Raw genomic sequence first — 72,089 nt, 5'->3', positions numbered from 1 at the left:
AAGCAACTGAATAAAGCTACCTTGAGGATGCGCCCTGAGATGTCCTGTGACAGAAATGATTGATCCTCATCAACCACAAATATCTTCCCTTGCAGTCAGGGAGACCAGAGGATTTTGTGGGCATTCGCTGGGTGAGGTATAGCGGCTGTATTTAAAGTGAATCTGGATCGGCAACATGACCAACAAATGAAGACAGTTCTGTGAAGACAGAGGAGTAAGATGTTTCACACCGTCACCTACCCTTTCTTTTCCCAAGAATATTTTTCAACGCCTTGTCAAAATGTGTGTGACGGTCTTCATCCGCTGAATGGTTTCCGCTGTTTCTGTGCACCCGGTTATTTGGTAAATGGCCTCCGACTGTTCGTGCCCAGCAGGTTTGAGAGGTTCAATGGAACATAGGAACATGGGACTGAGGAGATGGGTTAGTCATTAAACACTTTGAGCCTTCTCCACCATGCACTAAGATTGTGGCTGATCAGGTTGTGGCTTCAGCCTCACTTGCCTGTCTGTAGTTCATTGTCCTTTACCATCCAATATCGTAGTAGCATGGCTTTGAATAAATGCAAACACGCAGGCACCACAAACCTCTGGGGAAGACCATTGTGAATTTCTCCTCATCCCTGTTCAGACTGGGGCTGGACAGGTATCTGTTTCATTTTCTAGTCCCTCTCCTACATTGGTCATGACACATTTGAAATGTAACTAGGTTGGTGATATGACCAATGATATAGTTCTCACACGAGGTTAGGTGCTTTGTAAGGGAAAGTCAGGCAGATAGCTTAAAATTGGAAAAGTAATTTACCAAAGTAAACTTACTTAACCTATGATGGAAAGATACATGACAGGTAGTGTGGACAAATATGTACATCACTATTTATCTTTCAATGACGCAGGTTGTGTACACAGAAACATACACATACACAGACACACTTACAGTGTCACACACACAGGTGCACATAGACACACATACATGCACGAAGACAAATAGAAAGAAACTCTGCAGAATATCAGCTTGAAAGAGCTTTTTGTACCAAAAGTTAAATTCAAAACAAAAGGAAATATTAATTTGTATTCTGCCTCTGAGATCATTCTGTTCACACAAGCTGCTGGCAATCGGATTCGTTCCTGGAACATTTGGATTTGGCTGAATTCCCTTTTGTTCAGGCAGTGTGGAGATTCCAATTAATCATGAACAGGAATCCTTCACGAGTGCTTAGGATGCCTGATGAGTTCTCAACTCTTATACGTTTGGTGAGAAGGAACAAGGACACAGAGGAAGCAATAATCTGTGACTTCTCGAGCATGTGGCATCTTCCCCAATTTTTAAATGAATCATACAACAATGTTGTCTGGCCACCTAATTGGACCAAGTGAAGCCTCCTTGAACATGCTCGGGATTGTATGACTCCGTCCCTGTTCTTGGATCCATGTCGGAGCAATTTATAAGCTATAATTTCAAGATGCCTTTGTATGTGTCCTCATAATTTTGTCAAATATATTCATGTCTGTGTACTACCTGTGTTAAAATGAATACATTGTTATTTTAACTTAGAATCCTTAGTTTAGTTTCCCACATCAGAGCAAATATCCATCAGCCAAGCACCTGTTACGCTCTCCTCAAGATCTTATATAGTTCAGTATGAAAATCTCTCATTCTCAAACCTGAAGTGCGCTGGCCTTGCAGAGGTTTATAAAATCATGAAGGGCATGGGAATGGTGAATAACCAAGGACATTTTCTGAGGTTGAGGGAGTCCAAAACTAGAGCACACAGTTTGAAGGTGAGGGGGAAAGATTTAAAAGAGATAAAAGTGGTAACCTTTTCTCAGAGCGTATGGAATGAACTGCCAAAGGAAGTGTTGGAGGCTGGGAAAGTTACAGCACTTAAAAGCCATTTAGATGGGTACTTGAATGGGAAGGGTTATGGGCCAAGTGCTGGCAAATGGGACGAGATTAATTGAGGACATCAGGTCGTCATGGACAAGGTGAACCGAAAGGTGTGTTTCTGTGCTGTATGACTGAACAAGGCCTTCTTTCGAGGACCAAATACATTGAAACATCTTTACAAAGCTTCAGAATCAATTGAGTATATTTATTTTTCAGTTTAGGGAATCATCACTACATGCAATACATCAGATGTGGCCTCAGAAAGCCCCTGTACAGATGCAGTAAAATATTCTGATAGCCTTTGCATGGAGTAGAACCATTCCATATACTGTTCTAACCACTTACTACATCTGCATAATTACTTTGGGTGATGCATGTACCAGGATGCACAAATCCTTTGTACTACTGAGTTTCGTGATCTCTCTCCTTTTAAGTCGTTTACTGTTGTTTTACCCTTTTGTCACAGCATAATTTTCATTCCCACAGGTTATACTTTTTCTGCTGAAGGTTTACACACTAACCTCCCCTGTCTCTACCCCTTTACAGACTCGCTACTTCCTCTTGACATCTTATTGAATGAACATCTTGGTGTCTGCGCTAGAGCTCCAATCCAATAGGTCCCCACATACAAATCATTGACAGGTTCGAAATCGTTGTTGATCTTGCGCTGATCTCGAAGGCACTCCACCACGTTAAAGTTTTCCAAACTGAAAACCAACATCAATCCCTACTGTCTATTTCCTGATAGTTACCCAGAGTTCCCTGTTCCTGTGTAGTAGCCTAGAAAGGTTGGATGGCTTCCTCATGTGCTATGTAATGTACTCAAATGTCTGAATGACTTCATCATCTTCCTTTGTAAATCCTTAGAGGGCTAAAATATCTCCTCGTGACTCATTGCTGACGGGCTGAATTGGATCTTCCTGTCCTTCTGAAACAGAATCGAGGGTTTGAGTGAGAGAACAAGACATGGATTAGGAGCAGCAGGTGGCCATTTAGCCTTTCGCGCCTGCTTCTCCATTCAGAATGTGCATTATTGATGTGATTGTAACTAAACATCCCTTTCCTGTCTGTTCCCAATAAACATGGATTCTTTTGTTCATCAACGATCGATGGAAACCAAGTTTGAATGTTTCCAGTGACTCAGTCTTCACTGCTGCTTGGGAATGGGAACACTACAGATCACACAGCCCTAAAGAGAAAGGAACATCCCTGTCTCAGTCAGAAATGGGAATGCCCTTTTTCTTAAAATGTGCCCCTCTCAAGCCAATCACCATTCCTTTGACACAGGGACACAACAATTAGAAACAGATATAGGCCATTCAACACTTCAAACCTGTCCACATTTCCTTTAACAATCGACAATCAAATACTAACCAAATTTAGCCTCAACTGAGGTTTGATGACTTCCAGATACCATAAGCTCACAAGAGTGTAGGAAATTGGAACATAGTATAGTGCAGCACAGCACAGTCCTGCAGCCTTCGATGTTGTGCCAACCTTTAACATAGTCTAAGACTAAACTGAACTTCATATCCTTCATTTTATTATCATCCATGTGCCTATCCAAGAGTTGCTTGAATGTCCCTAATGTATCTGATTCTACTACCACCACTGGCAGTGCATTCCACGCACCTACCACTATTTGTAGAAAAAACACCTGCCTCTTACGTCTCCCTCAGCCTTCTTCCAATCACTTTAAAATTATGCTCCCTGCGTGATAGCCATTTCCACCCTGGTAAAAAGTCTCCAATTGTCCACTCTGTCTATGCCTCATCATCTTGCACACCTATATTATGTTAGCTCTCATCCTTCTACATTCCAATGAGAAAAGTCTCGCTCCCTTAAAAATTCTTCATATGACATGCCCTCCAGCACAGGCAATATCTTTCCGTAATGGGGCGACCAGAACTCAACACAATACTTAATGTGTGGTCGAACCAGGGCTTTATAGTGCTGCAGCATAATTTCGCGGCTCTTAAACTCAATCTCCCTGTTAACGAAAACCAACTCACCATACTCATCTTAACACCCCTATCAACTTGAGTGGCAACTTGGAGGTACCTACGGACGTGGACCTTAAGATCCGTCTGTTCCTCCACACGGCCATGAATGCGTCTTTTCACCCTGTAATCTGCATTTGAATTCGATCTTCCAAAATGAATCACTTCAGAAAATAGGAAATTTGAGCAGAACTAAGCCATTCAGCGAATCGGATCTGCTGTGCCATTTGATCACGGGTGAAATGTTTCTCAGCCGCATTATTTTGCCTTCGCCAACTGATCAAATGATTCCCTTATTAATGACAAACGTATTTATCTCTATCCTGAATCACCTACATTTTCTGTGTGCAGGAGTGTGCATGTGTTAGTGTGTAAGTGCTCATATCTGTATCTATATGTGTTGTGTGTTTAATGTGTCTATGTATGTTTGTTTGTACCTCTGTCTACATCTCTGTTAAACGTGGTCTTTGTAGTTTTTGGGGTAAATCCACTGACCTTGACATCAATATCCTCCCCCTTCCTCCATCTCTATTGTCTGTCAATGTTAATTGTAGAACCATACAATGCCACCTTCTGCTGGCCTCCCCTGCACAAATGTCAGATTTTTGTCTCTCTCAGAGGACATCAAGTTCTGTGAATCTCTCAGATTGCATGGCTGCTTGGGTTTTCAAATAACGCCTTTTTAAGCACAGAGCAGTTTCGTCTGATACCGAGTGATATTGTTCCTGAGATATTACCAACATCACTGGGTCACTTTCAGGACTATTCAATCCTTTCTCACTTATAATTTGTAAGAGTGCCCTACAAAAGATTTCAAGTTAACGAACGTGCAATAAATGTATTGCATCACTTTACAAATGTATCAGTCGACCTCCATTGGATGCAGTTGCAGTCGAAATACTCTTTATTGCGCACACTCCGTGTCACGAATAAACTTCAGAGACAATTCACTTCCACGTTGTAGAAGGAGCGCAGACATTACTCGACATGAGCATTCTCCACTCTTCGGGTCCTCAGTACAATTACGATACTCCCTTTACCTACCTATATGTGTATGTGTGCGCGTGTGCGTGTGTGTGTGTGGTGATGGTGCTGTCAGTTGGATGGTGCTGTGAGCTGGCTTCTCTTCCAGATTGAAACTCTGATGTGCGAAAGTAAGGTCTGCAGATGCTGGAGATCAGAGTGCTGGAAAAGCACAGCAGGTCACGCGGCTTCCAAGGAGCAGGATAATTAACATTTTGGGCCAGAGCACTTCACCAGGAATGCCGTCGACATCGTAGAGTGTGAAGGCCAACCGAGGGGGCATTGCTTCACTTTAAATACCACAGAGGCTGACATATCCGCTATGCAGATGGATGCACACAGAGACACGCAGGTACACACAGAGACGAATACAGATACGCAAAGACACACATTATTGATTATAGATACACACACAGAATCTGATGCAGTAACACAGATACTAATACAGACATACAGAGACACATACCAATAACTGATGCACATGCGCACACAGATACACAGTCATCAATACAGGCATACTATACACACACTGACACACTGATGTTTATACAGACATGGAGAATCTGCCAGTATTTACTTTTTCGCGTGGTGACATTCTCAATATTTCACTTGCTGTGTGGTATGTGTCAATATTTCCGTTGCCCTGCAGGAAATCCTCTGCATCATCTCTGTGGCTTCCACATTTTTCTATGACAAGGCGACCAGATCTGAACACAATGTTCCATGATGAACCCTTCCGCTAATGAAACCAAACAGCCAGAAAAGCTCAACTCGCCACGTAAGCTGTTAAAGTACGTGTGCCAAATCTCAAAATTCACTCTTTAAGAATAAATAATATCAATTTATTCCTGAACTCTAAAAGTGAACATTGAACAACAACTATTCACAACTCTAAGCCCATCTTTCTCTGAACTGATTGGTATTTGTCTTCAACTTTATAAGAACATAATGTTCCAATCCGAGAAGTCCATATTAAAATTGCATCAAAACCACATAGCATTTGTCATCTCCAGTGTCCTCCTTCCTTAAGCTGAAGATATTGCTGGGTTGTCTTCTGAATTTTAGTTCAAGGATATTTCATTCAAACACGGTATCTTTGTCAGAGAGAGTTTTGCATGGCAGTCTCTCTGTAGATGGCAGTTACTCTCAGCCTAACTCGCGAACAGCCTGCCTCTTTTATGCCACTCAATATCTGATCCTCTCGTTGGTTGGATGCTGGCAAAACAATAAATTCAAACTCGATTGACTTTTGTATCCTGGGGCATAATTTAAAATGAATCGTTAAATTCGAATTGTTGTCAACCTGCAACCAAAACTCAAGGTATCTGTTTCACATTCAAGCGTTGCATGCTTTATATTTTCCAGCATACTCTGGGATCTGCTACCAAGACATACGACAGGTGCTTGCAAGCTCTCAGTGCGGAACAACATTCACTCTCTCTTAAAAGTTACTATACACAGCTTCAACTTCATAACAGTGGTTTAATCCGGGATTTATAGAGCTGTAGCATAATCTCACAACTCTGAAACTCAGTTCCCTAGCTTGTGAAAGCCAACATTATATATTTTCTTAACAATCACATCAACCTGGGTCAAGATAAGGGTGGTGTTGGAAAAGCACAGCAGGTCAGGCAGAATCCGAGGAGCGGGAAAACTGATATTTCGTCAGGAGCCCTACATCAGATGATGAAGAGCTCCTGCTTGAAACGTAGAATTTCCAGCACCACTTTAATCTTATCTCTGATCTCCAGCATCTGCAGTCCTCCCTTTTGCCGATTTGCCATGAACCTGGGTGGCAACTGTGAGGGATCTCTGTACATGTGCCCCAAGATCCCTCTGTTCCTCCACACTGCCAAAAATACTGCCTTTAACCCAATATTCTACATTCAAATTCGACCTTCCAAAGTGAATGATTTCACACTTTTCCAGGTTTAACTTGATCTGCTTCTCATCAGCTCAGTTCTGAATCCTGTCGATGCTCCATTGTAACCTGCAACATACCTCAACATTATCCAGAACTCCACCAACCTTTGTGTGTTCGGCAAACGTACTTCCATTTCCTCATCCACGCCATTAACAAGATTCGCAAAGTGCAGAGGTCCTCAAGCTGATCCTGCGGTAAACCATTGATCACAGAGCTCCAGACTGAATGTTTTCCATCTATTAGCACCCTCTGTCTTCTTTGGGCCATGAATTGTGTATCCAGACAACCAGATTTCCCTGCATCCCATGCCTCCTTACTTACTGAATGAGCCTACTGTGGGTAACTTTATCAAACGTATTGCTAAATTCCATATACACCACATCCATTGATCTACCTTCATAAATGTGCATTATCACATCCTCAATGATTCAAAAGGATTCGTGAGGCATGACCTGCCACTCACAAAGGCATACTGACTACCTCTATCAAACGATAGTTTTTCCACGCAATCATAAATCATGTCTCTCAGAATCCTTTCCAATACTTTACCAGTTCGTAAGACTGACTGGTCCATAATTCCCAAGATTATCCCTATCCCTTTGCTTGAACAAGGAAATCACTTTTGCCAACCTCTTTTCATCTGGCCTGACTGCAATGGACAGCGAGGATGCAAAGATCATTGCCAAATGCGCAGGAATCTCTTCTGCTGTTTACTGTAGCACACTTGCTTATATTCTGTTTGGCCAAGGAGAATTATCTATCCTTGTGCTTCTCAAGTTTTCGTCACGCTTTCCTGTTCTAGCCTGTTTCATGCTCTCCCCATAAACTTCAATGCCCCTCTCAGTAGTGAATACTGAAGCAAAGCAATCATTAAGGACCTCTTCTACTTCTTCCAACTCATGACGCAAATTCCCTCCAAAATCTGTGATGAGCCCTACCTTCACTCTGGCCGTTCTCTTGTTCCTGACATACGTGTAGAACGTCTTCGCTTTTACCTTCATCCTACCCATCAAGACTTTTTCATGCCTTTTTCTTGCTCTCCTGAGTTAATTCTTCAGTTCCTTCCTGGCTAACTTGTAACCCTCTAGAGGCCTGTCTGATCCTTGCCTCCTCAACCTTCAGTAAACTTCCTCCTTCCTTTTGACTAGATGTTTTACATCCCTTGGCACAATGGAGATATGAAGCTGTAAATGGAGGGGAGCTGCATATTCAACCACTTCCATCATGGGCTGCAAGTTTCCCCACACTGGGCAGTGATCTAACACAATGTTACTGAACAATGTACTAGGGTGATGGACACAGCTCTGCATGTTGGGAGGGTAACTGCTCCTGGTTTACAGATCAATGCACTGGGGTGATGTACACAGTCCTACATGCTGGGAGGTTAACTGGTCCTAGTTTACAGATCAATGCCCGAGGGTGGTGTACACAGTCCTACATGCTGGGAAAGTAACTGCTCCTGGTTTACAGTTCAATGCATTGGGATGGTGTACAGAGCTCTACATGCGGGGAGGGTAACTGCTCCTGGTTTACAGATCAATGCATATGGATGGTGTACAGAGCTCTACATGCCTGGAGGGTAACTGCTCCTGGTTTACAGATCAATACACTGTGATGGTGTGCACAGTCCTACATGCTTGTAGGGGAACTGCTCCAGGTTCACAGATCAATGTACTGGGTTGGTGTACACAGCTCTACCTGCTGGGAGGGTAACTGCTTCAGCTTTACAGAGCAATTCACTGTTATACACTGCACAGCTCCCCACGGACTGGTATGGTCCACACCGTCTGTACAGAGTACTGGGTTGTATTGAACAGTACACTAGCCTGGTCGGCACTGTGCTCCATGCTAAGCACATATCTCATCTGGATTATGGTGCCTGATTCTGTGTGACGGTTTGAGCATCTGATATAACTGACCATTTGAGCTTATCTCTCAGCATATTTATTTTATGTTGTTATTCTTGTTATTGGACGCTGCCTCCAGCACCTGATATCTCCACCTTGTCCTATTTTTCTGAGAAGAGCCACGTTTATTCAATTTGTCAGTCAAGTAATCATCCAATTATGACATGAATGTCCGTCCTTCTGTACCATAACCTAGCAGTTGGTGCTCATATCCCTGGATTCCCAGGGGCATCATTGTCAAGCTCAGAAACAATTTGCTAAATGTATGGCTTGAACTCTCCTGTATGTTCCAGCTGTGGGTCCCAATTGGCTCCTTAGTTTATCGAGACCTGGCATCGTGAAGCCGTGTTTGTTCAGACGTCTTCCTCCCATGGGGCATCTGGGACACCAGACACAATACTTATGGTTACACAAAGGCCCTGACCAAAATAGCCAATAAGTCCGCACCGACATGGTTCAAAAAGGGCCGCCACGTCCTATCAAAAAGTTCAATTTTCTGGTGCATGTTAATTGTAAAGAGGTCCAGGGGGATGTTCTCCATAACTAACCTACACCACCCCGAGACTCCTGGGGCATATTCCGACACCCACCTCATCAGAATGTTCTTTCTCGCACAAAATGAAAGAATACTAAACAATCTCTTCCCAAAGATAGGTGATTTGGCAAACCCAAGAGGCGGGACATCAGATCTGCCTTGACCTCGGTTCCCAAGACACCTTCCAAGACATTCGCTATAGGGCCCCAATACCTACGAAGTTTGTGGCATGACCATAAGCAATGAGTAAGCGTACCAACATCTGTTTTACATTTGGGCACATTGAGACCGCTCCTTTCTTAAATTTGGAAAGCCAGTCCGATGCCAAATAAACCCCATAGAGTACCTTCAGTTGCACAGCTTGCGTCCTATTGCAAATCGAAATCTTCCAGACATTCTTCCAAATACCTGCCCACTCCTCTGGTGAAGATATCCACTCCCAATTGCTGAACCAAACTTCCACACAGCTGTTCGATGTCCTTTGAGACAATACCTCCTATTAAATGCTAGAGAGTACTGACCAAGATAATGTACGTGGACTGAAGCACTCTCACCTCCATAGTCAACTTATGGGGACTAACCATTAATGTGGTCTTTTTCTATATAAAATCCCTACTCTCCTAGATAGCTCATATTTCTGGCTCAGCTGCACGAAATACATCATGACCTCCCCGTCAAATAAGTCTCACAAACAGGAAACTCCTCTGGACTCACAGAGCCAAAAGCCAGAATCCATCAATCCTACAATGGGAGTAAAAGGGGAAGTTTTTTTTTGTACATTGCCCTCACTTTGTTGCATCATTCTCCGTAATATGATTGTGTTAAGGACAAGTGGATTTCTGCAATGGTCCATAACAGTCCTCATCTTGTCCATGAATTCAGATTAATGAGGGGACATTTTGCCTGGGAGGCATAGATGTCCAACCACATTGACCGCAGGTCTTGGCAAATCAAATCAGCCAAATAGGCTAGGAGGGAACTCAATTGGTATTTCTTAAAGTGTGTAAAATCCAAATCCCTCAGCCCACGCGGAAGCTGCAATTGGGTGAGCTCCATAAGAGGCCGCCCGTGATGCTAAATGAAAGATCCAAGCCAACTGTAAAGCTCCTTAGAGGCTGCCTGGGCAGCATCAAAAGGTGCATTTGCATGGGATATAATGAACGAGGAAGTACCTTCATTTTGACCGGAGCAATGGTATCGGAAGATCCTGCCAATGCTGAAGGTCCTGCCTAAGTTCTTGAGCAACTGCAGGAAGTTAGCTTTATCTAATCGATTGAAGGTCGGAGCGATGAAAATGCCTAAATACAGGAAATCTCCTTCTGACCATCTGAAAGGAATCGGATTCCATCTCCAATATCGAGTACTCTAAAAAGACCTGAGACAGTATGGCCTCTGATTTCATAAAATTGATTTTATACCCCGAGAAAGATCCAAATAAATTAATCACTTGTATTAAATGCGGCATAGATATCATTGAGCTAGTTCGAAAGAGAAGAACGTCATCTGTGTAAAGGGTGATCTTATGCCATTCTGATTCTGCCTCCAGGGCAGTTATATTGTGGTCCCTCCGGATAGCCTCGGCCAACGGCACAATCACCCATGTAAATAGTAATGGTGAAAGGGGACACACTTGTCGGCTGCCTCAGCCATTGCTAAAATTGTCAGACCTTATACCATGAGTGAGATCCGCTGCTTTAGGGTCACTAAATAACACTGTCACCCACCTGACAAAGGCCACTCCAAGGCCAAATCATTCCACGACATAAAATAGGTATGGCCATTCCACCAAGACAAATGCTTTCTCTGCATCCACGACCAAGCCTGGAATCGACCCTTGCTTGCACACCTGAACCATATTAGCACTCTCCTAATATTATTAGACGACCTGTGACCCTTAATGAAACCTGTCTGATCCTATTTCACAATGAAGGGCAAGACCTTCTCCAGCTTCAACGCCAGCATTTTCACCAAAATATTAAAGTCCACATTTAATAGAGATATAGGCCTACATGAAGTAGCAGTCCTCTGGAGAATAAGATAAATATTTCTTTCTCTCAGCGAGAATGGGCGTCAGTCTTGGCTGTACGAACAATTGTACATATCCAACATTGGCCAAGCTAGCATGTCAATGAACTCCTTTTAAATCTAACTCTAAATTCCATCTGGGCTCGGTGCTTTACCACTCTGTAGCTGCCTCACCGCCTTCTCTTTCTCTTGGATTGTCAGACGGGCATTCAAAAGAGATGCCTGCTCTGAAATAACACCTGGTAGGTCCAGGATTCAAACAAAAGGTACCATCGTTGGCAATCTGTCCTCACAGCCCTCTGACTGGAACAAACCTGAAAAGAACTTCCTGAATGCTGCCTTAATCTTTCTGGGTTCGCAGATGATAGTGACAGCACACTTGCTAATGCATGTGATAGACTGGGGGCACTCTTCTTTCTGGCCAAGTATGCCAGATGTCGACCCGTATTATCACCATAATCAAATAACCTCTGTTTCGCAAATGAAATCGCCCTCTTTGCTGTCTGGGTAAAGGCAGCGTTCAGAGCAGCCCGGAGCATTGTAATCTGCAGCAACTTAGTTACAGATGGTCTGTCAAAATACGCTCTTTCAGCTGATGCGCTCCCTTCTACCGCTTCTCAGTCGCCGAGTAAGAAATAATCAAACCCCTTGCATCGGCCTTGAGAGTCTCCCAGAGCACCGTCGGATTTCTCGCAGTCCAAATTATTTTTTTTTTAAATTCCATGAAAAATATTAATAAACTAGCTGTCCTTCAGGAGGAAAGTATCTATGCACCAGGGCTGCGAACCTATCCCATCGCCAACATCCTTAACCTTAATTTACACTGCCACATGATCAGAAATGGCTATGTTCCCAATTCTACAAAACAGCACTGAATTCAAAAGGGCCAATGGGGCAAAAACATGTCAATCCTAATTTGGCAGTTGTGTGGGTTAGGAAAAAAGGTGAAGTACCTACCCTTATGGTGAACCATCTCCAAACATCCACCAAGCCCAGCTCCCTGTTTAGATCCACCAGCTGCCTGGATTGCAGGGAAATATCTGCAAGAACCCGAAACATGCTATCCACCTTGGAATCTATATGTCTGTTAAAGTTTCCCCCTATAATTATATGACGCGCCCCAAGGGACATCAACCTGGAGAACGCATCCGTAAAAAAAAATTAAGGGGTGTACCAGGGGCAAGATGGAGGACGGGAAAAAAAATTCTGGTTGTAAGACCGCTCCTTTTTTTGAGATATTTTAGGTACTGGAGGTGATTTACTCGAATTCCAGGAGCAACAATTACTGTTTATATGCTGTTGCATTGTTTTGGAACTTTAGGAAAATAAAGTCAAAGCAACAGTAGTTTTAAAAGGGAGAATGGCAGACAAAGGACGCACATTGTGAGGACAGCGCAGGAGAGAGAGAGAGAGAGAGAGAGAGAGAGAGAGAGAGAGAGAGAGAGAGAGAGAGAGAGAGAGAGAGAGAGAGAGAGAGAGAGAGAGAGAGAGAGAGAGAGAGAGAGAGAGAGAGAGAACCTGCACAGTTACTGCCTTTTTTATTTTTCAATTCATGTATCGCTGGACATCGGAGTGCGTCGGGGAAAATTAACACAGTGAATTTCATGACTAATCTTGGAGAAGCCTGTTTGGGCAGAGTTCACAAAACAGAATCAGATAAGTTAGTTGTTGTTTTAAGTTTGTCCAGTAGAAAACCTGCAGTACTGAGTAGTGGGATCTTTCTTTATTATATGTTTTTGGAGATAAGTCTCTTGATTAACCTTAAAATATAAGCCATAACTATTAATTTAACCTGGTGCAGTGTTTTGTAGAGGAATAAGACAGCATTATTTTCTAGGTCGGCAGATTGTGAAGGAACAAAAATGGCCTTTGCAATGATATGTACTTCTTGTCAGATGTGAGAGTTTAAAGAGAGTTGAAGGGTGAATAACGATTATATCTGCCATAAATGCTGTTGGATGCGAATCTTATCAGATCGAGTGGATCGGTTGGAGAGACCGATAGAAGAGATGAGGAATTTGCAACAACAACAAATTGATGAATGGCAGTTATAGGAAGGGGGAAAGTCTCAGATACAGTCACATGGACGGGTTAACTCCAGAAAGTGTAAGAGAGGTAGGCAACTGGGGCAGAAATCTTTTGTGGATGTAGCCATTTCAAAAAGGTATGCTGTTTTGGAAAATGTAGGAGGTGATGGATTCTCAGGGGAACGTAGCACGAACAGGCAAGTTTCTGGTATTGAGACTGGCTCTAATGCAACGAGGGGTACGTCGGCTTCCAAGAGATCAATTATGTTACAGAATTCTGTAGTTAGAGGTACAGTCAGACATTTCTGTGGCCAACAGAGAAAAAGCAGAATGGAGTGTTGTTTCCCTGGTGCCAGAATCAAGGATGTCTCAGAGATGGTGCAGAATGTTCTCACGGGGGAGAGAAGCCAGCAAGATGTCATTGTCCACATTGGAACCAACGATATAGGAAGGGAAAATGTTGAGAGTCTGAAGGGAGATTACAGAGAGTTAGACATAAATTTAAAAAGGAGTTCCTCAAGGGAAGTACTATCGGGATTACTCTCAGTGCCACGAACGACTGAGGGTAGGAATAGGAGGATAGAGCAGATGAATGCGTGGCTGAGGAGCTGGTGTATGGGAGAAAGATTCACATTTTTGGATAATTGGAATCTCTTTTGGGATAGAATTGACCAGTACAAGAAGGACGGATTGCATATAAATTGGAAGGGGACTAAGATACTGGCAGGGAAATTTGCTGGAACTGCTCGAGAGGATTTAAACTAGCAAGTGGGTGTGGAGGACCCAGTGAGATAGTGAGGAAAGGGATCAATCTGAGACGGGTACAGCTGAGAACAGAATTGAGTCAAACAGTCAGGACAGGCAGGGACAATGTAGGACTAATAAATTAAACTGCATTTATTCAATGCAAGGTGCCTAACGGAAAGCAGATGAACTCAGGGCATGTTTAGGAACATTGGACTGGGATGACATGGCAATTACAGAAACATGGCTCAGTGATAGGCAGGACTGGCAGCTTAATGTTCCAGGATGCAAATGCTACAGAAAGGATAGAAATGGAGGCCAAGAGAGGAGGGGGGGGGGTAGTATTTTTGATAAGGGATAGCAGTACAGCTGTGCTGAGGGAGGATATTCCTGGAAAAAATTACAGGGAAGTTATTTGGGTGGAACTGAGAAATAAGAAACAGATGATCACCTTATTGGGATTGTATAATAGACCCCCGAATAGTCAGAGGGAAATTGAGAAACAAACTTCCAAGGAGATCTCTGCTATCTCTAAGAATAGTAGGGTCGTTATGATTGGGGATTTTTAAGTTTTCGAACATTGACTGGTACTGCCATAGTGTTAAAGATTTTGATGGAGAGAAATTTCCTAAGTGCGTACAAGATAATGTTGAGATTCAATATGTGGATGTACCTACTAGAGAGGGTGCAAAACCTGACCTACTCTTTGGAAATAAGGCAGGGCAGGTGACTGAGGAATCAGTGGGGGAGCACTTTGGGGCCAGCGATTATAATTATATTCGTTTTAAAGTAGGGAATTAAAAAGATCGACCAGATCTAAAAATTGAAGTTCTAAATTGGAGAAAGGCCAATTTTGAAGGTATTCGGCAAGAACTTTCGAAAGCTGAGAGGGCAGATGTTCGCAGGAAAAGGGATGGCTGAAAGATGAGTAGCCTTCAGAAATGAGATAACAAGAATCCAAATAAAGTACATTCCTGTCAGGGTGTAAGGAAATGCTAGGAGGTTGAGGGAATGCTTTATGACTAAAGAAATTGAGGGTTTGGTTAAGAGAAAGAAGGAAGCGTATGTCAGGTATAGACAGGATAGATCGAGTGAATCCTTAGAAGAGTATAAAGGAAAAAGGAGTATAATAAAGAGGGAAATCAGGAGGCCAAAAGATTTCTTGAGATAGCTTTGGCAAATAGAATTAAGGAGAGTGCAAAGGGCTTTACAAATATGTCAAGGACAAAAGAGTAACTAGGGAGAGAATAGGGCCCCTCAAAGATCAGCAAGGCGGCCTTTGTGTGGAGCTGCAGAAAATGGGGGAGATACTAAATGAATATTTTGCATCAGTATTTACTAAGGAAAAGAATATGGAAGATATGGGCGGCATGGTTGCATAGTGCTTAGTATTGCTGCCGCACAGCTCCAGGATCCCAGGTTCGGTTCCAGCCTCGGGAAACTGTCTGTATGGAATTTGCACATTCTCCCCGTGTCTTTGTGGGTTTCCTCCGCGTACTCCGGTTTCCTCCCACAGTCCAAAGTTGTGCGGGTCAGGTGAATTGGCCATTCTAAATTTCCCATAGTGTTACGTGCATTAGTCAGAGGGAAATGGGTCTGGGTGGGTCACTATTCGGTTGATTGGCGTGGACTGGTTGGGCCGAATGGCCTGTTTCCACACTAGGGAATCTAAACTAATCATATCGACTGGAGGGAAATAGATGATGACATCTTGCAAAATGTCCAGATTACAGAGGAGGAAGTGCTGGATGTCTTGAAACGGGTAAAGGGAGATAGATTCCCAGGACCTGATCAGGTGTGCCCCAGATCTCTGTGGGAAGCGAGAGAAGTGATGACTGGGCCTCTTGCTGAGATATTCGTATCATCGATAGTCACAACTGAGGTGCCAGAAGACTGGAGGTTGGCAAACGTTGTGCCACCGTTTAAGAAGTTCGTTAAAGTCAAACCAGGGAACTATAGACCGGTGAGCCTGACCTCGGTGGTGGGCAAGTTTTTGGAGGGATCCTGAAGGACAGAACGTACATGTATTTGGAAAGAAGAAGGGCTCATGCCCGAAAGGTCGATTCTCCTGCTCCTTGGATGCTGCCTGACCTGCGGCGCCTTTCCAGCAACACATTTTCAGCTCTGATCTCCAGCATCTGCAGTCCTCACTTTCTCCTATGCATTTGGAAAGGCAAGGACTGATTAGGGATAGTCAGCATGGCTTCGTGCATGGGAAAGTATGTCTCACAAATTTGATAGAGGTTTTTGAAGAAGTAACAAAAAGGATTGATGAAGGGAGAGCAGTTGATGTGATCTATTTGGACTTCAGTAAGGCGTTCGACAAAGTTCCCCATGACAGACTGATTAGCAAAATTAGATCTCATAGAATACAGGGGGAACTAGACATTTCGATACAGAACTGGCTCAAAGGTGGTGGAGGGTTATCTTTCAGACTGGAGGCCTGTGACCAGTGGAGTGTCACAAGGATGGTGCTGTTTCCCCTACTGTTTGTCATTTACATAAATGATTTGGATGCGAGCATAAGAAGTACAGTTAGCAAGTTTGCAGATGACACCAAAATTGGAGGTGTAGTGGACAGCGAAGAGGGTTACTTCAGATTACAACAGGATCTTGACCAGAAGGGCCAATGGGCTGAGAAGTGGCAGATGGAGTTTAATTCAGATAAATGCGAAGAGCTGCATTTTGGGAAAGAAAATCTTAGCTGGACTTATACACTTAATGACAATGTCCTCTGGAGTGTTGCTGAACAAAGAGATCTTGGAGTGCAGGTTCATAGCTCCTTGAAAGTGTAGTCGCAGGTACACAGGATAGTGAAGAAGGCTTTTGGCATGCTTTCCTTTATTGGTCAGAGTATTGAGTACAGAAGTAGGGAGGTCATGTTGCAGCTGTACAGGACATTGGTTAGGCCACTGTTGGAATATTTCGTGCAATTCTGGTCACCTTCCTATCGGAAAGATGTTGTGAAACTTGAAAGGGTTCACAAAGTGCCAGGGTTAGAGGATTTGAGCTATAACGAGAGGCTGAACAGGCTGGGGCTGTTTCCCTGGAGTGTTGGAGGCTGAGGGAAGACCTTATAGATGTTTACAAAATTATGAGGGGCATGGAAAAGGTAAATGGGCAAAGTCTTTTTCATGGGGTCGGGGAGTCCAGAACTGGAGGGCATAGTTTTAGGGTGAGAGTGGAAAGATATAAAAGAGACCTGTGGGGCAACTTTTTCACGCAGAGGGTGGTACGTGTATGGAATGAGCTGCTCGAGGAAGCGGTGGACGCTGGTACAATTGCAACATTTAAGAGGCATTTGGATGGGGATATGAATAGGAAGGTTTTGGAGGGATATGAACCGGCTGCTGGCAGGTGGGATATCGGGTCGGCATAGACGGGTTAGACTGAAGGGTCTGTTTCCATGTTGTACATCTCTGTGACACTTTGACTCTCTCCCATGTTCCTCTCTATGTATTAAAGCTTTAAGGATCAGAAACAGCTGATATTCGTCCTGAATTTGTTCAAACCACTGATATAGAAGGTTCTTCTGAATGAGAAAAGCTACTCCTCTCCATCTTGAATTAAAGAATGAAAATAACACCCAGACAAACACTCTCTTCTGTAACTTTAAAGGTTCCTTATCCATTAGATGTTTTTTTCTGGCACCAAGGTTACATCGACACTTTCCTTTCTAAGGCCTGAAAGCATAAATGGGTGAATGACTCCCCTTAACATTCCAGGTGCACCATTTAAACGACTGGTTAGCCATCGCCATTTGAAACAGTCCGTGGCCCCCTGTAAGGAAGGACCCCTTTTATTGCACACCGAGCAAAAGTGGTAAACAGTTCATATAAACTTGAAAATACAACTGCAAAAACTACCAACTCAAAACTCCAAACAACTCCTTGTACAATGAACCAACATATAACACAAATAAGAGGAGATTTTCCCCCCTTCCCTATAGGGAGCGCTCATACTACCCACTAATCCCCCTTGGTTCCAATTAAGCTGAAGCTGCTCCCCAAACCCAGACAAAACAAACTTTAAAAAGTTACATGTGACCTACAACAAGAAAAATAAAAGTGGGCACTCAACCCGTCCAATCCGTATCCAAGGCAGTCCTGGTGAAAACAAATGCAACCACCACCAACCCGCCCCACCCCCCCCCCACCCCAACGAACACTGCTCCAATTCCGTACTAAGAGAGTGAAACGAAAAGGAAATGATAAATAAAAAAAACAAAGGATAATGGGAGGGGAGGAACAAAGGAGAAAAGAGAGAAAGAGAAATGAATGGGACCCCCACATATTATTAAAAAAAAACAAAACCAGGTAAACGAGGCAAACCACAGATGAATCAAAGAGAACATGATTGTCCACATTATTTGATCCAGCGAATCTATCTTAAGGTGTCCATGAAGTCGTTTGCATTTTCTAGTTAGTCAAAATTAAACACGGACTCTCCGTGGTTGAAACGTAATATTGTCGGTTGACTTACAGTATACTGAATATTCAATCCCTTCAGCCTCCTTTTTACCCTATCAAAAGCCTGCCTCTTGTGGAACATGGCCATATAAAGGTCCTGGAAAAACATAATTCGTTATCCTTTGGATATCAGAGCCAGTGCTGGAGTTGTACAAGGACTGGGCGGGGGTGCTGGTCTGACCCGGGCTTGCGCAGTGCGACCTGGTGGGCCTGCTCGACCTGCACCCAGCCCGCCTCGAATTCCAGCTTCAAAAACTACCGAATCCGTTGCTCCAAATACTGTCGGGCTGGCGGAACGGAAAGAAGAAGGCAGATATTCTTAAGATGGCCTCGATTTTCGAAGTCGACCAGCTCCTCCACGCCCGGTAGCCGCTATCCCAAGGCCTGGACGCGACCTGCTGAGGATTCCACTGCAGTTTCAGAGGACACAGACCGCTGCTCCACCTCCATGACATGTGCCTGAGACGCTGCATCTCCTACTCATGCTTCTGATCATGTCCGAGATCGGTTCCAGCCTGGTATGGGTCTTCTCCATCTCTGAATCAACCTTCTCTCGGAGTTTTACATACTCCATGACCAAGCTCTGCTCTCATGTTCAGTCCCCAGGCGGGTTCGCAGAGGTCGACGCCACGGCCGCGGGGGTATCCGTTGCTGCAGGCCAGTGCCTGCTAGTTGCGATCCATGTGGTCCTTTCCCTTAGTAATTTTCCTTACTCACTTCAACTGATATACAGCAATACATGGGATCAGTAGTTTTTACCACAACGGGTAAGAAAGAGAAGGTGAATGCACCACTCTGTCTGATTTCTGGTGTAGAGCTGAGCAGGGCAAACCTACTGGTTCGCCAATATCTTGGATCTCCCTCAAAAAGAAATCACCTTTAATGACTTTTTAAAAAAAATGGTTTGAAGCTGTTTCATGTAGACAGAGGCAATGGAAAACCAGAAGATGTGATATAGTTAGATATTCAGGTTTAAGAGCTCAGACAGTGAGTAGTAAATAATATTAAACAAAAGCGGTTTAGGAGGGACATTTGGAAATGGAAAGGTGAAATTGAAGTTGGCCTTAATTTAAAGGGAATGGAAACATAGAAGTACAGATGTTCTGCACAGGATGCATGGAGTGCGGATGAGATTATACCCATGTTCTGTGCTGTTTCAAAGAATGAGAGGTGATCTCAGGGAAACTTAGAAAATTCACATACAGGAGACTTACGAATACAGGTCCTTGAAGAAGTGCAGAAGGCAAAGTTAGGGAGAATCCCAAGGTTCTCTACAGAAAACATCAAGTAGAACAGAATAACCAGGGAACATGTTGAGCCAATTAGAAACCAAGGGGGCAATCAGTATTTGAAGCTGTAGAACAGTGATGGATTATTACATGAGTGCTTCGTATCTGTTATACCTGGGAGACGGAGGATCTAGGTACAGAATTCGATAAGATGCATTGTGAGCTCTCAACTAAGATGCAAGTTGGAATGATGTAAAGTCTACATGAGTTGTAACACAGGATAATGTTTCAGACAAGAGAGAAAATGATCTGACCAAATGTTTAAGTCAAATCTGACCACAAGGGAGGTTCCACATTACAGAAAATATGGTGGAGATAGGCCAGTGTCTTTTGGTTTATCACAGGAAGCAGTGCAGTGTATTTTATTATTTGTGTTATTCATAAATGATGTAGATGTGAATGTGGAGGGTTCGTGTGAGGGGAGATTTGGGGCATGTGGTAGGTAAGTTTGTGTTTGACACAAAGATTAGTCAGGTGGTGTTCAGTTAGGAGGGAGGCCTTATTCAACAGGAAGATACAGATGGAATGGTCAGATGGGCAGATCAATGGCAGATGGAATGTAACCCTGATAAATATGAAGTGATGCACTTTGGAAGAAGGAGCCAGATAGGGGAATACTCAATGAATGGCAGCACACTAGGAAGCTCAGAGGGTACTTCTCCACACATTTCTGAATGTGATTGGAGCGGGTAATAAGCTAGTAAAGAAAGTACATGGGACTGTAGGCATTTTGTTTATTCATCGAGGCGTACATAATTTGATCTAAACACGCCATACGTTAGGCCATAGATAGAATGCTGTGTGCAGTTCTGGCAGCTACATTACAGTAGGAACGTGATTGCACTGGAGGGGGTACAGTGGAGATTCACCAGGACGTTCCCTGGGATGGAGCTTATCAGGGATGAAGAGAAATTGGATAAGCTCGGGTTGTTTATTTTGGAGCAGATAGGGCTGAAGGGGACGTGATTCAGAAGGATAATATTCCAAGGGACATGGATAAGGTGATCAGACAGTAGCTGTTCCTTTTATTCAAAAGGCCGAGAACAAGGGATAAGACATTTAATGAGTAGGCTTTGAAGTTTAGAGAGAATTTGACAATTGTTTTTCACCCAGAGAGTGTTGTGGTCTGGAATGCCCTCCCTGAGGGGGGTGTTGTCGTGGGTCACCTCACAACAGTTAAGAAATACATGGACCAGCATCAGACTCTCATAACATTCCCGGCTACAGGCTGCATGTAGGAATGTGGGAATAATATATATCGTGCTGTACTTCTGATGTGCAGAATATCTCCTTCTCTGATTGGATGATTGTGGAAGGGTAGTCATTGAGCAGCGCATGGCAGAAATTGCTGGGTTCTGAAAACACGTATTAATAAAGGTTATACAACTCAACTACAATAGCTTCTAAAAGTATATTATTGTGAAAGTAAACGAAAAATAGCAGCTTATTACAATCTGAAACCAGAGAATGGAGAATGGAAATCAGGGAAATGGCAGAACTGTGAAGCAAGTACTTCAATTCTGCCTTCACAGATAAAAATATCAACAAAACAAAAAAAAACCTTCCCAGCTCGACTAGGAAACCCAAGTCAGGTGAAAAAAAAGAATGAAATTACTCAATACATGGTTTTGTAGGAAATATTGGGACTGAAAGTAATGAACAGAGACAACGTCTGCATAAATTTATGAAATGGGAATCATATTTGAGATACTGGCTGGTAAGTTAATTATGGTGAAGCAATGGACGTAATGAATTTGAATTTTTGGAAAGTTTTTCGGTAAAGTCTCAAAACTAGTGTGCAGCATCACATCTGATCGAACTAGGGCTAACATATAGACATGGCATAGCTGGCAGGAAACAATGAGTGGAATATTTTGATATCGATTTTGAGTTTAATCTCAGGTGTATTTTACAGGGTAAATGCAAGGCATTTCTGCATCAAACTGGCATCGTTTGAAATAATTTGAATACTGAATATTGAAAAGAAAGGTATAGCTGGAAGAAAGTCCATGGGTCCTGAGTCAGCTCCTCACTATCGGTGACGCCTGCACCCACCATCACTGGACACCAGCTTCATCACCATCTGCACCAGAGTCCACCAACATCGAAATTGTTGATCCTCAGGTGCCATCTTTGCCGCTGGGTCAATACTCTTCCATCACTGCCTCGTCGCCCCCAGTGCTAGACGCTCCAATGTCAGAGACATGTCTCTTACTGTTGTGCCCACTTCATCGAGTTGCCGTGATGTCCTTCCAACGTCTACTTCATCAGCACCAACGCACCGACCAACCAACAACGAAGTTCCCGATCCTCTGGCATCACCTATTGCTACTGGGCCTACATCACACACGTTGCCACTGCTGATATAGCAGTCGCCAATTCCAGGTTCTGTGCTTGTTCCGGAAAAGTAAGCAGGGACACACTCTCCTCTGCACGGGGCCCAGCTCAAGGTCCATGTACTGTGCTCCACTTGAGACCTCTCGACTGCCATGCCCTGAGTCCATTCAAAGTTTGCATGTTTGGGATCTCGTTGCTGCTGATGCTGTCCAAGCTACAAGGTCAGTAATTTACAGAGAGAAAAGAGAGTGGGAGAAAATAAGGGAAAAAAAGCAAGTCAGAGAGTACAAGCTCCAGCAAAGGAGACCTTGAACCAGACACACCGGAATAAAAGGACCCTTTTCTTGGAGATGAAGCCTCATGGTGTATCACAGGTATAGGGGATTGGGTCCCAGCTATTCCTTGAGGAGAAAATGAGGTCTGCAGATGCTGGAGATCAGAGCTGGAAATGTGTTGCTGGAAAAGCGCAGCAGGTCAGGCAGCATCCAGGGAACAGGAGAATCGACGTTTCGGGCATAAGCCCTTCTTCAGGAATGGGGAAAGTTTGTTCAGCAGGCTAAGATAAAAGGTAGGGAGGAGGGACTAGGGGGAGGGGCGTCGGAAATGTGATAGGTGGAAAGAGGTCAAGGTGAGGGTGATAGGTCAGACTGGGGTGGGGGCGGAGAGGTCGGGAAGAAGATTGCAGGTTAGGAAGGCGGTGCTGAATTCGAAGGATTTGACTGAGACAGGGTGGGGGGAGGGGAAATGAGGAAACTGGTGAAATCCGAGTTCATCCCTTGTGGTTGGAGGGTTCCTAGGCGCAAGATGAGGCGTTCTTCCTCCAACCGTCGTTTTGTTGTGGTCTGACGATGGAGGAGTCCAAAGACCTGCATATCCTTGGTGGAGTGGGAGGGGGAATTGAAATGTTGAGCTACAGGGTGGTTGGGTTGGTTGGTCCGAGTGTCCCAGAGGTATTCTCTGAAGCGCTCCGCAAGTAGCCGGCCTGTCTCCCCAATATAGAGGAGGCCACATCGGGTGCAGAGGATGCAATAGATGATGTGTGTGGAGGTGCAGGTGAATCTGTGGCGGATATGGAAGTTTCCTTTGGGGCTTTGGAGGGAGGTGACGGGGGAGGTGTGGGCGCAATTCTTGCACCTCCTGCGGTTGCAGGGGAAGGTGCCGGGAGTGGAGGTTGGGTTGGTGGGGGGTGTGGATCAGACGAGGGAGTCACGGAGGGAGTGGTCTTTACGGAATGCTGATAGGGGAGGGGAGGGAAATATATCCTTGGTGGTGGGGCCCGTTTGGAGTTAGCGGAAATGACGGCGGATGATGCGCTGTACGTGGAGATTGGTCGGTTGGTAGGTGAGGACCAGTGGGGTTCTGTCCTGGTGGCAGTTGGAGGGGCGGGGCTCAAGGGGGAGGAGCGGGAAGTCGAAGAGATGCGGTGGAGGGCATCGTCGACCACTTCGGGGGGGAAATTGCGGTCCTTGAAGAAGGAGGCCATCTGGGTTGCGCGTTTTTGGAACTGGTCCTCCTGGGAGCATATGCGGCGGAGTCGAAGGAATTGGGAGAATGGGATGGCGTTTTTACAGGGGGCAGGATGGGAGGAGGTGTAGTTCAGGTAGCTGTGGGAGTCGGTCGGTTTGTAGTAGATGTCCGTGTTGATTCGGTATCCTGAGATAGAAATAGAAAGGTCGAGGAAGGGGAGGGAGGAATCTGAGACTGTCCAGGTGATTTGAGGTCGGGGTGGAAGGTGTTGGTGAAGTGGATGAACTGTTCAACCTCCTCGTGGGAGCACGAGGCGGCGCCGATACAGTCATCTATGTGGCAGAGGAAAAGGTGGGGGGTGGAGCCAGTGTAGTTGCGGAAGATGGATTTTTCCACATATCCTACAAAGAGGCAGGCATAGCTGGGGCACATGCGGGTGCCCATGGCTACTCCTTTCGTTTGGAGGAAGTGGGAGGATTGGAAGGATTCTCTTTACCACCCGACCAATCTCCACGTACAGCGCATCATCCGCCGTCATTTCCGTTACCTCCAAACGGGCCCCACCACCAAGGATATATTTCCCTCCCCTCCCCTATCAGCATTCCGTAAAGACCACTCCCTCCGTGACTCCCTCGTCAGATCCACACCCCCCACCAACCCAACCTCCACTCCCGGCACCTTCCCCTGCAACCGCAGGAGGTGCAAGAATTGCGCCCACACCTCCCCCGTCACCTCCCTCCAAAGCCCCAAAGGAAACTTCCATATCCGCCACAGATTCACCTGCACCTCCACACACATCATCTATTGCATCCTCTGCACCCGATGTGGCCTCCTCTATATTGGGGAGACAGGCCGGCTACTTGCGGAGCGCTTCAGAGAACACCTCTGGGACACTCGGACCAACCAACCCAACCACCCTGTAGCTCAACATTTCAATCCCCCCTCCCACTCCACCAAGGATATGCAGGTCTTTGGACTCCTCCATCGTCAGACCACACCAAAACGACGGTTGGAGGAAGAACGCCTCATCTTGCGCCTCGGAACCCTCCAACCACAAGGGATGAATTCGGATTTCACCAGTTTCCTCATTTCCCCTCCCCCCACCCTGTCTCAGTCAAATCCATCGAATTCAGCACTGCCTTCCTAACCTGCAATCTTCTTCCCGACCTCTCCTCCCCCACCTCAGTCTGACCTATCACCCTCACCTTGACCTCTTTCCACCTATCACATTTCCGACGCCCCTCCCCCTAGTCCCTCCTCCCTACCTTTTATCTTAGCCTGCTGGACAAACTTTCCCCATTCCTGAAGAAGGGCTTATGCCCGAAACGTCGATTCTCCTGTTCCCTGGATGCTGCCTGACCTGCTGCGCTTTTCCAGCAACACATTTTCAGCTCCCAGCTATTCTTAACACACATGCAATATTTTATGAGGGAAACAAATGCAATATTTCCTAGCCTACTGACAGCACTAAACCATGTTGGATTGTCAGTGGGTGAGGAGGATGTCGAAAAGCACTAAATTGATTGAGCTTAGTGGAGTGAATGCTTGGCAGATGCAGATCAGTATGGATAGATGTGACGTTGTGCACTTCGTTGGATAAATAGAACAGCAGCCGACCATTTGAAAAGGGATTGGTTCAAAAATTTTGATCTATAAAGGGACTTATGCTCCTTTATTTCTTTCCCTCTGCGCAGCCCTCTGAGGTCCATGCAGGGCAGTGAGTTCTGAATTCAGAAGTCAATACTGGGAATGGCATTGGCACGCTGACCAGTGTATATAGACCCAGCAAGTCGGGAGCTGTAACATTGAAAATGATCTGGATCTCCCTGTCCACCAGTCACTGAAAGCAATACTGCAGGGACAGTAAGCAGTAAGATAAATAATGTGTTGACCTTCGTTTCAGGGGGATTTGAGTCCAGGAGTAAGGTTGTCTTACTGCAGCTGCACAGGGCCTTGGTGAGACCCCATCTCGAACATTGTTTCGTATTGTGTGCAGTTTTGGTTTCCTTCTCTAATAAAGGACAAAGCTGATATTGAGGGAGAGCATTGAAGGATGACCAGACTGATCTCTGGGATGACAGGCTTGTTATGGGAGCAGAGCTTGACGCGACCGGGCCTGTATTCCTTGGTGTTTCGGAAAGTGCGCGGAGATCTCAGTGAAATATATAAGTCTCTGACAGGGTGAGACAGATTGGAAGCACGGATGATAATTCCCCTGGCTGAGATGTATAAAACCACAGGCCACAGTATCAGGTGCAGACTGGCCACACTGCATTGAGGTGAGAATAAAAGTCTCCACTCAGAGACTGGTGAACCTAGGGAATTCACTCCCAGATCAGGCTGTGGAAACCAAGCCACTGATTATACACAATGATTTATAGACAGTAAAAGAGTGGCGATAACAGGCGTATGGTGTGCAGATAAAGGATCAGCTGTTATTGTATTGAATGGGGTAGAAGACTGTACTACTGTCGTTCCTATTTTATATTTTTCCGATGTTTAATCACGTTGCGGGATGTGAATATTGTTTGGGAAAACTGCATTGAGGAGTTTTCCTCCATGAGCTGGAATGGGGGAAGGCTCAGTGTGTTGATTAACCTACTCATTTTCTGATGTTTCTGTGCAGTCTGTGGAAAAGCTCTGTCAATGTTGTCAGAAGCTTTCAAATGTTCAGAAGGAGGTCTCTGCAGGGACAAGAGGGCAAGAGAATGTTTCCCATTCCCTTTTCTGATACTAATGCTGATGCCGATTGTTCTGTCCAGGTTTATCCTTTAAGACCTCAGTGCAGTTTGATGCTATTGAGTGTCTTCAATTTAGAGACCATTGAAGAGCGTATCACATGTCTGTTTGTTCGGAGTCAGTTTTAGACCAGACCAGGAAAGCACGCGAGATTCTCTTCCTCAAAGTACATTGGGAAGGAAATTGGTGTTTACAAATTGGCTTCAAGGTCACTACCACTGACCAGAATTTACAACTCGATTTGTTATTAATTGTTTTTAACTTCCACCAGATGCCAGAGCGTTGGCCTCGTCTGGATTAGTAATCAAGTGACATTTCCACAACTCCATCATCTTCACATGGGGACCTATCAGAAACCACACTGAGCAGGTCATTTCTGTGCTGCTTGACAGATGTGTCGGAAATGACTCCCTTTGATTTGAATATCGTGATGGGACAGAAGGGGTAGTAATTAGACAGATTGTAATTATTCCCCACTAAGGGGACTGGACATAGCTGACTGATTTTCCACATTGCCAGGGAGATGACAGAGTTGGATCTGGAATGAAACAGCTTCCCCAGGGACACGGCTTGTTGTGCAGCACAAGTCTCAGTCCTATTGCAGGAATGGTGTCAGGGCCCATTGCCTTTGTTTTATCTGTTGTCTTCAGCAGTTTCTTCATGTCACGTTTCGCGAATCGAATCGGTTAAAGACAGGCATCTGTGATTCTGCGGGTATCATAGTGAGGATGAGGTGGATTATCAACACCACGCTTCTGGCGGCTGAGGATGGTGTAGATACTACATCCTTGTCTTTTGCACAGATGTACACGGCTGTTCCGTTATTTTGCATGGGGATATTCAGGATTCCTCTCCGCCAGTAAGTTGTTTAATGTTCCATTGACATTTATCCCTGGATATGGCAGTACTGCAGAGGTTAGATCTGATCTGATTGAATTGAGATCAATTTTCCCTCTCGAACAGATGTTAGTTCCGCTGTTTGGAATGTAACCAATCCAGTGCGATAGCTTTAAAGAGTTATCATCAAGTTTAGGTACACATGGCTCTGACTCTGGCATGTTCACGCACACTCGTCAATTAACTATGGATTGGCTTGATGGTAATACTAGACTGAGGGATTGTCCTGGGGAAAATGTTACAGACTATGATTGGAAAAAATTCTGCTTCTGCTGCTGCTGTGGTTTTTCAGCATCACATGTTAGCCCAGTTTTATCTGTAATATCTGCGATTCAATTCTTCCAGTGACCCTTCTACAAAGCTCCCTGTCTGTTTAGAAATGTTTGCATTTTCATGTCTAGTATCCATAATTATTTGCTGAGTTGAACATTTGTGCTGTTCCTATTCATTTCTGGAGAAATTCCGCAGGTCTGGCAGCATCTGCAGAGACAGAGAAAAAGAGTTAGCGTTTCACGTCCAGTGTGGTGCTTCTTCAGAAATGAAAATGATTGGAAAATGAGCTTTTGATTCCTTGCCAGAGGTGCGGGATGCATGCCAGGGAAAAGAGGGTGTGGCAACAGATAAACTGACCTTTAGCAGTGGTGAACGAGAAGGTGATGAAAAACGGGTGTAAATTAAGATATGAATGGGGAAAGAGGTTCCTTCTCTTGAGTGCAAGATAAAGAAGACATAACCATTCAAGGTCAGAGGGATGCCAAGAGGGTGACTGTTAACTATGTGGTATTATGTACATCTGGCCAGAAGTAAGTTTTCACTGTAGAGATCATCACCCTCTTTCGAAAAAGGAATTCAGGTGTGTGACTGCTGATTGGCACTAGTAAACGTTTCATGCTGCCTTAGCATTGTAACATGGAGAAAAGCAAATCACAGTATGAAATTTGGACTGTGTGTTGTTTACCAGTCACTTTTAGTATTGTTTCAAATTTGCGATGTCTATTTTTAAATACTTAATCTTGAAGTTAGTATCAGATGGAGTGTAGGAGATTGATGTATGACATTACGGAAATTAGAAAATCATGGGAGGCATGGATAGGGTGAATAGCCAAAGTCTTTTCCACAGGATGGGGGAGTTCAAACATAGAAGGCATAGCGTTAAGGTGAAACGGGTACTATTTAAAAGGGACGAAGGAGCAATGTTTTTGCACAAAGGGTGGTGAGGGCATGGAATGAGCTGCCAGAGGAAGAGTGGCAGCTGCATGTACAGCCGTAACATTGAAAAGACATTTGGACAAACATATGAATGGGAAACATTTAGAGGCATGTGGGCCAAATGCAAGAAGATGCGATTAATTTAGTTTGAAAACTTGACCAGCATGGACATTTAGAAAAGCTTCACGCAGAGTTAGTGTGGTTCAGTGAACGGGAAATTATATTTTGCCCTTTAAGTTTCTCGAGATCTCTGAGAACCTAACAAACGGAATTGATAAAGGGGATCTGGTAGACACGATTCTTTCCAGAGATTTTCCGCAAGGTATCACAAAATAAAGCTTGTTACACAATACAGAAGCTCATAGTCTAACGGATAATGTATTAGCATGGGATGACGATTGGTTAACACATAGAAATCGGAGAGTCAAGATCAATGGATCATTATGACAAAAGTGTATCTCCTGGAGTACCACAGATATGAGTCGATGGCATCAGTTATTTACAATCTATACTGATAGCCTGAAGGAGGAAATCACAGAGAGCACAATACTATTTCATTGCGGGACGCGTTATTTTGAACTTTGTTAAGATTAGATTAGATTAGATTAGATTACAGTGTAGAAACAGGCCCTTCGGCCCAACAAGTCCACACCGACCCGCCGAAGCGAAATCCACCCATACCCCTACATTTACCCCTTACCTAACACTACGGGCAATTTAGTGTGGCCAATTCACCTGACCCTGCACATCTTTGTGATGTGGGAGGAAACCGGAGCACCCGGAGGAAACCCACGCAGACAGGGGGAGAACGTGCAAACTCCACACAGTCCGTCGCCTGAGGCGGGAATTGAACCCGGGTCTCTGGCGCTGTGAGGCAGCAGTGCTAACCACTGTGCCATCGTGCCGCCCACTGCCACCGTGCCGCCCACATCAACATCAAATCACCACCTCTTTTCAGATTAAAAAAAAGATACAGTAATTAGGAATAGACAGACGTCAATCCGCACTCCAAACCTGTCCCACATTCCCAATGTCTCTTTCCGATTAAGTACTTATCAAACACAGCCTCTGCTGCTGTCTCAGGAAGAGAATGCCTGAATGTGTAACACCACACTAGAATTAGAAAAGGAGCTGAATTAGGCCATTCGACCCATTGAGTCTGATATGCCGTACAATAATTTTTTCTATGTTCCTCAACCTCATTCTTCTGCCTTTTGCCTAGAATCTTTGACCCCCTTATGAATCAAAAACATATCTATTTGTGTCTTAATGAGACGAGTGTCTGTATGCGTGTGTGTGCCCATCTGCTTGTTAAATGAGTATTTGTTTGCCTACGTCTGTCTGTGTATCAGCCTGCATATTTCTACCTGTGTTTGTTTCTATTGAGTGTGACTGCATATGTCTTTGTGTGCTTCTATGTGTGTGTATGCTTGTCTCCTTGTACATATTGTACATGTTAGTATATTGGGGTATTTACCAATATCTCTATGTAATTCTACGCGTGCATTTCTGTGCAGTGAGTTATCTTTGTTTTTGAGAGTGAGAGAGCTGACGCTGGAACTGCTAGCGGGTTTAAAGTGGGAATTGCCCTTCACGGATCATTGTTCCTTACTTGGTTGATGGGACGTGGATGTTTCAGAATCTCCACACAAGTCGTCCCACCAATGTCCTCCCCACACGGCGTAGGGAGGGGGGAAGGGAACAGATATCAGGCACCCCATCACCTGGGTTGGCCTTTTTCTGTCTTATTCCAGGCTGTTTCTCCTGTAATGTGAGAGAGGGAGGGTGTGAGCGTGGGAGTGGGTGGCTCTGCTGTCAGTGCTGGTCCAGGTGGAGTGACATGGTGAAGTCTCCTGAGTGAGTCAGTGCACAGTGATGTATTCATTCGTGTTATTAGTGCGGAGGCTACTGCATAAGTGACAGAGAAAGTGAGGGAAGGAAGTTGCTGAATTCAATAGTGAGAGTGTTAATGCCTGAGCCTTATTTGGAGACAGAGCTTGAGCCTTGTTCGGGAGTAAGTGCTATAATTGGTATAGAGTGAGTGTGAGGAAGCCGACAAAATACAGTGACACTTATCCTGGCAGAGCGGGGAAGATTGTTAATGCTTGTCCTGTATTGTTGGACATTTATTCATATCATCCCAGCGTCGAGGTGAGCCTCCCCGAATGTCTTATCCATGTCTATCAATAGTCATGACACAGACCATGTCCCTCAGCTTTCACAGAATCTGTTTAAATAGAGATTATAAATAGCAAGGAGAAGATAAAATTGGTGTTTTATATATCTAAACCAAAACGGTAGCAGAAAATCTGAACATCATGTGCTTTGGAAATTGCACATGCAAGTATTGTGAATACTGCAGTCTTATTGGATGGTCTCAAGTTGTATCTAAACTGCGTTAACTAAGTGACTGCTTATGCTGTGAAACATAAATTCCATGAGGTGGGTTGAAGTGTATGTTGTGAACCAAGCTAGAGAGCAGGTTATTTCGAAGTTGGTGTTGCGTGGTAAGAAGGACTAATTACTAACATTACTCTGAAGCAGCTTTTGAGGACTAGTGACGTTAATAAGGTGCATTTACATGCGTCCGCATGCAATATCAAATGTGTGAACATTCTGATCAAACATCATGGAAGCCTGGAGGGGAGATGGTCAAGTTCGCTCCAGTAAATTGGGAAAGTACAATACAACATTCAGTGGGAGAAAAGCAATGGTTGTTCGAGTCATAGCGTCCTAGAGCACGGACACAGGTCCTTCAGCTCAAAGTGGTCCATTCTGAACAAAATGTCCATTCACACAAACCCATTTCCCTGCCATTGCCCTGTATCCTTCTAATTTTATCCTATCCATGCAATAGACCAAATGCATTTTAAATGTTATTAATGCATCCACCTCAACCAAATCCCTGGCAGCTCATTCCATATTCATAACATGATGTGTGTAAAGATCATTGCTCGTCACTTTCCCTTTTATTCTTATCCCCTGACCTTAAACTGATGCCCTCTCGTCCGTGAGTGCTGTCCATCTTTGAGAAAGGACTGGGTGCATTCACTCTACCCATACCTCCTGTGATCTTTCAAGCGTCCATAAGACCCCTCTCGGTCTCATATACTCTAAAGTAAGAAGTCCTAGCTTGTCCAACCTCTCCCTAAACCTTACACCATTAAGCCGTTGGCAACATCCTTGTAAATTTCTTCTGCACTCTTTCCAGTTTAATAACATCCGTCCTATAGCAAAGTGAACAATGCTGACCATGACGATTCAAATAATGCCTCACCAGCTTCATGTATAACTGCGACCTAATTCCTCAACTTCGACAGTCAGTGCTCTGTCTACCTCTGAATCAACTTTCCGAGCCCCGTGCACCTGAACTCCAAGGTCCCTCTGCTCCACTACACTCCTTAAGGCCCAATCATTCACCATGAAACTCCAACCTTGACTCGACTTTCTAAAATGCAAGAACTTACACCGATCTGTATTAAAATGCAATTTCCATTTCTCAGTCCACTTCTCCAGCTGATCATGGTACTGCTGAAATTTCTGAAATTCCTGATAACCTTCCTCAGTCTCCATGATGCTGCATATTTTAGTGTCGTCATCAAACTTTTAATTCATGCCTGTGCATTATCATCTAGATCATAGATGTATGTAATAGGCAAATTATATATATATATATATATATATATATATATATATATATAACATATTACATACATCTATGATGTGGATGAGAGTTTGTGTATATATATATATATATATATATAAAATGTTCCCAGCACCGATCCCTGAGGTATTCCACTATTCACGGGTCTCCAGTCCGACAAGCATCCTTCCTACATTACCCTCTGCTTCCTACCACCAATCCAATTGTGTGTCTAATTTACCAGCTCCCCCTTGAATCCAGGCGATCAAACATTCTAGAGTAGCTGATGTTCTGCAACTTTATCAAAGGCCTTACTGAAAACTATTTAGACTATGTATACCAATCTGCCCTCATCACTGTTCCTTGTCACTTCATGAAAGCACTGTAACAAGTTTGAGAGCCATGATCTCTCATGCACAAAGCCATGCTGACTACTGCTAATCAAACCCTGTCTTTCAAGTGCATGTACAGAGGAACCACGATTGTCCAAAAATCAATTATCCGAAATTTGGATTATCCGAAGGGGACCTCAAGGTCCCGATAGAAACATTGTCTTTCAACCCTGGATGCGTCTTTTGTTTGTAGGTACAATTATTTTAAAAAAAAACCTTGTCTTACGAAAATGGTGTGGATGGGGTTTGGATGATGGGTGGGGACGGTTGAGTGTGCGGGGTTAGAGGACCAATGTTGATGTTGCAGGGTTAGGAACGGTCAAGGGCAGACGGGTGTAGCGTTGGACGCGGTTGTGGGCTGGTGGGGGTTGGGTTGGGATGGGAGCGGACAGGGTTGGGGACGGGCGGGGGCAGGCGGTGGTATGGGGTGGGAGCGCATGATGATGTGGGCAGGTGGCGGAGGAGGTGTGGGAGCAGGCGGGTTGGGTGTGCGTGGGGCAGACAGGGACGTGGGGTGGGCGGGGGTACGGGGTGGGAGTGGACAATGTTCGGGGTGGGCGGGGCATAGATGGGGCAGGGTGGGAGCAGACATGGCGTGGGATCTCGCGTGCAGTGTGATTTTGCTTTGTCTCCTGAACGGGTAGCAGACGTCACAAAAGACTCCGAGCCCCAGAGTATATCAATTAACCGAATAATCTATTATCTGAATGAAATAGTGCACCGTCCATCTCAATTGGATAATCGAGGTTCCACTGTATATCTTACCTCTCAGAATCTTTTCAAGTAACTACTACATATGTTAGTTCTCCTGGTCTATAGCTCCCAGGTTTATCTTTGTAGCCCTCCTTGAATAAGGGCACAGCATTCACTATCCTCCAGTTCTCAGGGACCTCACCCGTTGGCCAGCGAAATTGGAAAAGTACCAACCAGGGCTGCCGTAATTTCAGCTCTATCCACCTGCAGAGTTCCTGAATAGAACTGGTCAGGATCAGGAGATTTATTGAAGTACTGCAAATTCGGAAAAATTCGTCTCTTTCGTGAATTTAAAAACACCACAGAGTGAGCACGTGACTTAATGATGGTTAACGTAACAAATTTAAATATTATATTAATCATAGGAAAAACTCCAGAAATTGTGGAAACCAGAGATTTCTCAGAAATTGATGGTCCAGAAAAGGAGGGGCATGCAGCTGATAAGGATTTCAAAACGCGAACATGCGCGCTAACAAACAGGAACACAAAGACTGCATCAATCTACTATCTATATTTCAAAGGAAACAAAATTAATGCAATGTCAAATGTGGAAATTTGTAATCGGGAGAGGAGAGTTTATTGTGGAGAACAAGGAATTGGCGAAGAAAATAACCAGTTACTTTGTATGCGTCTTCATGGAGGAAGATCCAGAAAATCACCCAGAAAACCAAGTGATCAGATGGAGCTGATGGAACTAATGACATAAAGCCAATTTATATCAGTAACAGGGCAGTACTTGAAAATGTAACTAGATTGAGCATTTCTAAGTCTGAAAAATAAACCAGATTTAGTTCGTATCAAAATGTCAGAAATAAGGCACCAATAGATGTGTTAATTGCACAGTCAATGACTATATTTTATTTTCTTGTCCATTCTGCAGAGGCCGGAAGCCATTGTAGATTAATGGAAGGTAGTAAATGTGTTCCAAGCATTTTAGACGAATGGAAGTGATCCAAGCAAATATTTGTGATTCTGAGGAGCTGGTGTTGGATTGGGGTCGACAACATTAAAAATCACACAACACTCGTTATAGTCCAACAAGTTTAATTGGAGGCATAAGCATTCAAAGTGTACAACTACCTGATGAAGAAGCAGCGCTTCGAAAGCTTGTACTAGCGAATAAACCTTTTGGACAGTAAGCCGGTTTTGTGTGATATTTAACCTTGTCATGTATGGTTATCATAAATGATGGAGATGAGAATGTGGAGAGGAAAGTTGTTGGTAGTGTGATAAATCGGTTTGTGTTGGACACAAAGATTGGCCGGGTAGTTGGCAGTAAGGAGGAAGGCCTTATGTTGCAACAAGGTACAGACAGAATGGTCAGAAGTGCAGATCGATGGCAGATGGAATGAAATGCTGATAAATATGAGTTGATGCACTTTGGAAGAAGGAACCAGGCAGGGGAGGACTCAATGAATGGCAGCACACTCGGAAGCTCAGAGAGTGCTTTTACACACATCCCTGAATGTGACTGAACAGGTTAACAGTCGATCTAAAAAGTCTTCGGAGTCGTAGACATAGATTATAAGAGTTATAAAGGAGTTTGTTTACGGCAAGATGGTATGCAGTGTGCAGTTCTGGATAACTCACTATGAAAGGATGTCATTACACTGTGTGGGTGGGGTTTGGTGGGCATTCATCCGGATGTTCCCTGGGATGAAGCGTATCAGCTATGGAGAGGCTGGATAAACGTGGGTTGTTTACTTTGGAGCAGAAGAGGCTGAAGGGATGTGATTCAGAAGGTTAGGATTACGAAGTGCATGGACAGAGTGGATAGACAGCAGCTGTTCCTTTTAGTCAAGAACAAGGGAATAAGTGAAGTGCTTCAGAGAGAATTTAAAGATATTTTATCACCCAGAAGATGTTGGGGTCCGGAAGAGAGAGAATGGTTGTTACAGTAACTCCACAACAATTACCAGTTATTTGGATGAGTTTTTGCAGTGTCATAACATGTCTGGTCCTGGACCACATGTCAGAAAGTGGGACTAATGTAGATCTTTCTGTATTTCCAACGATACAGAGTCTGTGTTTCTGTGATTGTATGATTGTGGAATTCTCATCATTTAACCGTTTAAGGCAGAAATTGATGCTGTTGTGGTTCTGTTCGCCGAGCTGGAAATTTTTGTTGCAAACGTTTTGTCCCCTGTCTAGGTGACATCCTCAGTGCTTGGGAGCCTCCTGTGAAGCGCTTCTGTGGTGTGTCCTCCGGCATATATAGTGGTCTGTCCCTGCCGCTTCCGGTTGTCAGTTTCAGCTGTCTGCTGTAGTGGCCGGTATATTGGGTCAAGATCGATGTGTTTGTTGGTTGAGTTTGTGGATGAGTGCCATGCTTCTAGGAATTCCCTGGCTGTTCTTTGTTTGGCTTCCCCTATAATGGTAGTGTTGTCCCAGTCGAATTCATGTTGCTTGTCGTCTGCGTGTGTGGCTACTAAGGATAGCTGGACGTGACGTTTCGTGGCTAGTTGATGTTCATGGATGCGGATCGTTAGCTGTCTTCCTGTTTGTCCTATATAGTGTTTTGTGCAGTCCTTGCATGGGATTTTGTACACTACATTAGTTTTGCTCATACTGGGTATCGGGTCCTTCGTTCTGGTGAGTTGTTGTCTGAGGGTGGCTGTTGGTTTGTGTGCTGTTATAAGTCCGAGTAGTCGCAGTAGTCTGGCTGTCAGTTCTGAAATGCTCCTGATATATGGTAGTTTAGATTAGATTAGATTAGATTAGATTAGATTACAGTGTGGAAACAGGCCCTTCGGCCCAACAAGTCCACACCGACCTGCAAAAGCGCAACCCACCCATTCCCCTACATTTAATCCTTATCTAACACTATGGACAATTTAGTCTGGCCAATTCACCTGACCTGCACATCTTTGGACTGTGGGAGGAAACCGGAGCACCCGGTGGAAACCCACGCAGACACGGGGAGAACGTGCAAACACCACACAGTCGTCTGAGGCGGGAATTGAACCCAGGTCTCTGGCGCTGTGATGCAGCAGTGCTAACCACTGGGCCACCGTGCCGCCCAGTGTGGCCGCCGGTAGTGTGGCTAGTCCTTTGGGTTGCGGCATGTCCTTCTTCCGTTGTCTTTCTCTTTGGCATCTGTTGATGAAATTGCGCAGGTATCCATTTTTGGCGAATACCTTGTACAGGTGGCGAATACCTTATACCTTTGTGGTGAATACTGCGTTCGGTGTTCTCTGTACCTTCGGTCTTCTTCTCACGATAGAAGAAGAAAAGGATAACCAACTCCCATTCCTAGGCGTGATGGGACAGAGAACACCGAACGGAGAATTCACCACAAAGGAAAACAAGAAAGCCACACAATCAGACCAAGTCCTGAACTATGAAAGCAACGACCCCAACACACACAAAATAAGTTGCATAAGACACTATTCAAAAGGGCCACAACACACTGCAGCACACCAGAACTGCAAAAGGAGGAAGAGTAAAACCTGTACAAGGTATTCGCCAAAAACGGGTACCCGCGAAATTTCATCAACAGATGCCTAAGAGAAAGACAACGGAACGAGGACATGCCGCAACCCAAAGGACGAGCCTCGCTACCATACATCAGGAGCATTTCAGAACTGACAGCCAGACTACTGCGACCACTCGGACTTATAACAGCACACAAACCAACAGCCACCCTCAGACAACAACTCACCAGAACGAAGGACCCGATACCCAGAATGAGCAAAACTAATGTAGTGTACAAAATCCCATGCAAGGACTGCACAAAACACTATATAGGACAAACAGGAAGACAGCTAATGATCCGCATCCATGAACATCAACTAGCCACGAAACGTCACGACCAGCTGTCCTTCGTAGCCTCATACGCAGACGACAAGCAACATGAATTCGACTGGGACAACACTACCATTATCGGGGAAGCCAAACAAAGAACAGCCAGGGAATTCCTAGAAGCATGGCACTCATCCACAAACTCCATGAACAAACACATCGACCTGGACCCAATATACCGGCCACTACAGCAGACAGCTGAAACTGACAACTGGAAGCGGCAGGGACAGGCCACTATAAATGCCGGAGGACACACCACAGAAGCGCTTCACAGGAGGCTCCCAAGCACTGAGGATGTCACCAAGACAGGGGACGAAACGTTTGCAACAAAAATTTCCAGCTCGGCGAACAGAACCACAACAACGAGCACCCGAGCTACAAATCTTCACCCAAACCTAGAAATTGATGCTTTTCTGAAGAGTATATCAATGAGAGTTATACAAGTGAACTGTAATAGCTTCTAAAGATATGCCCATGTGAAAAGTAAGGTAAAGCAATTGAAGCTTAGTACAGTCTGAAACCAGAGAATAGAGAATGGAGAACAGCGAAATGGCAAAACTATGAAGCAACTACTTCATTCTGTCTTCATAGAAGATAACAAAACAAAAAATAAAACTTCCCAACAATACCATGAAACTTTAGTCTCGTGAGAAAAAGAGAATAGAATGAAATTAGCAACTAAACAGTTCGAGAGAAAATATTGGAACGGGACATAATGGGCACAGACAAAGTCAACATAGATTTATGAATGATTCGGAGATGATTCGGAGATTCGGAATGATTCGGACACAATCAACTGATGAAGGAGCGTCGCTCCGAAAGCTAGTGTGCTTCCAATTAAACCTGTTGGACTTTAACCTGATGTTGTGTGATTTTTAACTAGATTTATGAAATTGGAATCATATTTGAGAAAGTGAATTTTAGCAAAATTATGGAGAAGCTATCAATGCAATACAATTGGATTTTCAAAAAAGATTTTTGCTAAAGCCACAAGCCTATCGTGCAAATTTGAATCCTATGGGACTCGGGCTAATATATGACCATGGTTTTAGAATGGGAGAGCTGGCAGAAAACAGTGAGTAGGAATAAAACCTTTTTTAGAATGGAAGGCTTGTAGGATATAGCAAGGATCTGGGTTTGGGACCCAGATATTCCCAATACACATTATATCTTTGGTTGAGGGGCTGTTTTAAAAACTTGTCAAGGTCAGGTTCGTAGGAGAGTAGTCTGACACAGAACAAACGACCAAGAGGCGAGTCTGCTAGAATATGGGCATTTTATTCCCCGCAGCGTCGCCACAACCAACGGGTCTGGCTTATACTCACTCTACATGTTACCGGAACTGGGAGCCGTCAGTTCTCGTAGAGCGGTTGCCAACAACCCACGCTCAGCGGTTAAACGTAACCCCGGAGCAGACTCACCGAACTGGAGACTTTTCCAGCTGATATACTCTTTTCCAGATATAAACATTCATGTGAACAGCAGAGCAAGGCTAAAAAACACATTCCATTCTGGTTACATACAGATAAGAAGATTCACACGGGGAGGTGTGTAATAAGATTCACACGGGACTAAGCAACACCTCCATTCCGGTTAGATTCACACATGTATTGGGACATAATTTTTAACCGTTTCACCACAGGGGCTCAAATGAAATATTCCCAAGTCTGCTGATGGCATTAAACGATGTTTGATTGTGAGTGGGTGAGCAGGTTGTAAAAAACCTCCAAGGTAATTAAGACAACTGGAGTGACTGGGCAACTACGTAGCAGATGGAGAGCAATGGGGGGATGGGGGGGGGGGGGGGGAGAAGTGACGTTGTACACTTTGTTGGGAATAATAGAATGTCAGGCTATCAATTGAAAATAGATTGATTGATAAATGTTGATCTGTAAAGGAACTTAAGCTGCATTTTTGTTTTCTTCTGCGCAGACCTGTGAAGGCCATACAGGGCTGTGAGTTCTGAAACCAGAAGTCAATACTGGGAATGGCACTGACACACTGACCAGTGTGCATAGACCCACCAAGTGGGTAGCTTTAACATTGAAAAGGAGTTGGATCTCCTTGTACACCAGTCACTGAAAGCAATATTGCAGGAACAGAAAGCAGTTTGGAAGATAAATGGTGTGTTGACCTTCATTTCAGGAGTATTTGAGTCCAGGAATAAGAATGTCTTACTGCAGCTGTACAGGCCCTTGGTGAGACTCCATCCTGAGCATTGTGCAGTATTGTGTGCAGTTTTGCTCTCCTTACCTAATAAAGGACAAACCTGACATTGAGGGAGAGCAGTGAAGGATGACCACACTGATCACTGGGATGACAGGCGTGTTGTGGGAACAGAGTTTGGGGCGACTGGGCCTGTATTCCATGCGGTTTAGGAAAATGAGTGATGATCTCAGTGAAATATCTAAAATTCTGACAGGGTGAGACAGATTGGAAGCAGGGATGATAATTCCCCTGACTGGGACGTCACAAAAAAAGGGTCCACAACATTAGGTACAGACAGGCCACTCTGCATTGAGATGAGAATAAATATCTTCACTCAGAAACTGGTGAACCTGGTGAATTCTCTTGAACATAAGGCTGTGGAAGTCAAGGCACTGAATATAAATGAGGATTTCTGGAAATTAAAGGGACAGACAGGGAGCAGGAACATGGTGTGAAGATAAAGGATCACATATCATTCCAGGCTTTTCTCCAATAACACAGCAGTGGTATTCCTGTGCAACACCGTGTTTGTGAAATTATGCAATATTAATAATGTGGCCTATGGAAAAAAGTGGGGAAGGGGCAAACCACACCCCCCCAAAAACATCAGTAAAAGCCAAAACGTTAAGTTAATCTAACACACACGAGCATAGTCTAAGAAAATATTTAAATCATATGTTGTAATGAAACAATGCTGAAAATATAACACTTTCACACTAAAGTCACTGACTGCAGCACTGTCCCTTTCACCAAGCTGTTCACCAGAAAGCGCGTGAGCCGACAGACCACATGATGCTGACATGGAATTCCGGTTTGAAGTAAAGGTCCTTCTAAATGTAGACTAGAATTCCTGGTTTCAATCTCAGTTTCAAGGCTTGCAGAGCAGATTGCATTCCTGCTTTAGTGAACACACTGAGTGTGCACTTTGCAGATAAAGGATCCTGAGGCTGTGTTTTGCTGTACAGCTAGTGCCGGGGTTGGAATTGCACTACAGTGAATGGGAGTTCGCTTTATAAAGAGGATGCGCAATTCACGAACTGTGTTGCAGACAAGTTGCGTTTAATAAACATGCTCTATCTGAACTGCCTGTATATTGAATGGAGGATCAAAATTGATGGACCAAAGCAACTACAGCAGTTCCCGTTTTATATATCCCGATGCTTAAACATGTTAAGTGATACGAAAACTGTGCGGGACAAATCGGACTGAGAGATTTTCTCCACTATCTAGAATGGGAGCTGCTCAATGTGTTGAATGACATCCTCCCTTCCCGATGTTGCTGTGCAGTCTGTGGGATAGCTCTGCAAACGTTGTCACAAGCTCTCAGACGTTCGGAAGGAAGTCTCTTCAGGGACGTCAGGACTGTGTTTCCCATTCCCATATCCAGTAACAAGGCTGGGACTGGGTGTTCTGTCCCGGTTTATCCTTTAAGAACGATGAGCAGATTGATACAATTGAGTGTCTTGCTTGGAAGTTTCAGAGACCATTGCAGAGTTTATCACATGTTTTTGTATCTGGAGTCACTTTTAGGCAGACCAGGAAAGTACAGGAGACTCACTTCCTGCAAGTACACTGGGGAAGGAAAATGGTATTTGCAATCGACATTGGCTTCAAGGTCACTATTCCTGACACCAGATTTTAGATCTCGATATTTTATTCATTGTTTTTAAATTCCACCAGCTACCAGAGAGTTAGCCTGGTCTGGATTAGTAATCCATCGACATTTCCATCACAGCACAATCTCCACATGGGGAACTATCAGAAACCACGCTGAGCTGGTTATTCCTGTGCTGCTTGACAACTCTGTCAAAAAGTACAGCCACTAATGTGACTATCGTGATCGGACTGCGGGGGTGGTAATTGGACGGATTGTAGTTATTCCCTCTTAGGGGAATAGATATCGTTGAGTAATTTTCCAAATTGCCAGGGAGATGTCAGAGTTGGAGCTGGAATGAAACACCTTCCCCAGGGACACGGCTTGTTGTGCAGCACAAGTCCTCAGTCCAATTGCAGGAATGGTGTCAGGGCCCATTGCCTTCGGCCTATCTACTATATTCGGCTGTTTCTTTATGACACGTGCAGAAAATCGAATCTGTGATTCTGAGGGTATCATGAAGATGGTGAGGTGGATCATCCACTCAACACTCCTGGCTGAGGATGGTGCACACACTATATCCTTATCTTTTACGCTGACGTATAGGGCTGTTCCATTATTTTGGATGGAGATATGTGTGGAGTCCTCTCCTCCAGTGAATTGTTTAATAGTCCATTGACATTTATTATTGGATGTGGCAGGACTGCAAAGCTTAGATCTGATCTGTTGGTCTTGAGATAATTTTGTCCTCTCTATCCTGCTATTTGGAATGGAACCGGTCAAGTACCATAGCTTTAATGGTTTGTCATCAGGTTTAGGTACACATGGTTATGATTCTGGTATGTTCACCCACGCTCCTGACTGAACCATGGATCAGTTTGATGATAATGGTAGATTGAGAGATTATCCCAGGGAAAAAGTTACAGGTTGTGATTGAACACGATTCTGCTGCTGCTGCTGCTGTGAGCTACACCATCACATGAATGCCCAGTTTGAGCTGCAATATCTATAATTCAATTCTATTAACTGTCTCCGAATTCAAAACGAGACCCATTCACCAATCAGCACTGCATTCAGTGATCTAACCTCGTTTCCGCTGTGGTGGCATTTCATTTTCATATTCTCATTCTGTTAGGCTCTCTCCATGGTGCCACGCTTCCAATTTGTTATATTAATTAAATTCTTTGACATATTCATCTGAATCTTTTCTATCTTCTATATTTAAAATGATAAAGAGCTCTGCAGTGTCCGTGATGCAGCCTTATGCACCTTCAGAGCCAATGAATATGTGCACCTGGAGTTATTGTTCACGTCCCTGGTACACAGCGCTTCGTTTTGGACGGGGCTTTTGAGCATCTTTGACAGACATCTGTGGAACTTGTTCAAAAACGTACATAGCTGAAGAAACTTAGCAGGTCTGGCAGCATCTTGTAGAATGACAGCACAGTTCATCTTTCGGGTCCGGTTTCTCCAGAAATATTCGTGTTTTTATTTCCAGTATCCATAATTATTTGTTTATTTGAAAATTTGTGCTGTGCCTATTCAACCCTGGAGAAACTCAACAGGTCTGGCAGAATCTGCAGAGAGAGAGAAACCGTGTTAGCGTTTCATGTCCAATGTGATACTTCTTCAGAACGGAAAAGGTTTGGAAAATGGGGTTTTTAATCCCTTGACAGAGGTGGGGGAGTAGGTGATGCATAAAAGAGAGCGTGGCAAAAGATAAATGGGCTTTTAACAGTGGTGAACGAGAAGGTGATGTGAAAGATGCAAAAAGGGGAAAGGTGTTCTCTCTATTGAATGCAAGATAAAGTAGACACAACCCCACAAGGTCAGAGCGAGACGAGGAGAGAGAATGTATGAAAATGGAGAACAGTCATAATGGGGTCAGGCTGTGAAGTTATCGAATTGAATATTAACTCCTACAGGCTGTAACGTACCAAAGGGTAAAGTGATTTGTTACTGGAGCTTGGGTTGTGCTTCACAGGGAACATTGCAGCAGCTCAGGACCGAAATGTTAGCATGAGAGCAAGGTAGGTTATTGAAATGGGAAGCAATGAGAGGGTCAGGGTTATTTCTACAGACAGAGTGGGGCTGTTCCTCAAAGCAGTTTATGTATGGTCTTCCCAATGTGAAGGATCGTGCATTGTGAGCAGCAATGACAGGATTGTTTAGATTAGATTAGATTCCACCCAACAAGCCCATATCGACCCTCTGAAGACTAACCCACCCAGACCCATTTCGCTGTCATGAATCTAAAACTATGGGCAATTTAGCATAGCCAATTCACCTGCCGTGCACATCTTTGGACTGTGGGATGAAAACGGAGCACCTGGAGGAAACCCACGCAGACACAGGGAGAACGTGCAAACTCCACACAGACAGTCGCCCGGGGCTGTAAATGAACTCGGGTTTCTGGTGCTGTGAGGCAGCAATGCTAACCAGCGCTCCACCGTTCCGCCCTCCAACTGTGTGGAAACTGATTTGAAACAGTACAAGTGAATGAGGGTGCAGTGGGGGCGGCAACACGGGAGGTAGGTCAGTCACAGCATAAGGCCCTGTCCACCGTAGTTAGGGGATTCCTGGTTTGAAGGGAAAGCGTCAGGGGCAGCTCACTGGAATGTGGCATCATCAAGCAGAATCATCAGAACGGAGAAACCGGGTGAAAGGAGTCACCCTCCACTGATCATGTGTTCGGCCGCATGCAGAAGTTCCCTCTGAATGATTGAAAAGAACCAGACATTAAATTGAGGAGTTCTGACTCACATCTGGTCTGAAGCGTGATGTGGATAGAAACCCAGAGGAAGGTCAGTGGGGAGACATGGGCAGACATCCAAGCAGATATCTCATAATGCTCAGCAATTATTTGTTTCTGCTCAAAAAGAAGGACTTGACATGGAGATGAACCACAAATGGTTGACTAAAGCTCTCAAGGATACTATTCAATCACAAATTGATGAGCATTGATATCGGGCCAGATTTAGGATGTTTATTTCAGGGACTACTGGCAGCTGCTAGGCATGAATTTCAGCTGTGCTTTCTGAATTATACCAGAACCCCCTGCCATTGCTGCTCAATCCGCTTCCCTGGTCGTCTCCCCTTCCTGATTCCAGGTTCACCCTCTCCAATTACAGAGCATATTCTCTCACATTATGGTCCCTCCCCACATCACCTTAAGTTGTTTGATCCAGTCTACCTTCCCTGCACTAGCATCAAGCTGCGTTTTGTGCTGCCACTTTGCCTCTGGTCTCAGTGTGACTCGGACTCTCCATTCATGCTGTTTTCCACATCCCACCCACATCTCATTCCGGAAAGTTTCCTTCTTGGAGTAAATCGTATTGAAACCAACTCTCCCTCTTTGCCCTGAATTCATACTGTGATCCAAATTTCCAAAAGTATACTCAACCTTCATCTCACTCTGCTAAACGTAACTGCATGCTAACCGTGTGGTACAAGAATTCCCTTCGTTACATAGATCTGGCCAGAGATGCGTTTAAACTAACTCTGCAGGGGCATGGGAACCCAGACTGTAGCTTTAGGGTGCAGAACCTGGAGTGTAGGGAGGTTAGGAACATGGCATCAATTTCAAAGGAGGGTGCCTGTAAACAGGAAAGTGGCTTGAAGTGTGTATACTTCAATGCAAGAAGTGTACGAAATAAGGTAGGTGAACTTGCAGCGTGGGTTGGTACCTGGGACTTCGATGTTGTGGCTATTACGGAGACATGGGTAGAACAGGGACAGGATTGGCTGTTGCAGGTCCCAGGGTTTAAATGTTTTAGTAGGGTCAGAGGTGGGGGTAAAAGATGGGGAGGTGTGGCATTGCTTGTCAAAGATAGTATTACAGCTGTGGAAAGGACGATGGATGAAGATTCGCCATCTGAGGTAGTTTGAGCTGAGGTTAGGAATAGGAAAGGTGCGGTCACCCTGTTAGGAGTTTTTTACAGGCCTCCTAATAGTCCTAGAAACGTAGAAGAAAGGATTGCGAGGTTGATTCAAGAGAAGAGTGAAAGTAATAGGGTGGTTGTTATGGGGGACTTTAACTTTCCTGATATTGATTGGGAAAGCTATAGCTCAATTTCGTTAGATGGGTCAGTGTTTGTCCAATGTGTGCAGGAGGGTTTCCTGACACAATATGTAGATAGGCCAACAAGAGGTGAGGCCATACTGGATTTGGTTCTGGGTAATGAACCAGGCCAGGTGTTAGAATTAGAGGTAGGTGAGCACTTTGGGGACAGTGACCACAATTCGGAGACTTTCACTCTAGTGATGGAGAGGGATAAGTGTGCACTGCAGGGCAAGAGTTATAGCTGGGGGCAGGGAAATTATGATGCGGTGAGGCATGACTTAGGATGTGTGGCTTGGAAAACCTCAGGGCAAGGGCGTAATTGATATGTGGAGCTTGTTCAAGGAGCAACTATTGAGTGTCCTTGATAAGTATGCACCCGTCAGGCAGGGAGGAAAGGGTCGTGTGAGGGAGCCGTGGTTTAATAAGGAATTGGAATCCCTTGTTAAATGGAAGAGGGCGGTCTATGTAAAGATGAGGCGTGAAGGTTCAATTGGGGCGATTGAGAGTTATACGGTAGCCAGGAAGGACCTGAACAGAGAGCTAAGAGCAGCAAGGAGGGGACATGAAAGGTCCTTAGTTGGTAGGATTAGGGAAAACCCTAAGGCTTTCTATAGGTATGTCAGGAATAAAAGAATGACTAGGGTAGGAATAGATCCAGTCAAGGATAGTAGTGGGAAGTTGCGTGTGGAGGCTGAAGAGATTGGGGAGACACTGAATGAATACTTTTCGTCAGTATGCATTCAGGAACAGGACATTGTTGTCAATGTGAATACTGAGTCACAATTAAGTAGAATGGATGGCTTTGAGGTATGTAGAGAAGAGGTGTTGCAAATTCTGGAAAGGGTGAAAATAGATAAGTCCCCTGGGCCTAATGGCATTTATCTTAGGATTCTCTGGGAAGCAAGGGAGGAGATTGCAGAGCCATTGGTCTTGATTTGTATGTCCTCGTTGTCTACAGGAGTAGTGCCAGAAGATTGGAGACAAGCAAATGTGGTTCCCTTGTTCAAGAAGAGGAGTAGGGATAACCCTAGTAACTATAGGCTGGTGGGTCTCACTTCTGTTGTGGGCAAAATTTTATGGAGAATTGTAAGCGATAGGATTTATGAACATCTGGATTGGGACCATTGCTGTTTGTCATTTTTAAAATGACCTGGAGGAGGGGTTAGAAGGTTGGGTGAGCAAGTTTGCGGATGATATAAAAGTCGGAGGAGTTGTAGACAGTGAGGAAGGATGTGTCAGGTTACAGCGGGATATAGATAAGCTGCAGAACTGGGCAGAAAGGTGGCAAATGGAGTTCAATGTAGCTAAGTGTGAGGTGATTCACTTTGGTAAGAGTAAGAAAAGGATGGGGTACTGTGCTAATGGTCGGATACTTGGTAGTGTGGATGAGCCGAGGGATCTTGGTGTCCATGTACACAGATCTTTGAAAGTTGCCTCCCAGGTAAATAGTGTGGTGAAGAAGGCATATGGCGTACTGGCTTTTATTGGTAGAGGAATTGAGTTCGGGAGTCCTGAGGTCATGTTGCAGTTGGATAAGACTCTGGTGCGGCCGCATCTGGAGTATTGTGTGCAGTTTTGGTCGCCATACTATAGGAAGGATGTGGAGGCAATGAAACGGGTGCAGAGGAGGATTACCAGGATGTTGCCTGGTATGGTAGAAAGATCGTATGAGGAAAGGCTGAGGCACTTGGGGTTGTTTTCATTGGAGAAAAGGTTTAGGGGTGACTTGATAGAGGTGTACAAGATGATTAGGTGCTTAGATAGGGTCGACAGTGAGAATCTTTTTCCACGTATGGAGTCAGCTATTACAAGGGGGCATAGCTTTAAATTAAGGGGGGGTAGGTATAGGACAGATGTTAGGGGTAGGTTCTTTACTCAGCGAGTCGTGAGTTCATGTAATGCCCTGCCAGTAGCAGTGATGGACTCTCCCTCATTATGGGCATTTAAGCGGGCATTGGATAGGCATATGGAGGATAGTCGGCTAGTGTAGGTTAGATAGGCTTGGATCGGCGCCACATCGAGGGCCGAAGGGCCTGTACTGCGATGTATTCTTCTATGTTCTATGTTCACTGTAGCGATCATCTCCCCATTTAGACAAAGGTGTTTGATATCTTTTTGGCACTAGTAAGAGTTTCCTGCTGCCTTGTTACTATAACATGGAGAAGGACAAATCACAGTGTGAGGTTTGGGCTGAGTGTTGTTTACCTGTCATTTTTCTCATTGTTTCAAATCTTCAGTGGTTATCTATAAATGTTTGTTCTTTAAGTTATTATCAGATGGCGTGTAGGTGGTTGAGAGGTGACACTATATAATCTTATAAAATCATGACAGGCATGGTTAAGGTGAATAGACAATGTCTTTTCTCACAGGATAGAGAAGTTCAAACATAGAGGACATAGCTTTAAGGTGAAAGGGGAAAGATTTAAAATGGACAATGGGGCAGGATTTTCATGAAAAGAGTTGTGTGTATATGGAATGAGCTGCCAGAGGAAGAGTGGCACATGCAAGTACAGTTGCAACATTTCAAAGATGTTTTAAAAAGATGGGAAACATTTAGAGGCTAAGTGCAAACAGATGGGACGAACTTAGTTTGAAAAACTCGGCCCACATTAGCACGTTGGATCAAAGGGTCTAAGTGTGCTCTCTATGATTGTGTGAATCTAGAAAGCGAGGAAAAAAGAAGAAAATATATGATGCAAATAAATTAGCAACAAATATAAAAACAAGCTTCACAAGCTTTTCCGTGTATATATAAAAAAAAAACTTTCAAGATGGGTGTGTGACCGAAGTTAGAAATTAAGTGAGGAGAGTATATTGAGGACATTTGGAGGGTGTGACTGAGGAACTGGCTACAGGGAACAAATAATTTACACCAGCATTTCACATCATTCCTCATAGGGACTGTAAGTACTTCAATGATATAAACAAAATGGTAATAGGCGGGAAGCTCTTGAACTGTCTGTAAAAAACGAACAAGGTTTTTAACAAATAGATAAGAGTTAGGGTAGACAAGTCAGGAATAATTCATACCTGGTTTTAAAAGAAGTGGTTACAGAGTGACTCGTGGTAATGTGTGAAATATTCCATAACTCTGTGGATTTCAGGAGTGTTCCAGCGAAACTGGCGAACCTCCAATGTGGCGCAAGCCTTCAAGAAAGGAGTGAGATAGAAAACAAGAACCATTTAGCCGAACCATTATTGCTGGGAATCTGCGAGAGTCTGTTATTAAGGAAGAAATTGCAGGGCTTTTAGAAAAGCTTCACGCAGTCAGCATGGTTTTGTGAAAGTGAAACTATATTTTGCCTTGTTAAATCATGTAAGGTTTTTTTTATCTGGATATCCCTGAGAATGTAGCAAGGGGATGTGATTAAAGGGAACTGGTAGAAACGAGGCTTTCCAGAGATTTTCCACAAGGTATCACAAAATCAAGGTTCTTATACAAGACAGCGGCTCATAGTATGATGAAAATGTATTAGCATGGGATGGCGGTTGGTTAACACATAAAAATCGGAGAATCAGGATTAATGGATGTTTATGACAAAACGTACTGGAGTAAAAATAACTGGAGTACACAAATATCAGTCCAATGGCCAGAGTTATTCACAATCTATACTGATAGTCTGACCGGGGGAGCTGAGTGCAATATACATACGAGTTTGTGGATGACACTGAGAACCAAAAGGTTGTTATTTACTTAAGAGGACTCATAAAAAGAAGCATTACAAAGGGATTGGAGTGTTTCCTGTGTATGAAACATAATGTCAGCATGCTGATGCAACAAGTAACTAGGTTGGTACATTAGGCGGCTTCCTGGGATGAAAGGGTTGAATTATTGAGTATATCTAAAATGGTGAGGCGATTATTCATTATGAATGAGGGTGATATTACTGAAATGTACAAGATACAGAGGGGGCTTGACAAGGTAGATGTGCTTCTACACCTGGGTAGAGTCTGGGATATAGATACAGAATAGCAGGTATTGATTTCATTCTGAGCTGCAAAAGAAAGTCTTCTTTCAGAAAGTAGTCAATGTCTGAAATTCCCTAACCCAGGGAGTTGTGGGGGCTGGGTCACTGACTGTATTTACAGACGCGGCGGATTGTTTTCTGACATAACAGCAAGTTGAGGGATACAAGGTGTTAGCAGGAAAGTGGAGGTGAGCCATGGAATAGATCAGCCATGTAACTATTGAATGACAGTGCAGGCTTGCGAGGCCGAATAGCCTGCTCCTGTTCCTATTTCGTACGTTCTCATGTCTGCTTTTGGAAAGTCACTGGTTATTTTACTGGAAGATGTGTTGTACAATGTTGCATTCAGGGAAAGCAGAGGATTTCTTTGAGTTAACTCTGGGTGGGGTATGTGGGCTGTATTCACAGTGAATCTGGGTCGGTAACATGACCCACATCTCGAGCAGAAGTTACAGAGAAGGGAAGCCTGAATGGAAGAATTGGGGGTGGGGGTCAACTCCTGATTCAGCTTGGATTTTCCAAGTGCATTTCCCAAACTACACCTAACCAGCAGAGTGGCCTCAATCTGCCCCTGTGCAGCGGATCTGAAGGGCTGAATTGAACATAGAACATAGGGCTGAGGGACAAGAGAGTGCCATTCGGCCGTTTGACACTACTCCACCAGTAAATAAGTTCGTGGCTCATCACACTGTGGTCCCTGCTGCACTTTTCTCTCCATGCACCATTATCGCTGATTCACCTGTCAGTGGAAAATCAAACGAACCAGCCTTGGTATAATATAAAGATTCAGCCTTTCCAAACTTCTGGGAAAGAGAATTCCCACTTGAATTAAATTTCACATTGTGAATTTCTCTTCGTTCCTTTTCTAACTGAGATTGGAGGGTGTCACTATTTCCTTTCATCGTTCCACTCCTCCACTGGTCACAACAAATTTTAAATGTAACCAGATTGGTGATATGGCCACTGATAAAAGTCTCAGACTGGGTCAGGTTCAGTGATAGGAATCAGTCAAAGAGATTTCTTTCGTCAGACACAAGTAACTAATAGAGCTAACGAAAGAGGATGGTGGATCTGTGGTTCGCACTGCTGCTTCACATCACCAAGGAGCTGGGTACAATTCAAAGCTCGAGCGACCAGCTACATGTCTGTGTGGATTTCCTCCCATTGCTCCAGTTTCCTCCCACAGTGCAAAGATGTGCAGCTTAGAGTGGATTGGTCATGCTAAGTCTCCCACATTGCCCAGGGATGGGTAGGGTAGGTCGGTTAGTCATGGGATGTGCAGGATTACATGGAGTGGGTAGGGGACAGGTCTAGTTGGGATGCTGTTCGGTGGGTCGGTGTGGACTCGATGGGCAGAATGTCCTGCTTCCACACTGTCGAGATTAGCTGACAATGGCAACAAGATTGGACTATACAAACACCCAGTGGATATCGACCTGCTCCACTCTCCTCATAGTCTTGTATGTTTCAATAAGATCAACTCTCATTCCAAGAGTAACCTGTTAAAGCTTCCATAATATAACCCTTCATCCGTGGAATACGTGAAGTGAAACATCTCTGAATTGCTTCCAATGTAATTATATACTTTCTCCGGTCAGGCGACAAAAAAAAAAATCTTACACACAGATGAGGCTAATTTTTGTTTTCTCAGTGTTGGACGTCTTTGGATCTCACTTCCCCGCAGAGCATTGGAGGCAGATATATTGAATATTTTTGAGGCACTGACAGAAGGTTAGAAATAACAACTGAGTGAAAGATTATCGGGGAATGGGCAGGAAAGTGCAATGTGGGGGAAATGCTGACAGTAGTACAAAATCACACTTCTCCAGAACATCCAGGAATATAATGCAAATCGAAATGATAACAAAGGCAAATTTTAAAATGATAACAGTGACAGATTGGAGTTCCAAAGGATCATGGGGCTGCTCTGTCATTAGAGACAGACCACTTGTAGTGGTTTAAACTGAGGATCTGCACACCCCAGTGACAGGTCTCCTTCATAGTAACCTCTGACAGTGTGGGGAATTGAACCTGCGCTGCTGGTCTCCCTCCGCATCACAAACCAGCCGTCTAGCCAACTGAGTGGGAGACAGTGTAACTGTTACAGACAGAAACAGTCACAAACAAAGGGCAAGAGAAACTTTCATATCAAGGTTAAAAGTGCAAATCAAATAATGGTCAAGATAACGGCTGAGGATAAAAAGGTTCTCTGCTCGAAATTGTAATTTAAAACGAAACAAGTGTTGAGAAATTGTCTTTGGCTGAATACAATAAGGTGAGACAAGTGAAATAACTAGAATTACTAAATGTGTTTGAATGTCGATAACCATGAAATAAGTGCATATATTGATTGGTCTGTGTAAAATGTGCTGATCATTACGTAGAAGTATAAAGCGGATGGAATATATTGGAAGGAGACTCCATTCCCATGGGAAATGCCCTGGAACAAACACATGAAGTAAACCGACGTAAAAGTGCCTCATGCATCGTTTGCTCAGTGTCAGAAACCCTGGTGGTTGAATGACTGAATTTTCCTGTAACATGGAGCTGAGAAAGCCATCTGATCAGCCACGTTCTTTCGAAATGCTAAAGCAAGTTTGAAGGGACGAATGGCCTCATGATGGATTTGAACTGTATGTGATTCGAGAAGCGAGCATCTCTACTCCTTCCCCTTGTGCATTAGCTACTGGGGCATTGACATTTTCCTGAAAATACGAATTATTTGGAACATTAACTGGAGTATTTCAGATTCGCCCCCCCTGCAGAATATTGTATCACCATGTGGCAGTAGAGCAAAGGAGACAGAGAGAGAGAGAGAGAGGGGTGGAAATGTGTTGCATGCAGTAGTGACAGAGGTGGAGCATAAGCCCAGTTCGAGCAGTTCCATAAGTGTGAAGTTGGAGAGACAATATGGTGACCCTTATCCTGGCAGAGCGGGGAAGATTATTGATGCTTGCAGTGCATTATTGGACATTTCCTCAGACCACAGATACTGCACTGAGCTGGGTGGTGAGTTCAGACCATGCTCGGTGGGTCTGGTGGTGCAGACTCCTATGGGAAGAGAATGGTCCCCATCTGTACTAGCGCATTCACCAATACCTCCATACACCTCTTGAAAAATTGTGGTGTAATTGCCCCTTTTCTGCCCTGCTCGGGTAGACTGCACAGGGCAACTCCAAACTGAAAAAACTCAACTGTGTCTCCATTGGCCTTTTCACGATGACACCAGTACCAGGGATCACGAAATACCCAGGGGTATCCGGGCCTTGGTAAATACCTCTAGCCATGATGGGTGGGAGAATCCGGCTGGCATTGAATTAGAGGGATAACATGGAGTGGGGTGGGTCGTTAATGAAATGAGTTTGATAAGAGAGCACCAGGAAACTAGTTCGGCCTCGTGCAGACAATCCCTTTGTCACACTCAATGAAAATGGTACAGAGACAAATTATTGTTAGATTCAGCCCAGTGAGTCGAAGACTCTGCTGACCACACTCCCAGTTACAAAGCTGCAGAACAAATTCTCAACCAATACTTTCCATCATTTGAAAATACACCAGCATCATGTTCATCCATCATTCCTGGGAATACTGGCTCATGTTGCAGGATGCTGTCGAAATATCTTCATTTCAGCATTCGGAAACCTGTGATCTTACGATTTTTTAAAATCAATCTCCTTTTCTCTTTTTCCCCCAAATCCTTTCGTTTTTTGGTACTTCAGCTGATTCGCCTGCCATCTCTCTCTGACAGGGACCAAGAAATAGGGAAGATGGACTATGGAATAAGGACTCTGTGCCAGAGTGATAATGCAACTGGAGGGTAATTCAGAGGTACAGGCTATGACTTGAAAGACAGTGTTTAAAATCCTACACAGCCGACAACAGAGCTTAAATTCGAATGACAAAAGTTGGAATGAAACCTATTTTCACTCATGGAAAACAGAAACCATCAGGATTTAATTTATTTTTCACTGAAAGCTTTTGGAAAACAAAATTAGCATTATTTCCCAATCTGGACTATGTGTGTCTTCAGACTCACAACAATGTGGTTGGCTCCATATTGTCTTGACAAATTATCTCACAGTCAAGGGCAATTAGTGATGGACAACAAATGCTGCCCTTGCCAGTGATGCTGACATCCCAGCATTAAGGTGAAATAAACCAAGGAACTGTGGATGCTGGAGATCTGAAATAAAATTCCCCAGCGTCTGAAAGTGTTGGAGAATCTCAACAGGTATGGCAGCCTCTGTGAGAAGAAACACAGAAAACGTTACGAGTCCAGTGAGCCTGCTTCACAACGGAAAGCAACTGGGAAAGAATATTATTTATCCTGGTATCAGGGATGGTTGAGTTGGAGGGACAGGTGGGGCAAGTTTTGAATTGAATGAATGAAGAAATGGACAGAAAGAGAGAGGAAAATGAAAAGCGAGCAAATGTATTGCTGATGATGAACTGAAAAGAAAATAGAATGGAAAGTTCTTCTAACGTTTCCTCTTTCCCGAAATTCCTGAGTGTCACGTCTACTGAGGATGTCTGTTTAAAGTGAGTTATGTTCCCAATGACTCTCTTCTCTGAGTGTGGTGACCTACTCCTTTGCCAATACTGGTGCTGCCTTTATAGTTGCTGAGATACAGAGAAACGCAAAGTTCCATTTTCAACTGCTTTAGACAGATGAACTGTTATGGTGGGACTGTGCAGAGATGTAACGTCTTTCTCAGCCAGGAAGAGAAACTGAGGAGATGGAGGCGTTTTCAACACTGAATGGGTTCACCATGTGTGTGGGGAATTGCCTTTCTCCTGTCCTTGGAAAGTCAGTGGAGGCTCTGTGGACGCTTTTCTCTGGTTTATGCTGTCAGCTGCTGGGGTCATTCAGGGAGACCCGACGGGTTGGTGATCCCACTCTGGACACTGCATTTACAGAGTGTCTGGGTCCACGTTAAACAAATGGAGCTGAGACTACACAGAAGGGAAGCTCTGTTAACAGGGAGGAGCAAGCACTGCACTATACTCCCTGGGATTTCCAGGAACATTTGTCTAAGGTAGACTCATTCCAAGTGTAAAGTGTGAAACTAGCTTGTTTAAAATATGAGATAATCACTAAGTTGTGTCCCCTCCTTCAGTATAACCTATAGCCTCACACCAAGGACAGGATTGTACTGATACTCAGCATGAGGTGAACTGGATTGATTCTGGAACATTACAGGCAGCGGTGGGTGACATATCCACCATCTCCGGAATGCAGTCCTCTGATGTATTACTAGCTGACAGAAGCCATCTGGCTGCTGACAGGAATACAGTGGTTCTGTCTCCACAGAGAAAGGTAACGAAACAAACTAGGAAGCAAAGTGGTTGGTGTAAAAAAAAGGAACTGCAGGAAATTAGAATTAATAAAAAGTATGTCTTTGAATGTCTCATTGAACTGAGGTTTTGTAAGGTGATGGATCTGATGAGCTACTTCCAAGAGTATTGAGGAGGTAGCAACAGAGCAAGTAAAAGAATTATTGATTACTCTTCAAAGCTGCTTGGATTCTGGAAAGGATCCTACAGACCGGAAAGCAGCTGTTGTGAAACTAACTATTTAAAAAGGATGGAGAGAGAATGCAGAAAAGTATTTACTGGATTGCTTGACGTCAGCTGTGCGAAAAAATATTGTAGCCTTTTAAAAGAATGTAACTACTTAACACTTGGAGATTAATGATATGACTTGGGAGAGTTTGTCTCGATTCAGGAAAGGGCAATGATCTTTGATAAACCTGCTGAGGTTTGTGGACATTGCCCATTGTGACATCGACAATTGAGAACCAGTGGGAATGGAGTATTTGAATTTTCAGCAGACGTTTGACATAGTTGAATACGTGTGAGTAGGCAATGTTAGTGTTCATGCGTAAATATGGGTGGAATGCACACCGCATGGATTAAAAATTGGGTAATGGACATACGAGAAGAGTAATGCTTTTCCCTGGACTGAAGGCTTGATGGGTGGCAGGAGGATCAGTGTTTGGGCAATAGGTACAAAAACGATTCAGATGTGAACAACAAATATCATCACGTACATTTATACTTATTAAATTGTGAGAGTTTGGGAAGGGTTGTTGTTGATAAGGACCTGGATGTCCTTGGTCATAATCACTAAAATTATTCTTACAGGGCAAGAAGTATGTGGCTCTTCATGCAAAATGATTGTAGTACCAGAGTTAGAATATCTTTCCCAAAGGTATTGTCTTTTTGAAAGAGTATTTGGTGCATTGTGTACAGATTTGCTCTGCTTTATAAATAATGATCTCTTTGTCAGCGAGACAGTGCAAAGGAGCTTTGAACAGACTAAACCCTGGCATGATGGTACCACCAGGAGAGAGTGCAGTAACTATGTGTTTAATCTGTAGCACTGAGAGAGAATAAGAAGTTAGAACCTTGAACAATGCAGCACAGAACAGGCCCTTCGGCCCACGATGTTGTGCCGAACATTTGTCCTAGCTTAAGCACCTATCCATGTACCTATCCAATTGCCACTTAAAGGTCACCAATGATTCTGCCTCTGCCACTGCCACAGGCAGCGCATTCCATGCCCCACCACTCTCTGGGTAAAGAACCTACCCCTGACATCCCCGCTATACCTTCCACCCTTCACCTTAAATTTATGTCCCCTTGTAACACTCTGCTGTACCCGGGGAAAATGTCTCTGACTGTCTACTCTACCTATTCCCCTGATCATCTTATAAACCTCTATCTAGTCACATCCCATCCTTCGCCGTTCTAATGAGAAAAGGCCTATCACTCTCAACCTATCCTCGTATGGCATATTCTCCATTCCAGGCAACATCCTGGTAAATCTCCTCTGCACCCTCTCCAAAGCTTCCACATCTTTCCTAAAATGAGGCGACCAGAACTGCACACAGTACTCCAAATGTGGCCTTACCAAGGTCCTGTACAGCTGCAACATCACCTCACGACTCTTGAATTCAATCCTTCTGCATCTGCAGAGCCCCCATGTCGATTGACAGAGAGGTACAGGCTCAGAATGAACTCTGAACACTTTAATGCACAGTTACTGAGTGACACTGCATTGAATGCCACTTTGTACACAATCCTGTCAGCACCCACAATACCTTTATTTTGAAACAGTTAGCCATTCCACACAAGATTCCGACCTCCATGCAGACCAAGGGTATGCTTTCTGGGAGATGGAAGACAACTTGGAGAATGGCTAAAAACGTTGGCTTCATTCCGCCTGCCAGAAAACCATGTTAAAGTAAGACGTATGTATGATGAGTAATTAAGCCAGATGGTTCACTTTGGAGCAGTCTCTCTGGTCAGTCCCTGCTTCATTTGTTTGTGATGTTGGAGCGTCTCCTTCCTGATGCTTCTGTCCCTGTGTTACAGGCAGGAGGGACTGAATGAGATAACGTACGTCCTGCCGGGTAGTTTTGATGGGCAGGAAGACAGCTCTATATTCCTGTGAACCTGGATTGAGGTGCTGAATGAGCTCCTCCTTTTACTGTGGAAATGTACAGTGCTACCATATGAACGCTACCCAGACTTTAACAGCACGATATTGAATGTTGTCCTGGTCGTGTTGCACATGAACACAGATTGCTTCTGGAGCTGAGGGGGGACAACTTGTTCTGAAAATTATGGAAACTTCAGCGATTATCCCCATTTCTGCTTATTATGGACTCAATCGGCTGAATGGCCTCCTTCCACACTAAATGGAGTCTATGCTGATAAATTGGAGATGTCTGGGCTGAGGGAGCTATACTGAGGATCTCCTGCAGTGATGTCCCAAGGCTGATATGTTTGATGTCTCTGATAATAGACATCTTCCCTAGTGCTGTGAATGACTCCAAACACCGGAGAGATCACAATCGATTCTCATTAAGTGCGCTTTTGCTCAGGCTCCTTGATGTCTTCCTCCGTCTAGTACTGAATTTGTGCATCATGCATTATTGTTCACTTCCCGTCTATGGTGCTCCATGTTGGACAGGGAGTTTAAGCAGCTTTGACACACGTCTTTGAAACTTGTTCAAAAATAACACTTGCTGGAGAAAGTCAGCAGGTCTGGCTGCATCTGTGGAGACAGAGAAACAGAGATAATGTTTCAAGTCCAGCATGACTCCTGTTAAGAACTGAACATGACTTCCGAATTCTTTGGCAAAAGTGGATGAGAGAAGATGGGAAACAGGGCATGTGGAGGTACAATGGCAGAGAGGATTGGACTTTTAATTGGGGTGATAGAGGGACCGATGTAAAATGGGTGTAAATTAAATTGTGAATGGGAGAAACTGGTTGTCTCTATTCAGTGCAAGAGAAAGAAGACACAGAAAAAATCATAGGGAGACCACAAAGATAAGGAGTACAGGAAACTAACTGTATGAAGAATGGAGGACAGCCATAATGGGGTCAGGCTGTGAAGTTCTGAAATTGAAGATTAATTCCTATAGGTGGAAACGTACCAAAGTGTAAAGTGAGGTATTGCTCGAGCTTGGATTGTGCTTCACTGGAAGACTGCAGCAGCCCAGGACCGAAATGTTAGTATGAGAGCAAGGTAGGTTTTTGAAATGGGAAGCAATGAGGAAGCCATGATTATTCCTACAGACAGAGTGGAAGTGTTCCTCAAAGCAGTCTCTGTTTGGTCTCCCCAATGTAAAGGACACTGCATTGTGAGCAGCAATGAGAGGAGACTGGATTGAAAGAGTACAAGTGAAATGTTGCTTCACCTGGGAGGTGTGATTGTGCCCTGGACTGTGAGGGAGGAAGAATTGAATGAGCAAGTGTTGCAGCTTCTGCAATTACATGAGAAGTTGCTGATGGGGGAGTGGAGAAGTGTTTGGGGAGATGGAGGGTGTCACAGAGGGAATGATCCCTGTGAAATGCTGACAGTGAACGGGAGGGGAACATGTGTTTGATGGTGCTGTCTTGCTGGAAATGTTGGAAGTGGCGAAGGACGATTCTGCGAATGTGGAATCTAGTGCAGTGAGAAGTGAGGGCAAGGGAGATCTATCGTTGTACTGGGAAAGAGGGGACGGAGTGAGTGCGATGCCACGGGAGATGGGACAGTGAGAGTTGAAGGTCCTATTCACATGAATTAGGGGATTTCTGGTTTGATGGAAAAGGAGGTCACGTCACTAGAATGTGGCATTATCAAACAGAAACAACAGAGATGTTGAAACTGGGAGAATGGAGTCAGCCTCCACTGATTATGTGTTTAGCCACATGCAGAAGTACCCCCTGAGTGATTTAAATGAACCAAACATCTAAATTGACGATTTCTGCCTCCCATCTGGTGTGAAGCGGGATGTGGTACAGACCGATAGGAAGGTCAGCGTGTATGCATGGGCAGATATTCAAGCAGATATCCCATAATGCTCAGAATGTATTGATTCTGTTCAAAAAGAAGGATTCAATAAGGAGATGAATCACCCACAGTTGACAAAAGCTGTCAAGGAAATTATTCAATCACAATTCGATGAGTGTTAATGTAGGGCCTGATTTAGGATATTTATGTTAGGTTCCAGAAGAAGATGCCAGGTATGAATTTGAGCTGTGCTACCTGAATTATCCCCAGAAACGCCTGTCATTGCTGTTCCATCCTCTTCCTTGCTCGTCTCCCCTTTGATGCAGTCTCCCTTCCCTGCATTAGCATCAAGCTGCATTTTGTGCTGTCACTTTGCCTCTGGTCTCAGTGTGGCTCGGCCTCACCATTCTTGCTGTTTTAAACCTCCCACTCACATCTCACTCCTGAAAGTTTTATTTTGGAGTAAACCTTACTGAGAACACTTCTCTCCCTTTGCCCTGAATTCACACTGTGATCCAAAATCCAAAAAGTACATTCAGCCTTCATCTCACTCTGAAAAAGGTAACTGCACGCCGACCGTGTGGTATAACAATTCCGTTTCTCACAAAGATTTGGCTAGAGATACGTTATCACTGTCGACATCATCACCCACTTTAGACAAAAGAATTCAGGTGTTTGACTCCTTCTTGACACGAGTAAGAGTTTCCTGCTGCCTTAGTATTGTAACATGGAGAAAAACAAATCACAGTATGAAGTTTGTTTACCTGTCATTTTTTAATATTATTTCAAATTTGCTGTGCTTATGTTGGTTCTTGAAGTTAGTATCAGATGGTGTGTAGGAGGTTGAGGAGTGACATTATAGAAGTTTATGAAATCATGAGTGGCATGAATTGGGTGAATAACCAAGGTCTTTTCCACAGGATAGTGAAGTTCAACATAGAGGACACAGGATTAAGGAGAAAAGGGGGAAGATTTAAAATGACAATGGGGTAACGTTTTCACGCAGAGAATGGTGTGTGTCTGGAATGAGATGCCAGACGAAGTGTGGTAGATGCAAGTACACCTACAGCATTTCAAAGACATTTGGACAAGCATATGAAGAGGAAATGTTTAGAGGCATTTGGGAAACATGCAAGCAGATTGGACAAGTTTGTGTTGGAAATCCTGGCCAGCATGGACAAGTAAGAACAAAAAGTCTGTTTGTGAACGATATGACTGATGAATCTAGAAAGCGAGAGAAACGGGTGCCACGGTGGCTCAGTGGTTAGCATTGCAGCCTCAGAGTACGAGGGTCCCAGGTTCGATCCCAGCCTCCGTGACTGTCTGTGTGGTGTTTGCACATTCTCCCCGTGTCTGCGTGGGCTTGCTCCGGATTCCTCCCAGCTACAAAGATGTGCAGGTCATGTGAGTCAGCCATGCTAAATTGTCCACAGTATTAGATCATTAGTCAAGGGGAAATGGGTCTGGGTAAGTTACTCTTCGGAAGGTCGGTGTGGACTGGTTGGGCTGAAGGGCCTGTTTCCACACTGTAGGGGATCTAATCAAAAGACGTGATAAAAGTAAATTGGCAAGAAATATAAAAGCAAGCATTTAGAGCTTTTCCGTGTATATGAAAGCATATTCAAGGTGAGTGTGTGACCTTTAGATTAGATTAAATTACAGTGTGGAAACAGGTCCGTCGGCCCAACAAGTCCACACCGACCCGCCGAAGCGCAACCCACCCATACCCCGACATTTACCCCTTACCTAACACTACGGTCAATTTAGCATGGCCAATTCACCTGCACATCTTTGGACGGTGGGAGGAAACCGGAGCACCCGGAGGAAACCCACGCAGACACGGAGAGAACGTGCAAACTCCATACAGTCAGTCGCCTGAGGCGGTAATTGAACCCGGGTCTCAGGCACTGCGAGGCAGCAGTACTAACCACTGTGCCACGGTGCCGCCCGTTTGGTAGAAATAAAGTCAGGAAAGTACATTGAGGACATTTGGAGGGGGCTACTGGGACCAGTCAGATAATTCACATCAGTAGTTTACATTCATTCCTGACAGGGGAAGGTACAGTAAGCATTTCAATGATATAAACAAAATGGTAACAGGAGGGGAGTTCTTCAACTGTCTCTAACCAAAGGGAACAAGGTTGTTTAACAAACAGATAAGACTAAAGGTAGACAGGTCACGAGCAATTCACAGCTGGTTTTAATAGAAGTGTTTACAGAGTGACTGGTGGCACCGTGTGAAATATTCCATAACTCTCTGGATTACATGAGTGTTCCTGCGAAGGTGGAGACCATCCAATGTAGCGCCTATCTTCAAGAAAGGAGCGAGACAGGAAGCAGGAACCATTTAGCCTCACCAATATTCCTGGGAATGTGAGAACACATGTTATTAAGGATGGAATTGCAGGGCATTTAGAAAAGCTTTACGCAGAGTCAGCATGGCTTTGTGAAAGGGGAACTATGTTTTGTCTGTAAAATCAAGCAAAGTTTTTCTGGCAGGACATCATGAAGGGGGACTGGTAGACATGAGTCTTTGCAGAGATTTTCCACAAGATATCACAAAATTAAAGTTGTTATACAAGACAGAAGCTCATAGTACGACGGATAATGTATTAGTATGGGATGACGGTTGGTAAACACATCGAAATCGGAGAGTAAGGATTAATGAATCTTTCTGACAAAGGCGTATCTACTTGAGCACCACAAATAACAGTCCGATAGCTTCAGTTATTTACAATCTACACTGACAGCCTGATGGTGGGAGCTGAGTTCAAGACACATCTGAGTTTGGGTATGACACTGAGAAGCAAAATGCAAGTTTTTAGTAAATGAAGAGGACTCCCAAACTAAAGAGCCGTGCAAAGGGATTGGCTTGTTTCTGTGAAAGAACCATAACGTCAGCATGGTGACGCAGCAAGTAACTAGTTTAGTTCATTAGGCGGGTTCCTGGGAGGAAAGGGTTCACTATTGTGTACATCTAAAATGGTGGGGCGATTATTCATGAAATGCATGAGGGTGATATTACTGAAATGTACAAGAAACTGAGGGGGCTTGACAAGGTAGATGTTGAAAATGTGGTTCCATTCTGGGCAGAGTCTCGAACTCGGGGACACAGATACAGAATTAGGGATATCGATTTCAACCTGAGGTGTAAAAAAGTCTCCTCTCAGAAGGTAGTGATTTTCTGGAATTCCCTAAGCCAGAGAGTTGTGGGAGCTGGGTCACTGAATGTATTTACAGATAGGATGGATTGATTTTTGACACATCAGCGAGTTGAGGGATACAAGGGGTGAGCAGCAAAGTTGGATTGAGCCCTGGAGTAGATTAGCCATGTTCTGATTGACTGAGAGTGTAGGCTTGAGGGGCCGAATGGCCTACTCCTTCTCCCATTTCTTACGTTCAAATGTTATGCTTTTGGAAAGTAACTGTTTATTTTCCCAGAAGTTTTATTGTCGAATGTTGCATTCAGGGAGATCAGAGGGCTTTTTGAGTTAATCCTGGGGGACGGGGGTGTATGGACGCTTTATTCCCACTGAATCTGGGTCTGTAACATGACCCACATCTCGAGCAGAAGTTACAGAGTGGGGAAGACTGGAAAGTGGGATGGGGGGCATGAGGGTCACTTCCTCACCTGGCCTGGATTTTCAAAGAACATTTCCGAAATTATACCTACCCATTGGAATGGCCTCGATCCGCCGTGCAGCAGGTACGAAGGGCTGAATAGAAGATCACAACACAGGACTGAGGGAGACGAGGGGGGCATTCGGCCATTTAACGCTACCCTACAGTAAATAAAGTCGTGGCTCAACTCGTTGTAATCCCAGCTGCACTTTTCTTTTCATGCACCATTATCTCTGATTCACCTATTTGTGGAAAATTAGACGAAGCCAGCCTCGATATAATATAAAGATTCAGCCATCCCAAACTTCTGGGAAAGAGAATTACCACTTGAATGAATTCTCACTTGATGAATTTCATCACATTCCTGTTCTGACTGAGGTTGGAGGGTGTCACTATTTCCTTTTCTAGTCCCACTCCTCCACTGCTCACAAAAAATTTTAAATGTAACCAGGTTGGTGAAATGGCTGATGATAAAGGGCTCAGACTGGGTCAGGTTCATTGATAGGAACAAGTCAGGCAGATGCCTTTAATCTGACAGAAGTAACGTATATATCTAACAGAGGAACATGGTGGATCTGTGGTTAGCACAGCTGAGTTCAGTTCCAAAGTATAGATTAGAATGGTGCTGGAAAACTACAGTAGGTCAGGCAGCATCCGAGGTGCAGGCAAATCGTCATTTCGGGCAAAAGCCCTTCATCAGGAATGGAAGGGTTCAATTGCAACCTCGAGCGAACCTCTATGTGGAGTATGAACATTCTCCACGTGCCTGTATGGGTTTCCTCCCAGTGCCCAAGATTCCTCCCACAGACCAAGGCTATGCAGCTTAGAGGGGATTGGCCATGTTACATTGCACATAGTGCCCAGGGATGTGTAGGTTAGGTGTGTTAGTCATGAGAAATATAGGGTTACATGGGGGCAGGTATGTGTGCGATGCTGCTTGGTTAATTGATGTGAATTTGATGGGCTGTCCTGCTTCCACTCGGTAGAGATTCTATGACAATGACAACACGTTTGGACTATGCAAACACCCAGTAGGTATTTACCTGATCCACGCTCCCCAAGGTTTCGTATGTATCAATAAGATCAGCTTTCATTCCAACAGTAACCTGTTAAAGCCTTCATAGTACAAGCCCTTCATACCTGGAATATGTGAAGCGTAACATATCTGATCTGCTTCCAATGTCATTATATCGTTACTCAGGTAAGGATAGAGAAATTAATCTCAGAATATTTTTATATTTGTTTTCTCAGTCTATGAGTCTTTGTAACTCTCTTTCCCACAGAGAATTGGAGACAAAGACATTGATTTTTTTAGGCACAGATGGAAGGTTCATAAATAACAATGGAGTCAAGGATTATTAGGCAGGAATATGCAGTGTGGGGGAAATGCTGACATGGTACCAAATGACACAGATTCAAAACGTCCAGGAATATAACGCAAAACAAATGTACAACAGAGATAAAAATTTAAAATGCAACAGCGATAAAATATAGTTCGAAAGGACCATGGGACTTCTGTGTCATTACAGACAGACCACTCGAGGTGTTTTAACCTGAGGGTCGCCAGACCTCGGGTGATGGGCTGAGGTTGAGAGAGCGTCTTCTTCATGGTAACCTCTGACAGTGTGGGGAATTGAACCTGCGCTGTTGACCTTCCTCTGCGTCACAAACCAGCCATCCAAATAACTGAGTGGGAGATTGTGTAACTGTAACAGACAGAGACAGTCACAGACAAAGGGCAAGTGAAACTTTTATTAACAAGGAAAAAGGTACAATATAGATAACGGTCAAGGTAACAGCTGATGATAAAATCGTTCTCTGCTATAAATAGTATTTTATAACGAGAAAATTGTTTAGAAGCTGTCTTAGGCTGAATATAATAAGGTGAGACAAGTGAAATAATCAGAATTATTAATTGAAATTTGATATTGATCTCCACAAATAAGTGTATATTTTTGATTGGTCTATGTAAAATGTGCTTACCATTGCAAAATGTATAAAGCTGATGGAATATATTGTTTGGAGAGGCCATCTCCATGGGAAATGCCCTCGAACAGGCGCTTGAAGAAAACCAGGGTACAAGTGCCTGAGTGTCGTCCGGTCAGTGACATGAACCCAGGGGGTTGAATAACTGAGAGTTCATGTAACATGGAACTGAGAAAAGCATCAGATCAGCCGTGATCTTATTAAATACTAGAGCAGATCTGAAGGGCTGAATGGCCTTATGATGGATTTGAATTGTATGTGATTTTAAAAAGGTACATCTCTACTCCTTCCTCTTATGAGTTTCATACTGGTGCACTGACGTTTTCCTGAAAATTCGAAATATTTGGAACATTGTCTGGAACATTCCATAATCAGCATTCTCCAGAAAATTCTATCGCGTTGTTGTGGTATTGAAATGGCGATAGAGAAAGGGAGAGGGAGAGAGGGAAGTTGCTGCAATGCGGTAGTGAGCATAGTGGACCATAAGTCTTGTTCGGGGGTCGGTGCTGTAACAGACGTACAGTGAGTGTGAGGGAGCAGAGAGAATACGGTGACCCTTATCCTAACAGAGCGGGGAAGGTTATTGATGCTTGTCCTGTATTGCTGGGCATTTCTTCAGACCGCAGAATTGAACTGGGTGATGAGCTCAGGCCATGCTCGGTGGGTCTGTTGGTGTGGCCCCCTCTGGAAAGAGAATGATCCCCCTGTGTACTAACCTATCCACCAGGACCTCTGTGCCCTTGTTGACAAACTGTGGTGTAATTGCCCCTTATCTACCATGCTTGTGCTAAACTGTGTAGGGCAGTTCCGAAGTGAGAAAGCTCAACCATGTGCCCATTAGCTTTTTAAAGATGGCATCAGTGTCAGGGATGACGGAATATGAAGGAGTATCCGGGCAATGGTGAGTACGTCCAGCCATAATGAGTTGAAGATTCGGACTTGAATGAGAGGGACACCATGGGGTGGGGTGGGTAGTTAATGAGGTGTGTTCGATAAGATAGCACCACGAAACTAGCTCGGATTCGTGCAGATAATCCCTCTGTCACACTCAATGAAAATGGCACTGATACAAATTATTGTTAGAATCAGCCCAGTGAGTCGAAGACTCTTCTGACCCCACTCCCAGTTACAAAGCTGCAGAACATATCCTCATGCAAAACTGTCCGTCATCTGAACTCACACCGATATCCCGTTCACCTATCATTACTACCAATACTGGCTCAAGTTGCAGGATGCTGTGAAATATCTTCACTTCAGCTTTCTGAAACCTGTGATTTTCCATGACATTTTCTCTCAATTTCCCTTTCTCATTTTCCCAAAATTCTTTTGAGTTTTAGTAATTTAACGGATTTCCCTACCATCTCTCTCTTGCAGCCATTTTCACATCCACATCACTGCTTTGTCAGGGCACAATGGAGATATGGAGCTGTAAATGGATGGGAGCTGCACATCCTGTCACTTCCAGCACGGGCTGCAATTTTCCCCACGTTGGGAAGGCATCTATCAGAGTGTTACTGAACAACGCACAGGGGTTGTATACACAGCTCTACATGCTGGGAGGGAACGGCTCCAGGTTTATAGATCATTTCACTGTTATTCATTGCACAGCTCCCCATACTGAACAGATAACTCGTCAACGTTTATAGAACAAGATACTGGTGCGGGCTGCATATCTCCGCATGCTGGACAGACCGTTTCGTCCACGTTTCTGACTCACTGCACCGTATGGTCTGTACTGCTCATCATGTTGGACAGATAGTGGACTAGTGAGAGTTGCACAGTATTCCATCCTGGACAGATTGCTGAGTTGTACTGACCCTAGTCTGCACAGTGCTCCGTGCTGAACAGATATCTCATTTGGTCTTATACATGCCTGGGCTGGCTCTACAAGGTGAATTGTGTATCCGATATAATTCCTGATACAGCTATCACTCCTCCAGCTCCGCGCATTCAGCTGTCAAACCGCGTGTTTCTGCAACATATCGTCCATTTAGTAATTCGACAATTACAACATGAATATCTGTCCTTCTTGTTATGGACCCGAACAGACGCCTCTCACAATATATGAAGAAGGACTCTCGACCGAACGTTTTCTTATATTAAATGCAATTGTCAGGTGCTGCGTTTCAGATGCAATTCGTTTGGTCAAAATATTCGACATGAAGCAAAACACAATTTAATCAAACACTGTGTACAAAATACAATTAAAAACAAGAGGAACTTGGAATTACTTAATTTATCGGAAAACTTAAGAGAATAATGGATTATTCAACTACTACACAGTAACTGCTTCACTATGGTAACATGCTTGAAACTCACACTTGCAACAAAACAAATTCAGGAAACAGATTGTCTGACATGCAGTTCTGCAATCCAAGAGGAATGAACATCAAAAACAGATTCTGAGAGAAATCTCAGAGAGAGAGTGCAGCAATCGGGATCCAATTGTTGTTCTGGGAATGTTTGACCATCCCTGCACAGAACCAGGTTGTGGCTGCAAGGACCACAAGGAATGGACTGTATCTACACCGCCTATGGCACTGCAGTAGTGTCTCAGAAATGCTAACACCACCTAAGCCGTGCAATGTTGGTAAGATAAATGTCAAAGTTAACCATAAATAAATAAAGCCAAAGGATGCAGCAAGCCTGGTGATCAGACACAGCGTCAGGAGCCCAGCAATTCCTACACTGTGAAAACACAGGAGAATCATGGAGCTTGTGAAGAGAAAGCATCATCTCTCTCCCTCACCTCTAACTTTACAAATGGAGATGTGTCATTAACCCAATAGTCAGCGATGTCAACATCTCACGAAGGCCAAGTATTATTGTCGTATGTCAGGATTGTTGTGAAAGGGGTTTAACTGGAACTGTTTGTTCAGTGACTGCGATTGATGTCAGTCTCCATGGATCCTAACTGTGTCACTGGAGGGTGTCCTCTTCTTTTAATAAGGGTCTTTCTTCAAACTGTTATCTCATAGTATCAGCGGCAGCGTCATCCTCAAGTTGATTGGGATCAGCAGCTAGAGAGACAGGAAGAGGAAGAGCATCTTAGAACAATACACTGGAATGTTCAAACAATTGATCAAAATCTGAGAACATTAGACTGGAAAGTACCAACAATGGATCCGAATCTGAGAACATTAGACTGGAATGTACCAACAATCGATCAGAATCTGAGAATATTTGACTGGAATGCTCCAACAATTGATCAGAATCTGAATGCGTTAGACTGGAATGCTACAACAAAGGACAGGAGTTTATCCCATGGTCTTTACTATCTTTCACGGGATTCGATATGGTTAGAGTTGCGGATAGAAGCCGTCCTGATGATTATTCAAGCTGGGTACTATCCCATCCTCGCTATTATTGGTGTTCCTGTTAAGCCTATCTCTGTCAATTCTATAAACGATGCTGAAGCTTATTGCTATTTCAGTTACTTATATTTAATAAATGCACAAACTGTTATCTTCAGTTTCAGTCACAAACTCCACTTCATTTCCATCAATCTCAGACTACTCACTCATCAACATCTAAGACGGAACAAGACTGTTCAGACCCGGAGTTTTATTTTTACTCTCAACTGATTCTTTATATTGTCTCTGACATCAAACCTGCCTACACCCACCACCATAATATCCCCAGTCTCCACCTCTGCCTCATTGTTGTAGTTGAATTAGCAGTCATCTGCCCCTTTGTTAGCTTCAGACTTTACGTCTCCAGTTCTCTTCTGACCTCTCCTCCAGTAGCAAATATTTTGAACACATACTTGTTCTGCCTCTCCAGCTATTTCATAATGGGGACTCCATATCAGAGTAATAATGTCACTGGATGGGTAATTGAGAGGCACAGCTTATGACCTTATAGGCATTGTTTCAAATCCTAATACAGCCGATGACAGGACTTAATTTCGAATGACAACAATTGGAATAAAATCTCATTTTCCTAACGGCCACCACAAAACATCAGGATTTCTTTCATTATTTCACTTATTGCCTTTGGTAAAGAAACTAAGTGTGTCTTCAGACCCACGACCACACGGTGGCTCCATATTGTCTTGACAGACGACCTCACAGTCAAGGGAAATTAGTGATGAACAACAAATGCTGCCATTGCCGGTGATGCTGACATCCTGTGAAATAACAACATTAAAGGTGAAATAAACCAAGGAATTATGGTTGTGGAGATTTGAAATAAAATACACCAGCGTCTGGAAATATTGGAGACTCTCAGTAGGTATGGGCAGCCACTGTCAGGAGAAAACCAGATAAAGTTGCAAGTTTAGTAACCCTCCATCAACACTGAAAGCAACCAAGAAATAATATTATTTCTATCAGGGATGGCTAGATGAGTGAAGGGGCGGTTAGTTGAATGGATGGAGAAATGTTCAGCAAGAGAGAGAAAAAGAGAGAGAGAGAGAGAGACAGGGAAAGAAATGAAAAGCAAACAAAGGGACAGCTGATGATGAAGTAGAAGGAAAATAAAAAGGGAGCTTCTTCTAACATCACCCCTTTTCCCCTTATTCCTGTATATCACGCCAATCTTGTTATGCCCCTGTTTTAAAGTGAATTATATCCCTCTATCTTTCTTCTCTGAGTATGATGATCAACTCCATTGTCAATAGTGATGCTGTCCTTACAGTTGCTGAGATACAGAGGAACGTCATGTTTTTCGTTGTCAACTGCATCTTCAGAGAAAGGGACTGTTACTGTGAAACTGTGCAGAGATGTAACGGCTTTTTCAGCCAGGAAGAGAAACATTTTCAACACGGAATCGGTGCACTGTGTGTGAGAGAGGTTTTGACTTGCACCTGTCATGAGACAGTAAGGGGAGGTTCAGTGGATGCTTTCCTCGGGGTTGTGTATGATCAGCTTCTGCATCCATTCAGAGACCGGAGGGTCTGGTGACCCCACTCTGAACACTGCATTTATAGAGTGTTTGGGTCCATGGGAAACAAATGGACCTGAGACTATACAGAAGATAAGTTCCATACACGGGGAAGGGTTGGGCATTGTACTATCCTGTCTGGGATTTCCAGGAATACTTTTCTAAGCTGAACCAATTCCAAACGTAAAATGTGAACCTTTCAAAAATGAGGTGGTCACTGAGTTGTGTCCCCTCCATCAGTATAATCTGTAGCCTAACACCAGGGACTTGACTGCTCTCTCAGCGATGGAAGATGCCTTTGAACCTGGTTAAAAATTGGCTTCATTCCTACTCCCAGGATACCATGTTAAAGTAAAACGTCTGTGATATGAGTAATGAAGCCACGAGGAACAAGGTGGAGCAGTTTATCTTTGCAGTCCCTGCATCATTTGTTTGTGGTGTTGGAGCATCTCTGACATCTTCCTGTGCCTGGTTAGTCACTTGAGAAGCAGAATGACTACTTCCTGTTCCTTTTTAATGACTCCAGGTGTGGAATGGCCTCTTTCTGATCCTGCATAAATGACGTGTGTGAGTGAGCAGACTCCTTTTTCGTAACAGGTTGGAGGGACCGAATGGGTTATCCCTCTTTTTGCACAATAGTGTTGATGGGCTGAATGACTTTCCCAAATTCTTGTGAAGCCACATTGAGGTGCAGAATGAACTCTTTCGTTTACTGTCGAAACGTGCAGTGTCTGGCAGCGCTGTTCCTTGAATGTTGCCGACACGTAGACTTGAATGCTGTCCAGGTCTTGTTGCGCATGGACACAGATTACTTTAGGACCTGAGGGATGACGAAAGTTACTGAACATTGTGTAAACTGGAGTGAATATCCCCACTTCTGTTCGGTGTGAACTCAATAGGCTTAATGGCCTGCTTCCACACTGCATGTATTTCCCGCTGACAAACTAGAGATGCCTGGGCTGAGGAAGCTACACTGAGTATCTCCGGCAGTGATGTCCCACGGCTTAGATGATTGATGCGCACTGATGGTAAACATCTTCCCTTGTGCTGTGAATGACTCCAAACACGGGAGAGTTTTCAATGGATTCTCATGATGTGCGATTTTACTCAGGCTCCTTGATGTCATCCTCAGTTAAATACTGCCTTGATATCAGGGCCAGTTGCTCTTAGCTAAGCTCTTGTATTCAACTCTATTGCTCATATCAATAGGTCATGGTGTAGGATCAGACAATTGTTTCTCAAACAGAGGGTAGTGAAAGTCAGGAATTCTCTATTCCAGAGCGTCAGGGGAGCTAGATCACTGAAAGATCTCTGAATGGTCTTCCCTGTTTCTGTGCACCAGGTAATAGCAGTAAGTGGCCTCCAACTACTCCTGTCTAGCAGGTTAGATGGGCTGAATGGAACAACGGGACATCGCACTCAGGAGCAAGATTAGGTCGTTCGACACGATGAAACATCTCCACCAGGCACTAAGTTTGTGGATAATCAGGTTGTGGTCTCAGCCTCACTTTCCTGTCTGTATCCTTTTATCCATGACTCAATCGCTGTCAAATATTTAATGATTCAGTTTGAATAAATGTGAACAAAGAGGGACCACATACCTCTGGAGAAAAGAATTCCCACTCAAATAGCCCTTTTAGAGTTACTCCTTATCTCTCTTACAGTGTCGTACAGCAGGGAACCCTATCCATATAAACCAGACATTCAAATCTGATCTCAACGCATTCGCCAACATTAGGCAAATATCCTTCTAAATCCTTCCTATTAATATGCACATCCAGATACCTTTCAAATGTTGTGAATTTAACAGCTTGCATCACTTTCTCTGATAGCTCATTCCATACACACACCACAGTCTGCATGCAAACTTTGTCCCTTTAATGTCTTTCTCCTCTCACATTAAGCCTTTGTACGTTAGTTTTGGACTCACCGAACCTGGGAAAAAGACCTTGGGTATTCAGCTTATCCATGTTCCTCATGATTTTAAAATCCTCTATAAAGCTACACCTCAGCCTCCGATGCTCCAGAGTAAACACTCCCCAGTCTGTCCAGCCTCTCCCTGTAGCTAAATTCCTCCATGCCCGGCAAGATCCTTGTAAATCTTTTCTGCACCCTCTCAAGTTTAACAACATCGATCCTATAGCAATAAGAACGAAATTAGACACAATATTCTAAATGTCACCTCACCAACATCCTGCCCAGTTGCTATCTGATATCCCAACTTGCATGATCAACGTACTGACCAATAAAGGCAAGCATACCAAACCCTTTCTTCACCACCCTGTCTACCTGCGACTCCACTTTTAAAGAACAATGATCCTGCACACTTTTGTTCAACAACACTCCCCAGTACCCTATCATTAATTGTATATGTCCTGCCGTATTTTACCTTTCCAAAATGCAACACTTCATCATTTATCTAAATTTAACTCCATCTTTCACTCCTTGGCCCATTGCCCCATCTGATCCAGGTCCCATTGTACTCCAAGGTAAATCTTGCTGGCTACTGCACCTCCAATTTTGATATAATTTGTAAACATAATAAACAAGCAAATATTCACATTCAAATCATTTATATAAATGACAAAAGCAGTGGACTCAGCACCATGTGTTACACCACTGGTCACAGGGATCCAATCTGAAAAGCAGCCTTCTACCACCCTCTGCCTGCTACAGTCACTCTAACTTTGCAGTGAATTGGCTAGCTGATCTTGGATCTATTTATGATCTAAACTTACGAACTTGTCTGTCATGCAGAATCCTGTCGAATGCCTTCCTGAAGGCTGTATGGACAGCGTCTACCACATTGCCTTCATTAAACTTTTTTGTCACCTCTACAATAAACGCAATCAATTTTGTTAGAAATGATTTCCCATGTACAAAACCATGTTGACTATCCCTAATCAGTAGTTGCATCTGCAATTACATGTAAATCCTATCCCTCACAATCCTCTCCAACAACGTGCCCACTAATTACATCCGGCTCACCGGTCTATTCTTTAGATAACTATTCCCTTTCGTCGTCCCATGCCTCCACTGCTCACTGCAGATGCTAATGTAACCGGGTTGGTGATTTGACCAACAATATAGGTCTCAGACTGGGTCAGGATCAGGAACAAGTTAGGTAGGATTCTTTAATCTGCTAAAATTAGCAAAGTTATGACCCAAGCAAAGTTACTCAAACTAGTTGGAATGATGAATGACAAACAGTCTGCATATTACAAATCTGAGCAGCAATGTTTCTCAGAAGTGCTGACACATGCAAACGTTTGATGACCAACAGAACAACAAAATTTCGGCAGAGCGTTAATTTGGAAGAACTTTGACCAAATATTAATTGAACTCATGACGAAAGGAAACATCAGTTACTTCCTGTAATAGGTGATATAGCTGAATTCCTTTTACTTCAA

Source organism: Chiloscyllium plagiosum, unplaced genomic scaffold (assembly GCF_037043375.1).
Source record: "Chiloscyllium plagiosum isolate Xiang-an unplaced genomic scaffold, Cpla_swu_hap1 HiC_scaffold_50, whole genome shotgun sequence".
In the NCBI taxonomy this organism is placed as follows: Eukaryota; Metazoa; Chordata; class Chondrichthyes; order Orectolobiformes; family Hemiscylliidae; genus Chiloscyllium; species Chiloscyllium plagiosum.
Note: the sequence above shows the minus strand (reverse complement) of the source record.